The 71671-nt window shown below is 41.3% G+C and overlaps 3 protein-coding genes across 5 annotated transcripts; 2 read left to right on the forward strand and 1 right to left on the reverse strand.

Moving 5' to 3' along the window:
* Positions 1–7494: 7494 nt before the first annotated feature.
* cetn3 (centrin 3) lies at positions 7495–12049 on the forward strand. The gene is made up of 5 exons (XM_061074639.1): positions 7495–7599; positions 8163–8298; positions 10119–10233; positions 10364–10555; positions 11689–12049. Exons 1-5 carry the CDS (start codon positions 7583–7585, stop codon positions 11730–11732), a joined length of 504 nt encoding a protein of 167 aa, XP_060930622.1. The 5' UTR covers positions 7495–7582; the 3' UTR covers positions 11733–12049.
* A 12590-nt stretch (positions 12050–24639) lies between these two features.
* mef2ca (myocyte enhancer factor 2ca) lies at positions 24640–47573 on the forward strand. 3 transcript variants are annotated; one of them, XM_061079885.1, is made up of 10 exons: positions 24640–24814; positions 34080–34254; positions 36998–37201; positions 43090–43233; positions 43322–43514; positions 43613–43657; positions 43829–43995; positions 45248–45377; positions 45476–45599; positions 46394–47573. In XM_061079885.1, the coding sequence occupies exons 2-10, from the start codon at positions 34201–34203 to the stop codon at positions 46740–46742; spliced, it is 1410 nt and encodes a 469-aa protein (XP_060935868.1). In that variant the 5' UTR covers positions 24640–24814; positions 34080–34200; the 3' UTR covers positions 46743–47573. The 3 variants fall into 3 exon arrangements, with proteins under 3 accessions (XP_060935868.1, XP_060935885.1, XP_060935877.1); XM_061079902.1 differs by having other exon boundaries at positions 43325–43514; XM_061079894.1 differs by lacking the exon at positions 24640–24814 and adding an exon at positions 25444–25570.
* A 9273-nt stretch (positions 47574–56846) lies between these two features.
* LOC133006724 (arrestin domain-containing protein 3-like) lies at positions 56847–66025 on the reverse strand. The gene is made up of 8 exons (XM_061075685.1): positions 65476–66025; positions 61417–61498; positions 60959–61106; positions 60269–60371; positions 59894–60150; positions 59038–59191; positions 58807–58961; positions 56847–58063 (listed from the first exon to the last, which is right to left on the reverse strand). Exons 1-8 carry the CDS (start codon positions 65753–65755, stop codon positions 57986–57988), a joined length of 1257 nt encoding a protein of 418 aa, XP_060931668.1. The 5' UTR covers positions 65756–66025; the 3' UTR covers positions 56847–57985.
* Between the last annotated feature and the right edge of the window lie 5646 nt (positions 66026–71671).

Genomic DNA, 71671 nt, shown 5'->3' on the forward strand with positions numbered 1-71671 from the left:
GATTAGCTGAGGAGGCGGACCGGATCCTGCTGACTTCGAGGAACGTCTCCGTGCAGAGTGTGGCCGTGGAGTCCTCGCAGTCGACGTTGGAGAACGAGGTTCCGGCAGTGACGGCTGCAGTCTCCACCCGCACACAGCGCGGCCAGCTGTGTTTCTTCCATCAGCGCTTCGGCAGCAAGGCGCGCCGCTGTGTTCCTCCGTGCGCGTTCCAGGCACCGGGAAACGGAAGAGCCGGCGCTCGGTAGCAGCCGTGGGCGCTGGTGATCAAGAGGAGCTGCTGTTCGTTCATGACTCCATATCAGGTAATCAGTTCTTGGTGGACTCCGGCTCGCAGAAGAGCCTTCTCCCTCCTGCAGCTACGGACCTCTCCGCCCGTGGCAGTGGTCCGCGTCTGACAGCGGCTAACGGCTCGGCTATAGAGACGTTTGGTACCAAGTCTGTGACTGTGTGTTTCAATGGACGCAAATTTCTGTGTGATTTTGTTGTAGCCTCCATTACGGTTCCTATTATCGGAGCAGATTTTCTGTGCACTAATGGGTTGTTAGTGGATGTAACTAATCGCAGGCTCATTGATGCTGTGTCTTTTGCGTCTTTTCCGTGTCAGTCAGGGGGACCCGGGCCGTTAACACACGCTAATTTTGCGGCGTCAAAGGATGTCTTCCAGCGCTTACTGGCGGAATTTCCTTCGCTGACAACGCCCGCATTTTCTGCCGCGGTTACTAAACACGGCGTGGAACATTTCATTCCCACTGCGGGTACGCCCGTTTTCGCACGTTCGCGTCGCCTCGACACCGTGAAGTTAGCCACCGCGAAGGAGGAGTTTGCTACCATGGAGCGTTTGGGGATCGTTAGGCGGTCCAACAGCCCGTGGGCTTCACCGCTCCACATGGTGCCCAAGGCGGATGGTTCTTGGCGGCCGTGCGGCGACTTCCGCCGTTTAAATAACATTACGGCCCATGACCGTTACCCAATTCCGCATGTTCAGGATTTTTCGATTCGTCTGGCGGGCATGACAATTTTTTCTAAAATCGATTTGGTGCGAGGTTATCATCAGGTGCCTGTGCGGGCAGAGGACGTGCCCAAGACTGCTGTCATTACGCCGTTTGGGCTTTTCGAGTTCCTGCGGATGCCGTTCGGCCTTAAAGGCGCAGCGCAGACGTTTCAGCGATTGATGGACTCGGTGCTACGTGACCTCGCGTTTGTTTTCGTCTATTTGGACGACATCTTGGTGGCCAGCTCGTCGGCTGATGAACATTTGTCGCACCTTAGGCAGGTTTTCCAGCGCCTTGATGGGCATGGTCTCATTGTCAACACAGCCAAGTGCCAGTTTGGGCTGTCTGTCATAGACTTTTTGGGCCATCGCATTTCGTCGCAGGGTGCGGTTCCTTTGCCCTCGAAGGTGCATGCAGTTGCGGATTTTCCCCGTCCGGTCTCGGTCAGGTCGCTACAGGAGTTTTTGGGCATGGTAAACTTTTACAATCGTTTCTTGCCGCGTGCGGCCCAACTCCTGCAACCATTGTATGGTGCTTTGAAGCTTAAGAAAGCCAAGGACCAGGTTGATTGGACCCCTGTGAGGATCCAGGCTTTTGAGGGGGCTAAGGCTGCCCTGGCTAACGCGGCGCTTCTGGCGCACCCCGCGTCTCGGGCGCCCATCGCCCTCACGACCGATGCTTCAGATGTGGCTGTTGGTGCAGTTGTTGAACAGCGGGTTGCGGGTGCGTGGCAGCCCCTTGCATTTTTTAGCCGCGGTTTGCGAGACAGTGAGCGAAAATACAGTGTGTTTGACCGGGAACTGTTAGCGTTGTACCTGGCTACGCGTCATTTCCGTTTCCTGCTGGAAGGCCGCCCTTTCACAGCCTTTGTTGACCACAAACCATTGACGTTTGCTATGGCAAAGGTGACAGAGCCATGGTCTGCTCGCCAGCAGCGCCATCTAGCGGCGATCTCCGAATTCACAACGGACATCCAACATGTGGCGGGTAAAGCGAACCCGGTTGCAGACTGCCTGTCGCGGGTGTTGGTGTGCCCTGTGCATCTTGGGGTTAATTTTCCGCTCTGGCTGCCGATCAACCTGGGGACCCGGGTATCGTTGCACTGAGAGCTGCGAGTACCGGTCTGAAGCTGGAGGAGGCAGTTGTGCAAAATGGTGGGCCTGCCCTCCTTTGCGACGTCTCGACGGGCCCCCCCCGCCCGGTGGTGCCGGTTGCTTGGCGCCGTCGGGTCTTTGATATGGTGCACTCTCTTTCTCATCCGGGTGTCCGGGCGTCGGTGAAGTTGGTGTCTTCGAAGTTTGTGTGGCCTGGCCTTCGCAAAGAGGTCAAGGAGTGGGCGGCCACATGTGTGGCGTGTCAGCGAGCTAAAGTTCACCAGCACACTAGGGCGCCCCTCGAGCCATTTTTGATTCCAGCCAGGCGTTTTGATCATGTGCATATCGACCTTGTGGGGCCTCTTCCCCCTTCCCAGGGTTTTACACATCTCCTTACCATGGTAGATCGGACCACTAGGTGGCCAGAGGCGGTTCCTCTGTCTTCCACGACATCTGCGGACGTGGCACGCGCTTTTCTTTCAGCTTGGGTCTCACGTTTTGGTGCACCGTCTGATATCACCTCTGACAGAGGCCCGCAGTTCATTTCGGAGCTCTGGTCGGCGCTAGCAAAGTCTTTGGGCACACAGGTTCACCGTACCACTGCCTACCACCCCCAGGCTAACGGTTTGTGTGAACGTTTTCACCGGTCGCTTAAGGCGTCATTGCGGGCTGCGCTCTCAGATGCAAACTGGTTGGATCGGTTGCCGTGGGTGATGCTCGGGTTGCGCTCGGCTCCTAAGGCTGACCTGGATGCCTCGCCTGCAGAGTTGGTGCTCGGTCAGCCGCTCCGCATCCCAGGGGAGTTTCTGCCTCACAGCTCGGCCCCCTTTCCGCGTCCTGCGTCACAGTCCGCTTGTGCACCGGTGCCCGTGCATCATTTTTCTCCTCGGTCTTTCGTGCCAACGGATCTCGCGACCGCTCGGTTTGTTTTCGTGCGTCACGATGCTCACCGGTTTCCCCTCCAGCCCCCGTATGACGGCCCGTTTAGGGTGTTAGAGGCGGGTTCTAAAAGTTTCATTCTGGACATGGGCGGGCGCAGGGAGCGTGTTTCGTTAGACAGACTTAAGCCAGCTCATCTGTTGGCCGGCGAAGAGGTGCTACCGGCCCGGGTTCCCCGTCGTGGTCGCCCCCCTTCTAAGACCCCTGTGTTGTTTTCTCCAGTTGTGCCTCCTGATCCTGTGTCTGTTGTAAATGATGTCCCTTCTGCTTGTTTCACCCCTGCGTTTGCGGACGGGGATCGGCGTAGCCGTTATGGTCGCCTCGTTAAACCCCCTGAGAGGTACTGACTTTTGTCCCATTTTGTATTTTTCCCTCTGGGTGTTCGGGGGGGGGCTGTGTGGCGTGCACTCATGGGTGTGTCCTCTCACCCAGTGGGTCGATGGGAAATGTAAAGTCTGTAGCTATATATACTTCCCGTATGGGGAACATGTGCCTGTTCTTCCTGACTACTGATTAAACAACAGTAAGCAGTACCTGCGTCTCTGCCTTTCCTTGTCCTGCCACAATGTCACAGTTGCATTCATTTATATCTTTTCAGATTAAGATTAAATAAATACCTATGGTGGGTTTAAATTATCACTAATATCACATTATTAAAGATTAAATCATTGGCTCTTGACCTCTGACAAAAACAACTTAATGTTTCATATGTCTCTTGAGTAGTTCCACTACATTGACATTTCCCTTCTACATGCTGTTACTGGTAACTGTGTGTGTTGAGGTCACTGCTTTGGTACTTTGACCTAAGTAAAGCACCTAAATACTTTATCCATTACTGCATTTTGCAAAGTGTCTGTGGCTGTCAAGGAATAAGGTCATGATTATCACCATGTGATAATATTTACATCCATTGATCTTGGGAATTTACTGAACACAGTGGGGAAATGTGGTGGGAGAAAATGAGCCACAGACAATAGTTTTGTCCTGAGGTGAGATAAAACTTTTCTCCCACCATCTATCTCACTACGCACATGTGAGACAGAAGATGCACTGTGAGATAAGCAGAGACCCGGCGGCACCTACTTTACACAGGACTGTCCCTGCTGCTGAGAACTCTGTGGGAAATACATGATAGTGGTGAAAAGGATGTCAGGGGTCAACAAAGGATGAAAGCCTTTGAACAGGCTGAATTTGTTTGTGGATAACTGCAAAGTGTTTCTCAGAAATGCCTGTCTGCCATACGTTTACTCATGACTTAGATGATTCGAAGAGGAACAGAGGAATAAGTCAAAATCCACAAAGCTGATTTTCTGATATTTCTGATTGCTCAGAACAATGAGTTATTAAAGGTGCTGTATTACTTTTTGGAAATGCTACCTAACCGACATTAACAGCTGTGTTCTTATTAGTGTATCAGCATCAAAGTTCATCCCTTTACACACCGAGATGTAGATATCACATTGTTTTCTTAATTCTTGTTAACTCATTGATAAAATGCCATTAGAATCCGTTTGCTTGTCTTTTACAATCGAAGGTGCAGTGCCGCATCTTGGGTTTTTTCACACACAACATTTGATAGATGACTGTCAGCAAGCATGACACATAATCCAGGGAGAAACAGCAGTAAGCAGCACATGATTGGGCTACAGACAGCATGGGTTAGACTTCAAAGCACAATATTAGCATTACAAAATAGGATCATCCAGCTCCCTGACTTGAGACTGCCTCTCCATCAGCTGTAACTGATTCTAAGCCTAGGAGTTTCTGCAGTTTCAGTGTAAAACAATTTGACGATTTCATAAATATGTTCCCACAGCCCTATGTTCCCACATTTCTAAGGATTTATTTTTCACAATTTTGAAAATTAGGCCCTATGTTCCCACAGACCTTTGTTCCCAGATTTATTTTGAAAAATTAGTCCCGATGTTCCCACAGCCCTATGTTCCCACATTTCTAGATTTTTCTGAAAATTAGGGTTAGGGTTAGGGGTGTTGAGCTCAAGAGAGTTTAGGGTTAGGGTTCACCAGCTACGGAATGGTGAACCCTTAACTACCAGGCAGGGGTAGAAATGTGGGAACTGTAGGGACATAGGGCCTAATTTTGTAATGAATATTAGAAATGTGGGAACATAGGGCTGTGGGAACATAGGGCTGTTGGAATAGGGCTGTGGGAACATTGGGCTGTGGGAACATAGGCACGCTCCCCACCAGTCAATATAGTGGAGGCATTTCCACTAAACAGACAGTGCATCTTTGCACAGCCTGCACCTTGGCTATTGTCTGCTGTGATAGACCCTGGCCTCTATGGATCTTGTGCTTCGGGCCTGTTCTTGTGCTGCCACGATAAGTGCTTCTGTGCTGTCTGTCAGACCAGCCTTTTCCAGCCACTGGTAGGTCCTCTTGATATCAGCCACTTCCTCTATTTGTCTGTGGCTTGTCCTTACATGATTTTTCCTCTTCCTCCTCCTCCTTATCATCATTGGGTTTCTACTGTCTAAGCAAGGTATTCACTTAGCTCATCACTTGGGGCCATCTTCCTGATGTAGTCCTGGATTTCCGTTGCCTCATCCTGGACGGTGGCTTTGATACTCAATATATATAATAAAATATCCCTGCTTTTGCTCAATGTACAGACTCAGGTTCTTGCCTTATATAAATATATATATATATATATATTTTTTTTTTAGTATGTATATATGAACAAATTTCTATCCTTGTTTCTTTGATGCCCTACCCCCATCTCCTGCCTCTTGACAGGCAGCACAAGAGACCACTGTGCTTTGTACCACTGCAGACTTATTAGTGGAGAGCTTATGACTATTCCCAGAAACACTCTGCTCCTCCTAGTTTTGTTCAAAACGCCTCCATGAATATGTGCCTGATGTACACCGTGTTGCCAGATCTTCTAGATTGCAAACATCTGAAACCTTGAAACACATAAAGGTAGCAAATTAAGTCGTCTAAAGAGTGTTGCTTTAATATCTTTTTTAAAATAAGATGCACATGCAATGGTTTGCTCTAGCTATGCTTGTAGTTTAGGAAAGTAAAACAAAGAAGTGGGAGTCCAGGGTGACCATGCTTTAAGTGAAGAACATGGAGGAAAGATGATTGGATGTTTCAGTCAGTCCTACCTGAATAAACCATGAGGTACCTGAAGTGTGTTTCTAGTGTCTTTATCTCTCTGCAGTCTGACTGGGCACTAGCTATCTGGATAACAAGAGCCGGGGTCAGGAGGTCGATATTCCACCTGACAATTATTTCGTTTTTGCACATCAAATGCAATGCTCAACAATGACCAGCAGATGTCATTGGTAACACAGTCTTGGTTCAGAGGAACTGTTACAACGCTGGTTATAAATGTACTGTCTACGCAGTTTTAATGTCTATGAAATGTTTAAATTCTACATTTGTATATATATAAGTGATTTAATAGGTTAGTGACAAAGCAACTTCATTAGTATTATTATTGTTGTTGTAATAACAGGTGCCCAGTTGCTGAAGGAGAACTACACTGTCTTCCCTGAAATGTGCGGATTTTTGTGAAGTTTTATGACCATACTTTACCTTGGAAAATTCATATTATAGTATTTCCATAATGAGTACAGTGATTCTTTCATGGTTTCATCCCAAATGTCCAGATAATTGTCAGCAGGTCAAACACATACCATGTAAAGATAGAATAGTTGCTCAGTAGTTAAAATATAACTACAGTAAAAGCAGTTTTTAAGATTTTGCATACCTGCACACATTTGTATATAAAGTGCTAGTTCATTATGTTGTGTATGTTGGACTTGTATGTTGGAGGCTATGATCAAAACAATAATGGCCACGCAAATACAGTATCACATAGCCATAACTTTTCTTGGTTAAAGCACGTTTGTAAAACAGCAAAAGTTTTGAAGAAATCCTAATAATAATTAAACTTAACTTTACTTAACGATGGGGGTGTAATGATAAACATCACATAACTGATCACACATTCAGATACACACGTGCATACATACAAAATGTGGTATTTTATAGCAAAGTTTGATATTTTTCAAGACCCAAACATTGTAGCACCCTTTTGACTTTGTTTTTAACAATTTGAATTAAACTAGTGCAGAACTAAACATGCCTGTTCAGAAAGGGCACATTTCATGCTTGTCTGATTACTAGGTAGATCTATTATGGTCTACATCTGAAAGTTTATATAAAGTATTTATGGGTTATATCTCCAAGTTTAAATACAGCCTATATGGTTTATATCTGCAAGTTTATATACAGTATATGGTCTTTATCTAAGGTTGTGTACAGACTATAAGGTCTATATCTACAGCAGAGCAGGTTTGTCTTAGTTCACTGCAGTTGACTTTCAATAAAGTTCCGAAGGGAAAAAGTGAATGGCTTAGACCTCAACCAATCCGACAACACTTTGCTGCTGCTTGGCAACCACCGACCAATAGGAGGCTAGTCTGAAGGCGGGGGATAAACGGATTTGTAGTGTTGTGCTCTCCGTCGTGTTCAGCGGCAGCAACGTTTGATTTGAACATTTCAAACATCTTCCAGCTCAGGGATCATGAGTTTGTCTCTCAGGTAAACAGCCTGTCTGCCGTGCTCTGTCTTCATTCCTCCACCACGGATCACTTTAATGCGCCAACAAGTCTCCCTACTCTGTGTTAGCTAGCGTTAGCACGTCTGGCTGTTCGAAAACTGTTCCGTGAAACGAGCTGCTGTTGTTTACTTATGTTCACCAAGTCCCACTGTGGTGAGTCTCCTGGCTGCTGTTAAACTCCGTGGTTCCATCTCAAGAAGCTGTTACAGTAAATGCTCTGCACGGATTTCTGCTGCAGTCCTTGTAAACCATTTCTCGTTTTGTATTGGGTTCTTTACACTGATTGCTAAAGGAACCTCAGTTAATGGTTTGAAGTGACCCGACTTTTCCAGCATTTTCCCTATAATTTCGTTATTTATCTATAAGACGAAAAGATGGTTGGTTACCTGTGTGACCCGGGGACACAGATGAGAATTAGTGTTTTTTGGTCTAGAGCTGTTTTGATGGGGTTATGATGGTTGAATTATAAGTATAACTCCAGTCTGTCTCACAGAATATGTACTTTACTATACTGCACTTTAACACTGAACATTTATATTTTTAGAACTGACCTTGCTGCAGATAAAGCCAAACGTCGGAAGAGGAGAGAGCTCACCGAAGACCAGAAACATGAAATCAAAGAAGCGTTCGAGTTGTTTGACACCGACAAAGACAAAGAAATCGATTACCACGAACTGAAGGTTAGCAGCCAAGGACCGCTGGTTATTTTATAGACGACAGAGATCTGCTTTACTAACTCTTGAGAGTGATACATTCAGATTCACGGAGTGACATTAAATGTCAACCCTGTATATCAGTGTATTCGAAAAAATAAACTTTGAACTCAATATTGGCTCAAACTAATCAGGATTAATTTCCCTAAAAAACAAGTAATGAAACCAAATCACAGTACACATGTAATTCGTTTTACCAAACACCAGACAATCATGAATAATGCTTATAAAATGATTTATCACATTCAGAGGTTAAGATGCGTTTTAAGTATCTCTTTACTAAAATAGAAAAAGATCATCTAAAGCCAATTCGTTCTCACGTCTCTGGATCATCATCATAATCATCATCATCATCATCATCATATAAATAGAATAGATTTGAATGGGGCCTTTATGGCTCATGTTAGCTCAATCCACCTGCAGGATGTTTTAGAATATGTGGTAACCAGTGTTGGTCAAGTTACTTCTAAAAAGTAATTAGTTACAGTTACAAATTACTTCTCCTAAAAAGTAATTGAGTTAGTAACTCAGTTACCACATTGTTAGAGTAATTAGTTACTCAGCAAAGTAACTGTGGCGTTATTTTTCATGTTTTATAACGCTGTTACGTTCTGTAACATCTTTAACGTCAAAGATGTTTATATTAACTGATTGAAGAATAAAAACACTATATACAGTATTTTAGAACATTTGGTATTTATTTGAACTCAATAGATTGCAGCCTGCCATATGATGCATAGAATTAAAACATATAAAAATAAATATTGAAAATAAAATTCAAGTGCAAATGTAAACTTGGGTAAAAAGAAACAAAGGAAAATCTGGCCATTAAGTAGTGTGAGAAGTAGTGCCGGTACTTCCAGTTATTGAACGCTACTTTTGAATTTCCCTGGCTCGTCGCCATTGTCGCTGTCTTGAGCTGTAGTCAGAGCGTGCAGTGAGACAGCTCTCTCCACGCAGCTGGGGTGTAATATTGTAACGGATCGAGAGACACCCCCCCCCCCCCCCCCCACCAGAGTGTTGTTTGACAGCCGTCGCCGGATGATGACGTAGCGAGCGACGTCAAGCCTATTCATTGGTGGAGAAGGAGTCGCAAGGGACAGGAGAAAGCGGAAGTGCGGAGGAAGCCGGCAAACAGCGTCGGGGACTGCGGAGTCGCTGCCGGTTGAGATCGCCGACTGACCGCTTCATTCAACCAAATTGTAGTAACGCGCCACTTTACATTATCAATAACGATAACGGCGTTGTAACGATGACAAAAGTAATTAATTAGATTACTCCGTTACTGAAAAAGAACTCCGTTAGTAACGCCGTTATACTTAAACGCCGTTACTCCCAACACTGGTGGTAACCCTCCTGTTTCTCCCACCAGACGGCAGTTTAGATAGTCAGAGCTGAGGTTAGTAATACGTTGGTCAACCCTGTAGCTCCCAGGGTCACACCAGTGTCATTTTGTTTAAGTAATATTATAATCAAATATTGCTGCTTTTGTCGAGAAATATGGTAAAACTGCCTCAAAACTTTGACTGCCTTAGATTGTATAAAACCTAACTTAAAGTTATTCATTGGCTGTACATAGCGAAAGTTTAGGGCTCTTGAGATCTGTTTAGATTCTTCTCCAACACACAATGTTGGTTTGAGAAATTTTGCGAATGCTCAGCCTAGCTAAGAAACATTGAGTCATGGATAAAGGGGTTGTAAATGTATCCATTGTGCTTAATTAATGAATTAAGAAATGTTCTAATACTTAGGTTTTGCCACATAATGTTTATGACAATTCCTAACAGGTGGCAATGCGTGCACTCGGCTTCGAGGTGAAGAAGGTGGACGTTCTGAAGATTCTTAAAGACTATGACAGGGAGGGAAACGGAAAAATAACCTTTGAGGATTTCAATGAAGTAGGTAAGTTGGCTTTCACCTCAAATGGAACTCTACAGACAGACACAGTAGAAAGGGAGTGAGATGAATCATGACCCGCAGTTTGAACACATGTCTCTGTGCTTCAGTAAACCCTGAACACCTCTTTTCACAGTGACTGATCGCATCCTGGAGCGAGACCCAAAGGAGGAGATTGTGAAAGCCTTCAAGTTATTTGATGATGACGAATCAGGAAAGATCAATCTGAGAAACCTGAGGCGTGTGGCAAGAGAACTCGGGGAGAACATCAGTGATGAGGAGCTGCGCAGCATGATTGATGAGTTTGACACAGACGGAGATGGAGAGAGTAAGCGACTGCGACTGTTTTCACTAAAAGAAACCAACACATAAAATATATGGGGAGCCTTTAGCCATTCTCAAACACACTGTATTGAATTATAATTAAGTGAGGTAGATACGTGGACAGGCAGCAACATGTCTGTTAAATTCTAGAAGCAGAAAGATGTGATAGGTCCTTTCTGAAAACAGATTTATTTTTGCCCCGTTTACCAGTAAAAAGACTCAAAGCTCAAGCATATTTCCAGCCAAAATCAGGCTAAGTGGTGCAGACAGTACAAATGATACAGATGTGATTCTTTACTGTTTGAGGATGGTGACTTATCAATGACTGGGTGTAACAGCAGCAGTTCACCACACCACAGCCTCAACAGCAGCTTCTCAAAATACAACCACACTTATTTGCTTTAATAAAACAAACAGGTTGTCATGCCTGCTATTCAGACAGATTCAAGCTTTTACATTTTTCCACCTCTAAAATCTAATACAGACCAATATCAACACAGATTTAAAGTCAATTCACAGTTGATTCTCCTGCAGAGAGAAGGCGAGTCATCTGTAGATGTGCCACACCCCAGATCGCCAGTAGGGGGCCGACACACAGCACCAAGTCATTAAACCAATAAATTGCTATGTGGCGGTTATACTTGTTGGAGCTATAATGTGCATACAGCTCTTCCTGCTGAAAACATTAACAAACATTGATCTCTTTGTTCATCATTGTTATCCACATTTAATGTCATATTACATTTGATTTTACATTTTGATTTGAGAGGAATTGTTTTGTATTGTGTATTATGTGTAATGTGCGGACCATGGGCTCAAATGAGGCTGAGTACGATTCTGAGCCTGTAAACTGGTGCTGCTTGTCCTTTGATATGACAGTGGAGCTGGAACAATAACCAATTAATTGATTAATTAATTAATTTGTTCACCTGAAAGCAAACTCAACATCTCAAGGTTTAGTGTGTTGGTCAGACTGAATACGGCAATCTTTTAGACCTACTTAGTTTTCACTGTTTTATTCTCACTTATGTGCAGGTTAACTGTCAAGGCAATCTCTGACTCTTCCTTGGAATTTCTTCTCACTGAGTATTAATGTGCAAAGTCATTTTCTTCTCTCTCTGTCTTTGTGTCATCCAGTAAACCAGGAGGAGTTTCTGTCCATCATGACTGGAGACTCCTGATGAGGAGACTGTGTCTGAAGCTGTCAGATGTAAGCTGGGGGCATTCTGTTGGACTGGTTTTCCAATCCGAGTGAAACTCAAATGTTTTTGACTTTTACATGTGGTGTAACTTCACCTCCAAAGTTTGGATCAAAGGCCGAACCTTTTTTTTTATGGATTTGATTCATTACATTCAGAAACGGATGTGCTGTGTATTCTGTAACATAGGTTTCATACTGTAGCTGACCATTTCTGACTGGTTGTATGTGCAGTTTTCATAGCAAATATATTTGAATGTGCTATTTATTTTGTATAAAATAAAATGGTTTGGCCAGCAAGTCTGTTTCCTTTATCTATGATTTTCAGTTTGTTTCCAACAACTACTACTCTCCTCAATATTTAAGTAGTTGGGCGGCAAGTCCAAAACACAAGACCCAATAACACAGTGTATTAATGTATTAATAAACGTTTGAAAGTCATCTTAGTCACTTTATTCAGTTCACACATCCACTTAATCCCATACTACTTTAATCTAAGGACATTTATAGCCAGGAAGAGGCCTGGACAGAGGTGTGTGTAGCTTAGGGATGGGGGCGGGGGGGAATCGATTCAGTTACGAATCGCGATTCTTGTGAATTTTAAATCGCCATGCTGCCTCCCAAATCGATTTATCAATCTTTCATTTTTTTTAATTTAATTTTTTTTTTTTTTCAAACATATTTGTTGGCTTTATACGGGGAAGGATATATGGGGGGAGGAGCAACCTCAGCCCCGATTATGTTGACCAGCTCTTGTTTTTGCAAAGAATCTTAACATACCCAAGCACTAGCTTTGCATAGCCTACATGCAAACAACAGTGAAGCATAGCCTACTTTTTGTTTATTTCAAAGTTTATATTTAAAGTAAACTTTTATTCATTCTATTTAATTCACCTTTTATTTTTTGTTTAAAATAAGCCTTTGTGGCATACATTTCTTAATCTGTCAGTTTATGTGCAGTTGACAGGAGCTATACAATAATAGGGCACATTTTTATTTATTTTCTCTATTGGCTGCCCGGCAGTCATTAAGTTAATTTTAATATTTGAAATAAAACTTGTAAAGCTCTAAGTGAATTTGACTGTCTTGTATTTGAAGGTATGATTCAACTGTTTTCCATGGTCCAGTATTTAAAAAAAAAAATCGTAATATCGAATCGCAATACTTACAGAATCGCAATACATATCGTATCGCCACCTAAGTATCGTGATAGTATCGTATCAGGAGGTCACTGCCGATTCCCGTCGCTAGCGTAGCTACTCTTACTGTGAACGAGGGAGCTTTAATTATCTTCAAATGACAATCAATAGCCTGCAGCCACAACAATGAAGATCTGACCTGAACAATAGAGACTTGGCTTCTCACATGTATGATCAGAGGTAGCTGGACCTGGGTGTATCAGTTCAGTCTTATCAGAAAATGTTTATTTGTAACTCCACATATCAAAAGCCATGGAAAGATTGTGACACAATGTTCCCCCTTTCATGTCTTCATATGAATTCTACATTAAATTATATCTTATGTAGTTTTTTTGTGTCTCTGTGGTGGTTTTAGTCTCTGTGATTGTTTGTTTTGTGTCTCTGGTTGTTTTGTGTGTGATTGGAGTGTCACTGTGATTGTTTTATGTCTGCGATTATTTTGTGTCACTCTGTGGCTGTTTTGTGTCATTTTTTATTGATGTGTCACTTTGTTTTGTCTCTTTGTTGTTGTTTTAATCTCTTTGTGGTTGTTAAGTGTCACTTTGTGGTTGTTTTGTGTCTTTTTGTGCTTGTGTTGTGTCTTTTTGTGCTTGTTATGTGTCTTTTTGTGGTTGTTTTATGTCCCTTTGTGGTTGTCTTGTGTCCCTGGTCCTTTTTGATTTTGTCCTAAGGAAGATGAATGTATGTGTCAAGACTGAGTTTCATTTAGTCTCAGGACGACTTTCTATGTTTTGTCCAGGTTTCCACGGTTGCCTGCAGAATTGACTTCAATTGAAACAGCCTTTGAGCTATTCCTTAATTGACCACCAGAGAGAGCCAGTCATTCATTGAAGCTCAACACTGAACAGCTCATTGGAGTGTCAGCTTCAGTACTACATGCTGTATATTTGGCTCTTTTCAGGCACCGTCATGTAATTTACACTCACACAAATCACAGCGGGTTAGACACTTTGTAAATATTTGTACTTAAGTTCCCATAGCCCGGGTTGACTCACCGAAGGGAAGAGCAGCTGTGCATCGAATTAATATGTACTGTTACATTCAAAACATTCACAACAGCAACCGATGTGACAACATGAAACGATAAAAGAGATACTTGACTAGCTGATGTTTGAAACCATAATGGACCCAAAGCCCAACAGTATACATGAGAGCAACACTGAGAAATCCCATGTGGCGATGATGTATGTGTTGAAATAATTGACTGACCACAAACCCCTTTAGGCGGATCCTGCTGCGCTCCCTGTCATTTGTCTCCCCACAGACCTTTACATATTGATTTAGATGAAGGCCTCTGGTCGCAAGTTGGTAAAACATGAAAAACATTGGCCAGCCTCACTTTTGATCTTTCTCAGCCCCCGTCTGCTGCTCAGATGATTAAGAGGACTGTGGTTTTCTAACCCAATTTGCTTTGGTAATAACTTGAGCCAATCACACAATGACAGAGTAGAGGACTCAGTGGTTTTTCTCCTGTGTAATAGAGTTTTGAAGTTTCTCAAGGAGACAAATGAAAGTTAAGCAGTAATAAAAGGCTGAGAAACACACTCACACACACACTGCAGGGATTGTGTTACTGAGTATGTGCACTCAGACTGAAGGTCAGCACCGATGTTGATTATCACAACCTGCATCTGGCCATCACTACAGCGACAGACATCATGGCTTGCCCTTGCACTGGCACATGCTCAGCTGTTGGTCCCGGCCTGGACCAGCGCAACACAAGCTCCAGAAATAAACCAACCCAGTTCCTCCCCAGTTACAGCCTCAAAGTCGCCCCCATGTGGTTTTCACTATATGACTGCATACAGACACACTCTGAATTGCTGCTAATCATCGTGTGTTGATGATATTTCTAAAAATACACCAGTCTGGCGAAGCTCGCCAGGGTCTGATTGCTCTCTGGTCAGGGGTAATAGCAGAGGTTAGCTAGGCTCCACATTTAGATGGGTTAATACGATGAGAGCACATTTACTGATGTTTTCTAAACTGGTGTAGATTTGACTGTTTACTATTCCTCACAACTCCAACTGAGACATTCGGTGCAGGCAAGACTGTGAAACAACATCCTATTAATAAATGTCCTGCAGCTGCCAGGAGAAAAGCAAAATGGCTTCACAGCGCCACAGTTACAGCCAGACTCTGACTTTTGTGTTTTGTCTGATCGTGATGAATTATTCCTGCCGAACTATAGAAACTAAGATAGAGTGGTGGAGGAAGAATTCAGATCCCATATTAAAAACAACCATAAGTAAATTCAATATATGTAGGTATTATCAGGAAAATGTACTTCAAGTATCAAAAGTAAAAGTACTCAATGCAAAGACAATTGGACCCTAAAGTCACTGATGCTATTCCTTATGTATTAATGTCCAGGCAACGTTGAGGTGGTAGTTTTTGACTCTTTAGGTGGGACTGAAACTAATCTTAATTTTCCTTCTGAGAAACATTGACAAACACCCATCACCAAGTGGCCTCTTCCCATGTTTGGTTTCGTCAGACCAACAGTCCAAACTGAACTGTAATTCATGACATGCATCAAAACGTCACCTTGTTGCAGCTGAACACCTGAGACGTTTGATATTTTCACGTGAAATATTACTTCAACGATTATCACTTATCCAAACAGTCACTAACTAGTTTTCTGTTAATAGACTGATTAACAAATAGTTTAAACTCAAATTATATATGCTGTTGGATAGTTCATTCATTTTCAAGTTGCCATTAATGAAGGTTCTTTATTTTGTGTGTAAGAGCTTGATATGTAGAGTACTATTTTCTTTTCCTGCCACTTTATGGTTTTGCTTCGCCACATTACAGATGGAACGACATTTATTTGATAGCTGGTTCAGAATTTAGATCCAAAATACAACAAATAACATTTAACTTTAAATGAAAAAGGAAGTTGGAAAAATATACTAAAACGATGGTTTAATAAATAGGTGACAAGTTTATACCTTAAGATCTTTGTTTTCTTTTTCATGCAAATGTTAATGTTTCCATTGATGACAAGCTTGAAAGTCTTTTTAGCCACTGACTATAGAATATTTCCTGTACAGACTTATTCTATATCATTAAGTCAAAGATCCAAGAGCTTCTTCCATCTCTGGTTTGCATGAATCGAATAACAGTTTTACGTGTTTTCATGTTTGCACAGTGGGCGCCTCCCAAGTGTCTGATGTCCAGAGTCATTCAGCTCTTGTACCCACCTGTCAGTCATTAGGTGAGCTATGCCGGCCATGTGACAACACTTAACCTCTGACCCTTACTGAGACAAGGGAACATGGGAGCATGGGTAGGGTAGAGGGGTGAGGGGGTGCTGCTGCTGTACCGTTTAGGTTTGATAGATCTGGGACAGTAAGTTTAGCATTAACCTGCACTTCTATCTATGACTGGCTGGTTTGATTCCTGTCTGCTCAGGTTCTGTAGATGACGAGAAACGAGTTTCAGGTGATTCTCCGTGTTTACGACACGCGTCAGCTGCACACGTGACACCAGTGTCCAGGTGAGGGCCGTGACCTTTGACTCTTCCCTAAAGAGTGACCTCAACCTGCATGGCGACCATGAATGGAGCCTCATTGTAAAATGACTGGCATCTTAAGCATCTCATTATGTTTTTTTACATGTGAAATTTATTTGATTCTAAATATTCATGTTGATTCATCATTAAAGCTAAATTTTGTGTCTCTTATGCTATAATCGATGAACTAGTGAAGGATTTATGACGAAGCAATTGACATAAAATACTCTCCAATATTTTTTACTTAATGTTATGTTCCCTTAAAACAGTCCTCCACCCCCCCCCCACACCATCCACCCCCAGCCCCATCCCCCACCACACAATGAATCCATTATCCAAGAAAATACTGATAGAATGTTTTTATAAGTTAATTATAAAAAAACAATCCATATTGTTTCAGCTTAACCTTAAACTCAATTTTTTTTTTAAATTGTAGCAATTAGTCAAAGTTCCAGCTTCTTAAAAGTTGACCTTTTTGTTGTTTTAATATGTCTTCTACTGAGCCTAAGGACAATAATCACTCTCTCATTCTCTAACTTCTCTGTTATGGACTTGATAATTACTTTAGTTAATTGACGTAAGATACGCTGATGAAATAATCAACAGTTACAGTGATGCTGTAATGCAACTTGTTACTGAACCAAATTACAAATGGCAAATGATTCTATTAGTCAAAAAGCAGCAAAAACAACACATTGGCACTTATCAGTGAACTTATAACCAAACAATATAGAAAGAGAATCAAATTAATAGTGAAGAAGAAATATTAAAAGATTTTTGTACAATAATGTATGTGCTTTGAAATGTAGGTTGCATACTGTGGGTTAAAATTGTCAACCATCAGCCATCATTACAAGAAGAGTGAATATTAAAATTAGAGAAAGAGACATAAAGGAGAAAATTCAAAGATAAAATTATCATTATAAAAAAGTGTTTATTGACTCAATGCTTTAACAACATATCAAACTGTAAAATTCACATTACAGTATGTTACAGTTGTAGATCCAACATTTACAGTAAATGAGCAAATATACTAAAAGTCTGACGAGTTGATCATAAAAATATAACAATGAGGTCACTTTTAAGTGGGGGTGTTCTGTTGAAAGTATGATAGAAGGGGAAGGGGGTGTATAAGCTTTAATAGTATATGCTATTTACCGGTATTGTTTTGTTTAGTTCATCCAACAATAATGTCAGATAAACATGACTCTGTTCTTTGTGTGTGTAAAACAAAAGTGTAGCTGTTTGTGATTATTTCTATGTAACAAATTATTACATGAAGTGCACAGTAGCAGAAATGGTGAACTCTGGAATTCCCTCATGGAGGTGCTGTACGAGGGGAGTAGAAGCAGAAGTGAGGAGGGAATGCCTCGAGACATGCTGTGGATCGCGGACTATGCCCGGCAGTTGGGTGAGGATGGATTAGTTTACACATGCTCATGGCTTTCACAGTAACTTTATCTCTCGGACATCCCAACTTCACCCAGCCTGCACCGCACTGTAGCAGACCTTCCCTCAAGCTCAACGAAACAACAGAACCCTTCCCACAGACTCTGTAGTCTTTGCAATGAAAAAACTGTCTCACTAGAAAGCTTTGAGTCTGAGACTTGTGAGATGGAGTGAAAGCACTGTGAGGCACTGTTTTCACCTTGTAATAGACCATCAGACGAAGAAGAGTCAAAAGAAAAGTGTCGAGCTTGCAGAGAATTTAAAGAGGATGTTTGAGAGACTTTGTGCTTCCAGCAATAACATTTCCAGGATCCCTCTCCGCACACATCTGGTTCTCTTCAGACGGAGCTTATTGCTTCTGTGATTGCTTATTTATGTTGCTCCGACACCTCATCCAACTCCTCCTACACTATCTGCCTACACAGGATGCATACAGGCAACCACGAGCACACACTCACACATTACATGCACATACACATACCTGTAAATACTGGAAGACTGACACCCTGAAGTTACAAGATATTCAGAGTCTAGTCTTCAGATAACTGGGACACATTAGTGTACACTTTTTAGCGTGAGAAAAGTTCAGGATCATCTTTGAGAAGCCATCTTTTCTGCTACCCCAACACAGAACACTTCATAAGAAAGAAACAGTATGCACTGTATCCCTAATAAAACACTTAACATTGAGAATTCTTACAGATTTTTCTCAGACAACTGATTATCTGATTAACAACAGCTCTGTAGTAGCACAATAATAGAAGACTGATCACAAAACAAGAAGTTTTTTCAGGGTGCTGCGTTGTGTATATATTTATACATGCACACGGGTCAATTTGGGATTCAGCATCTTGCCTGGCATGGTATCAGACTGATAACACAAGTTGGCAATGTGCATATTATTCTGTATTAAGAAAGAAAGCATGCTGCCACTTTGTTCCAGTGGTCACTAGTGGTACTAAAATGAAAAAGTTCCCCACTGTCATGAGAGTGACTACAAAGTCTTTTATCCACAGAAGTTGTATATTATATTCAAACTTTAGAGTTAAGTGTTTAGTGTGACATCATCTCAATGAAATGTCTAGGGACTGATACTATGAAAGAGCACGATTCAAGAAATCCAAAATGATTTGAATGAGGAAACTGGATTGTAACTTAAAATATGTGATAATTTGGAAGTCCTGCACTTTGGGAATGACTCCTCCTCAGTCAAAGGGACATTAAAAGAGGATCCGCTGTAATCAATGATTGGAACTGTTAATGGCAGTGATGAGTATGTGGGGCCACTGAGGCGTCCAACAGATGATGGTTGAAGATTTGCTTCGTCCTGTAAACAGGCCAGAAGTAGAATGATTTTCAGGACAAATCTGCCATGAATCATGAAGGCCGAACACTTCAACCTCTTTTCATTTCCTCCCCCTCTCCTCAAGTCTAAATGGGCTGGACAGGAGACTAAACCCCTCATTTTGGGGGAGGAGGGGTAAATGAATAGCATGTTTTTTTTCCAGGAAAAGGTAAAGGATGGATGCAAACCAATGGTGGGGAAATTAAAACACGTATCTGTGAATACGCCAGAAAATTTTACACATTCCCTCAAGCCCTCATGCTTGTCTGCGTCTTTGTTTGTTGTAAGAAGGAAATCATGCACAAAGCTGCTACTACTATTGGCACCACTATTGCAAAGACTGGAGCACAATATGGCTACCGCTATCAGCCTAGCTACTGACTGGAGTAGGAAACCACTTTAAGAACCCCAGTTTGAACTAGAAACTCTGACCTCTGTGCTGATAGGCAGAGTAAAACACAATTATTTTAAGATGAAGAAATGTGGACCCTCTCCTGTGCTTGAGCTCTCTCCATGGTTTGATTGGCTGTAGAACTAACAAACAAAACCCACATTGGTGTGGTGGACTGGTAAAACATCGAAAACTATCAATTGCTACCTGGCGAAACAAAAGAGCTATCACCTTCCTGTTTTGGTTGTAGTGGCAGACTCACTTCCTCTATGCTGTAAATCAATCAATTTCTCATCAAAATGTCGTGCTCTGTTTGAAACAGAAATGCGCTGTGAAGTAAGATCAAAAACATAAAGATATGAGAATTTCACAAAATAACAGACATTTCTATTACGATTGGTTTAATCTGACTAGGATCTGTGAAGATGACCATCAGTTCTTGACTTATTTACTAATCTTTGGTCTAGAAACCATTGGGCTTGTGTTGTTTTTGACATTTTTTAATGATTCAGGCATACTTCTGTGCTGATATCTGATAGATTCATGGATCATCATCGAAGTCAGCACAGCCTGCCGGCCTCCTTTCCTCCCTCTGCTCAGAGCTGACAGGAGTGGACAGCTGAGGGTAATCCTCAGCCAAGCAGATGCTCGGTGTGCTGATATCTAGGACATGCTCACAGGTTTGATCTCTCTCTCTCTCTCTCTGTGTAATGTGTAGAGCCCACGGTCTTTGGTGCAGTAATCCTGGGCTCTTACACCAAGGCCCACAGAGGCCCTGAGTGTCAGCAACACATTTTTCTCTCCCACATACACATGCATACACTCAAACACACACACATATTCCAACACGCACACACACACAAGCAGCATCACTGACACCTCAGAGCTAAATATACAGTGAGTGACACCGACAGGTGAATGGGCTCCTCCACAGGCATGCGCTCTGCCAGCTCGGACACAGGAGGTCACAGAGCATGAGTGTGTACGGCTGGGTTAGAGTGTAAAAGTGAGATGAGTGTGTGTGTGTGTGTGCGTGCGTGTGTCTGTGTGTGTGTGTGTGCATGTGTTGTGTTGATGGGAGGGAGGGGGCGGTGTTTGAGTGTCAGGGTCTGATCACTGTAGACTACCTCTGCTGAGTGCGGAGAGACCTCAGATCCCAACGCACCCCAGTTTTGGGTCCCCCTCTTTTCTAAGCCAGCTGGTCTGGCTTAATGTCATCTCTTTCTTTCTTTTTCTTTTCTTTTTTAAAAGATCTTTTTCTTGTTTGACACAAGGGATTGACTGAACTGACCCACAGCTGGAGCTGCTGGGGAACCTTCCAGGTGAAGACAGAACAAAAAGCACTGGTGAGTAGTTGGTGTTGGATGAGTCATGAATTAAAAATATTAAGGTAGTTTGAAAAACCATGGAATATTGGTACATAATGTTGGAGAGAAGAACATGATTACTGGATTGAAGTTGTGGATGGAAGCAATTGCTTATTTACGCATACAGTAGACATTAAGGAACATTAGCAATCATTTTACTTCATGTGTCTTGGCACTGAACAAGTTGATGTCCAAAATTATATTATCTCTGTTTTTCTTCTCCACCACCTAATATCGGTCTCTTTAGCTGCTAAATGCTCCACTGAGTTCACCATCTGCTAATTGACTCTGTGCTTCTGCGGAGCAGGAAGTGGACAGTCGCTTCATCTGTGGAGTCCTTTGTCGAATGACATTGTACCCACTGTTCAACGAATCAACTGGGGGGAATAACATCTCATGTTATCTCCTTAATGACTATGTCAGCTACAGTACAAACAGTCTACTCTAAGTGGTTGCCTTATTGGACTAAATGGTTTGTAATTTAACACAAAAAGCTTGAATTTGCTGGACATCAAATCATTTTAACTCAGTTTTTTGACCAAAATATGCCAATTCCATTTTCCAAAGGTGACAGCCCATCCTAATCCAGACAAGTCAGCCTGATGTTTTAGATAATGTGCCGTGTTTTGGATTGTTTACGCTTGACTTCTTGGTCATCCATTTGAACAGAATGCAGTCTCGCCAATGACTAATTTACACCACGTTCAAGAAGTCATCGGCGAGACTGGAACTGACCGTTACACCAGTTAGACCAGTTGTTCCCATTTTGATTGGTGATTCATGGAATACTATTGATATAGAACTTCATCATGAAATTAACACCACCATGATGTTAGCCAGAGGTGTAACTGTTCTCATATCTTGTTTAGTAAAGCTGGTTTTATTTTATACAGACTCCACAGGTGTTTTTTTTTCATTATTGTTGCAGACTGAGTGCATCTTATCCTCAAAAGCAATGCATAACAAGGCTGAATTGTCACATGACTTTTGCTTTGAATGGAATGCATTGTATATCAGCCCAGATTATTTATCAAAACAAAGACCTGAAAGATGCTAAAACCCTCCTGAAGGTTACTGCCACACTCATGAATGATCTCAGTGGGTTTTTCACTTTAACAAAACTTCTTACATCCATTGTTATTATAAAAATATTGATTGGTAATGCATAGAATGTTGCCTCTTTGTTAGGCAGTACCCAGCAGCAGAGAGTAGAGATGAGCTATTAGTAGGTGCATGTGTTTTACAGTTGTCGAATGGCTTCTTAAAGTCACCGAAATTATAATTGGGTCAATAAGGTGTTTTTAGAAGTTGTGCTTCTATGCTGAAGTGTTGAAGCACACTGAAAAATTTGTATTTTATAAATATTTCAGTTGATAGCACAGCAGTCAACTGCAGTATGTAAAATAACATAATGAATATCAAGCAATTTAAACCAATGTGTGTGTGCATGTGTTTGGTAATCTATAGACCTGAGATTTTGATTCTGATTTACTGAAGGTGTTCTTTTTCTTATTGGACAATCTTTACTAACTTGGTTGTGGATGCACTTTGAATAGAGAACAAATGATGCTGAATAATTAATTAATTTCGAGATACAAGGGGTGCTGCCACAAACTGTCAAACATTTCATTTCATGAAAATAATCTAGAAGAGATGGAACCAGGTTTGGTTTAGTTTTGTATCTGCATATATGTGTGTGTGTGTGTGTGTGTGTGTGTGTGTGTGTGTGTGTGTGTGTGTGTGTGTGTGTGTGTGTGTGTGTGTGCATGTGCGTGTGTGTGTGTGTGTGTGTGTGTGTGTATGTGTGTGTGTGTGTGTGTGTGTGTGTGTGTGTGCGTGTGTGTGTTTCGCTGAATGGGTTATGTTTATAAATCAAATTCTGTTTGCATATTTCAAATTTATATTGGTCTTAACACGCTGTAAGATACTCATAATAGGTTCATAAAATTATTTAGTCATCTATATTTAAATCTAAATGTATAAACGGAAAGTGTTTTATTGATGCAGAATAATAGTATATGTGGGTAGACAAGGACCATCTGAACAGTTTTTCATCACAACTGTTACTGTGATTGCATTTTGGGCTTCAGTGAAAATGAAAATGGTGACGTGAGGCACTATTTCACAAGAAGGTCTTACTTTTTATTGCCTTCTACAGTTGTAATTATTGTGTTATTACCAGGGTTGGGGGAGTTTACAAGCCATTAATATACTTTTTTCTTTTTAAAGATTTGATCAGAGAAAATAAAATGCTAACAGCCGATAGACACAAACAGAGAATAGCTAGTGAACTTATTGAAGCATTTGGCAGCTACAAACCAAAAACAGCACTAAAAGAGATGGAATACTGGACTTATATTCACAAGGCTGACACAAACAACACTCCACATGAATCATCATATTGTCACACTTCCTCTGGATTTGAATGATTACCTCTCAGACATCATATTTTCCATAGACTGCCTCCACTTCCCCCTCTTCATTCCCCCTTCACCTCTGTCTGCATAGAAAAATGAAAGAGTGTCTAGTTGGGGCTTGTTGTTTATGAGTTGTCAACCTTTTAATAATAGAGTTGTTTTCCCTTTATTTTTTATTTCAATAACTCTTCAAATTATTCAATAACTCCATCTTGAAAACACATAATTGAATCAGAATTTGTTTCCCTCTCATATTAATCACTGTGTAGCTCCATAGATTATTCTGGTGACCTTTTGGAGTGGCCTGACCCCAAGATTGTGACTGCGCAGACTTAATTAACTAAGTGTTTATGAATAAGATAAAAGCAGCTCCATGTGGTGCACCTCCAACAGTACTGCTGCTGCCGCACTCATAAATCAGTATTATCCATCTCATAAAGTAATTTGTTATAATTCGTCAGTCGCAAGTCAGTCTACATTTACTTATTTTACTTCAGTACTATCTTTAATGTAGGACTTCATAGAGTATTTGTGAAACTGTGGTATTGGTATTTTGCTTACTTAAAAAGTGCTTCTTCCATTTGTGAACAAATGTGATTTACATTTTTGGAAAGTCTCGTAACCTGTGCAACATGGGTGATGTGTAATCATATGTAATTACAATTACTTATTACAAAAATGTTTAGGTTGTAAGGGTTGGGGTCAGACATTTAGTTGTAGAGGTTACGGTTTCTAAGGGGCTCGGGAAAACATTATACCAAGGAGTGTCCCCCATGGGGATAATGAAACCCATTTGTTTTGTGTCATTTCTGTCCTGTTTTGTGTGATTTACTTCTTACACTTTTCATCATCTGTTTCCATTTGATGACATTGGAACTGTTTTAAATGTGTGATTGCACTGTTATTTACTGTAAATTGTGCCATAAACCGATGATTCATTGCTACTGCTCTCTTCTACACCGATTTAAACGTGTTCATGACACTATGAAAGCAACACGTGAACAGAGATGCGACGAGAGAAGGTGCAGTGGTGATTGTCGCCGCTGAGGGGCAGCAGTGGCCCCTGAGCAGGGACACAGCTGACAGCTTGAACAAACAAGAAGCAGAGTAAATAAACCTGTTGAGAATACGAGTTCCTGTCAGTGTAACAACAACACACACTCACTGCTCTGCCTCTGGAATGCGTCTCTCCCTGTGTCTGGCAGCGTTGACGTACTTTCTTACGTGTGTTTGTGCGCGCGTTTCTGCCTCCTGACGCACAGGTGCTGGTGGAGCAGAGGCGCGCACTCAGGAGGAGACTCGCTGATGGAGTGAACCGCAGGACGGAGAGAGAGAGAGGAAGTCACGGAACACACGCTGGACTGAGAGAGAGAGAGAGAGGTGAGCCCCCCGTGTGTCGTGTGTGTGTGTGTGTGTGAGAGAGAGAGAGAGAGAGAGAGAGAGAGAGAGAGAGAGAGAGAGAGAGAAAGAGAGTAAAAGAGGGAGAAAGAGAGGAAAAGAGAGAGAGAGAGGTGAGCCCCCCGTGTGTCCCTGTTGAAGTGTAGAGCGCGTGTGTGTGTGTGTGTGTGAGAGAGAGAGAGAGAGAGAGGAGAAAGAGAGAGAGAGAAAGAGAGGAAAAGAGGGAGAAAGAGAGGAAAAGATAGAGAGAGAGAGAGAGGTGAGCCCCCCGTGTGTCCCTGTTGAAGTGTAGCGCGCGTGTGTGTGTGTGTGAGAGAGAGAGAGAGAGAGAGAGAGAGAGAGAGAGAGAGAGAGAGAGAGAGAGAGAGAGAGGGAGGGGGGGGGGGGCGTGCGGCCACTTGACTGATAAACAACAGGAAACAACACAGAAGCGGTCCCTCAGGTCCGCGGCTCTTCTCCTCTTATCCTCCTCTTCTCCTCTTCTCCTCTCACCCGCTCCCCGCGTCTTCCAGTCCGGAGAGAACTTAAACTCCCCTATCTGCGTGCACTGCGTTCGGCTGCATTGTCTTGTATGTGTTGCGTGTGGAGCCCCGGAGTTGCAGCTCGGTTCTCCGCCCTCCCTCCACCCCTCTTCCCCCTCTTCCCGGGGCAGAGACCGGAGGAATCAGTCGGAACTTTTTCTGCCTCATGAGGAGCGAATGCACGTTGGGCGCGTTGTTTTTCTTCGGCGGACACCTGGTAAGAGATGGAAACCTTGACACGCAGCCTGTAGTTCACACGCACTCACTTTCATGGTCTCTGAACTGAATCCAGAGCTGACATGGAAGCAGTTCACTGATAACAATTCATAGCCGATCCATCTCAAGCGTCAAATTCAGCAGTTTCTCACATGTCAAGATCTTCTTCACTTTTCCTATGGCTGTTTTGAATTAATTTTTGCCTCTTGGTTACACTGACCGGAGCAATTTGGTTTCAGGAAACATAAGTGGGCATTTGATTATTTTCTGATATTTAATACACTGAACAATCAATAGATTTGACGAAGATGAATGGAGTTATTGTTGGTTTCAGCCTCACAGTTCTGTGGTACAATAATGCAGTAATACCAGACGGGGAAAAAAATGGATAACAAATTGGATAAAACAAAACTGTACAATCAAAAGAGCTCAACATAAAGTGAAAAACAGTTCAGGGGCCCATGATATGCAAGACCAGGGGCCACATTTTGCAGAGGTTGGGGGAGATATCATGGTTTGTAATCGACTTGAGTGGTGCAGATTTCTCACAGAATTATGTTGACAGTGAAAAGCTGCTGCTTTAGGGGCCCCTGGGGGGTTTTCCAGGTTGGCAATCTTGCCTTCCTGCGTCAGAAGATGCATCTATTAGTTTGAGAACCTCTGAGGTGATGCTTTTTATGTCCACCTCCTCCACCAGTAGATCCCAATCACACAAGCCCTCAGCAGTTATTCAGACTGAACTTAGATCTTCTGGTTGGTACCTGAGGCAACACGGCCCTGCCAACGCAACCCTGATATGACGTTTGAATGCCGCACTGCATTCTGTCTAAATCTCTGTTGAGTCTTGTTACTTGAAGAAGGATTGAACTAATCTGGTTTACTCCTCTTTTCAAAACTTGAAGCATAATGCATTCTGCTGATAATAGTTTTACTACTGCTAATGCTCTTTTACTTTAATAATTTGAACACAGACTTTCAACAGTCCCAACTGGCTACTTCAAACTGGTCAAAGGGTTTTGCAGTATAGGAAAAGGAGGTAAAAGAGTAAACACCTTATTATCGTAGCTTCTAATTTGTGTATTATTTAGTTAAAATCCACCCAGACAATTTTGACAGATACTGTCAGGAGAGAGGCTGTGTCCCATAGACAGTGCAGAGTGAGATCAGTCACTCATGCTGAACATGTGGTGTTTGTGCCACTAAGTGACTCATTCACTGCTTATAGAGGGGTGTCCCTAACCAGACCACATGTATTAGATCAGGTTACCTGTGTCTGCATCTGAGACCCTACAAGGGACTTTAAGCAGTAATTTACCCTGTATTTGTTTTTTGAAAGTTGATGAGACAGTTGATATCACGTTTCTCTGCCTCATATCACACATCCAAATATTGCACTTTTTAACTTGCAGTTATCTGATCACGCTGATGTTTGTAAATCCACTGTTCTCCTTTATTCAAGTAGGTGTGCTGACTTGAACGCGGTTAATTTTGCCCTGGGTGAATTATGTGTTTCCAGGTGCATAATCTATAAGTGCAGACGTTCAGATGTCTCAGACTTGACTCTTCTCCATTTAATACACTTCATGCTCCACTTCACAGTAATACAGCATTTTACAACATAATGTATAGGGCTGTAGCCTCCAGTCTGGGGGGCATGAACAGAGGAGAACTTATGTACTGTACACTGAATACCCGCTGGCAGTCTGAAAACTGTACTGTATTACTGTATGTTACTGAGGTTTTCAGTGATTATCATGTGGTGACACAGCTGACAGGATTCCAGCTCCTCCAGTTTGAGGATCTGACACATTTTTCCAGTCTTACATCAAAGGAAACTGAATATTAAGGACGCACTGAAATGACTTTTCCCTCATACTGATTTTGGTATTGGCCAAGTACAAGCCGAGTACTGAACCGATAGCAGTGTTAAATTCATGAGATATGTACCTCACTATGTGGAAGAGACATATATTATTCTTTTATGTGTGAGACAACATCAGAGTTGACTAAAATATTCCTAACATGTAAACAAATAGATCATTTTATATAGGCATCTATTTCCGTCATCTCGGTCTGTATGTGCCTCTCGAGAACCGTTCGTCTCTCAGCTTCACCCTCGGCACGTGTATTGTGTAGGTGCATGTGTATGTGTTTGTGTTTTTGTTTGTGTGAGGGCCCAAGCTGCTTTTCTCTGTCTTGAGATTGACTGATTGATTGACATATTAACATTTTTATAACAGTTTTTCCTGATTATTCATTGGCAAGTATTTTGGAAATGGTCTGTTCAGGGATCCCACACCACATCTAAGATTTGCCAATCATCTATTAAAAACAAATTGTTTTATGTGACATGGTGACAAACAAGTTAAACTCCCACACCAAGTAGTCAAAACAATGTCTGCGCAAAGAAGATTGGTAAATTTTTTTAAATTTTTTATTTCAAGTACATTTAGAAAATGTGGGGCTCAGAGTTTCCTTGACACACCACAGGCAGAGTTTCCCACATAATCCATATTTGCACCTGCAACATTACACAACCACCAAAAAAGTATCAATTTGATGGATTACTTTCTCCAAGTAGGTTTCAAGTCTCTGCAAGTCCCCAAATTTCTCCCACTTTTTGCTGTTCATTGTGGCACTAATTCATGTATGGAATATGAAGCTTGTAATCATAAGATAAATGATAAACTCCTGATAAATGTCACCTGAGGCTACATTCACACCACTATGTTCCAGCTTTAAATCACAATTGCTACATTCAGGCCTGGCATGCACGCTACTCTAGAGTCTTCAAGCATCGAACATATTTGATTGTAACAATGTTTTCCTGTTTAGGAAAGCAAAAATCGGTCCTTAAACTTAAGGGATACAATAATGTAAGATGTATCATGCTAATTCCCGATATTTACTGACATGAAAATGATCTTGTATAATTTTTAACCATATGTGCGAGCGTTGATGTTAAGGCTAAAACTGACAGTTCCACCTCATCATCAACCCAGGAAAATAGTTTGCTTGTTTCTTTTCACTATTGACTGTCCACTAGTAGGGTTTTCTGTAACTTAACAGCCAAATGCAGAAGAGACCATCTGCTTTCTCTTTAAATTAGCACGCACATGCCCAGTGAATGTGAATGGCCTTGTGATATGTATTTTCCGGTGTGTTTGTATTGTCAGGGATTATCTCTTGTGTAGGCTCAAAAAACTTGTTTGGATGGAGATCGTTACAACAAAAATGTAATAGTTTTGAGGTAGCCTGAGTCAGTGTTAGTAGAATAGAAATGATGCGTCTTAAAAATTAAGTAATAAATATTCAAGTATTTCTTCAGTTTTATCTCAGTGTTTGTTCCCCCCCACATCCAGAGGGAAAAGTCTGTCTCCTTAGCTGCTTAATGCTCCACTATTTGAAGCTGCTCCTCTTTGACTGTGTGTCTGTCTGCTGTTTGATGTTGAGTAGGTAGTGGACAGTGGCCTTGTTTGATCCTTTGCGGCCCTTTATCGTCTTAAACAATCATTAGAAATAGTTTGCATTTGTCAGCGCAGCTTTCGTTGTTTTGTATTAATGTTTAAGTGCAGTTGCAGGTAGATAAGACTAAATATCAAACTCCCTCAAAGTCCCCTGCTCAGTAGGAGGCAGTGATGGAGACAATCACACAGCAGTCCGTCCACCTCCTGTCTGTCAGCCCCAGGCAGGAGAGCCTTACTCCCCCTGCCCCTCATCCTCCACCCACCCCACCCTCCCTGGCTCTCTGCCACTGTGTGACATAGAGACACACAAGTGTCCTGCCAAAGAATACCACTGCCACATGTCCCCCGCTAGCTGTTTCTCTCAGCTGTGAGGACACTCGCACGCAAGTCTACATTGCTGACCCTCAACCAAACTGAGTACATTAAATACATATACATATACATTACTTAAATACAGCTGAAGTCATTAGTCAAACTCTAGTCAGTGACTCTTTAGGTAACCGATTACTTGTTGAAGTAGTTTTTCGTGTAAGAACATCAAACATCGTAGGCGTTCATCTTTATCAATTTTACGTTTTGTGGCTTTTTACATGTTATTAATTACAGTTAAGTGAATCATTATGAAGTTTGTACAGACAAAATAAAACACGTGAAGGTGTCACTTTGACTTTAACTTTGATAGGTGTTTCTACCTGTTTCTAACAATGAAGTCCTACACAAAATAATTCAAAACTAGTTCTCAATAAGAATTCATGCTGCTAAGAATTCCTCTGCATTTAATACTTTTACTTTTGAAAGTGTTAAGTACATCATATTTACAAAAAATTTGATTTTAGATTTTACTTGTATGAGAATACTATTACAGTTTGTTTTTGGTACTTTTACTTAAATAAAAGATCTAAGTACTACTCTACTGACACACACACACAGTCAAACTTGGCCTCTCTCTGAGGTTCAGCATGTTGGAAAATAATTGGCAAGTCCGAGAGAAAGAAAGAGGGAGCAGCTAAGGACGGCGTGAGATGGCTGATTTCCATCTTTTCCTCCGCTCAACAGTCGCTCCCTCTGTCTGTGAACCAGAAACCAGTCGTATTGTTCTTCGGGGTAAAAAGTTCATTCTTTTATTTTTGGAGTCCTTCTGTTTTACACGGAGTCTAAAAATAGCAGGACAGTTTGTGTGTGTGTGTGTGTGTGTGTGTAGGGGGGGGGTATGCTGTCATCCTGGAAAAGATCAAACTCTGCATTAAATCACATCTACAGTTACAGTACAAACATACACCCACTCACTGATTTTGAGAGTTAAATGCAATGTTTCCCTTAATGTCTCACGTCTCTGTTCGGCCTAAAACTCTGCTTTACTACAACATGCTGAGTGGGCTGTTGTCTGTGAGCGCTCTAAATTTAAACCGTGTTGGTCCTTGTGCTGTTTTCCTGAAGAGAGGTAGGCTCACAGCCGGTGTGACTCAGGCTCTAGATATTCATGTAACGCTTTCAGGCTGGCATGTTCCTGCTCGCTCCACACGATTTTGATAGTATCACATCTCTCCACTTAATCAGAGTGGTTTGTTTTGGCAAAACACATCAATTATCTTCTGGTGACAGAAGCTGTCAGATCATATTCACACATTCCGCATGTCAAAGATGTGGATGGAAAAATAATTGAGGAGAAGGGAAATTCACACTGTACAGATTATTATTGACATAAATGATTGATTTGTTGGAAATATCAACTCACAAAAATGTCTCCCCCACAAGTTGTCTGACCAACAAGCGTTTAATTTATAATCATATACAAATGAGAAGCATGAAACTGAGCGATTTACCTTTTGGTGATTGATAGCTCAAACAATTATACGCAAAGATAATAGTTTAGTATCTAATTAAACTCGTCAGTTTCTTATTGACTTCCTAAATATATAATAACACAATATAGGAACCATGTGCATGGCAATCAAGTAACATGTCATCCAACGCAAAAGTGTGATAAAATACACTCATTTGACAGTTTATTAAGCACAACGATCAAATTTAGCAGATTTTTGTAGATACATTAGTGGAATATCATTTAAATCATCCCCAACTTTATCATTACCAGTTACAGTTGTTTACGCTAAATGTGTTAATGTCCTCCTTCAGATCCTTCACAACTGTGCAGTAGACTCTGCAATGTGTGACAATGGGAGACAAATGAATGGTGCACAACCCTATGGATGTCACCACCTTCTGTGTTTTTTTCCAATAAGAAGACCGCTGTTCGGTGTCTGGGTCATAGATGTAGACCCAACTCTCGTTACTGGTAATGATGCTCGAAGGTAACATCATCCCGGTCCTGTGCACAGATCCGTGTAGATTTGCAAAAATACGTGCAACACAGTTCCAGATGTTGCATGACGCAGAATACAGAAGTGCTGACCATAAATAGAGATTTCCAAAGTCGATCATCTTGAACAGTCTACCAAGTGTTACAGGATTCTGATCAGTTGCAGGTGATAAAAACCGTGAGGAAGATTTATTAGACATTTCTTGAAACAATAAATCAAGAAAATCAGTTTGTTGCCGCCCTTGTCTGTTAAAATCGTAATACAATCAATAATGATGATGATAGTAATTAAGAGATGAGTGAGATAAAGCAAAATAGCAACCTTTGAAGACTTTTATTGACATAAAGAGAGAACCGGCATTCAATTTCTTCCTTTTGTTGAGAGAGCACACCTTCACCATCTTCTTACGCCTTCACAAATCCCAATTTGATTCTTCGTGTCATCCCGTGTGCCTGAGGGCTGGCACCTCCCGACATGAGCACGCCTTTTTTTCCTTTGCCCTGCTGTGATGACGGCGGAGGCCTGCCAAGAAAACCTGTCGTGTGTGTTTGTGTTTGTGTGCGTCTGTCTCAGCGTGTGTGAACATCCAGTTAACTCTGTGACCCAAGCTCTTAAGCTCCACTTTAGGAGTGAGACGCGGGTCACATGGCATACACACACAAACACACACACACACAGTGCATGTGCTGATAGTCCTGCACATGTCTTTCTTAACAGTGTAACACATAATTTCCCGCTTCTAGCAGATGTCCCATAGCAGATTTAATGGTTTATTTCTTTACACTCTTACTGAAATTGCTGTCCTTTCCAGATTTTTTTTCCGATACTGTGGTTTGCCAAACGTGACACTGCAGTGCTTCAGAGGAGACACGCATGTTTTTCTCCCACTCTGTAAAAGTATAAAAGAAGCATATCTGAATGACACTTGTGTAGGCTCACTTGGACGCAGCCCAGAGAGCCATAATCCCACCTTTTTAGTTTAGTTGTTTTTGGCATACGGCCTGAGGTTCGGCATGTACAGGAAGCACCGAGGGCAACGAGTCTGTACAAGAGCTGTTATCAGCCACCGCCAAGTCGAGTATCAGGGTTTTGTACTGGTTGGTTGGACTGAGCAGTTTCAGCAGCAAGTGTGGTAAGCCCAGATGGAAAAACGTGTGGGTCAGTCACCACCTGCTTCGCTACACAGTATTCAAACATGTTTATTACCCTATTTGAGGTTGCAATTCTTATACGGCTGCAGTCTAGCCCAATGTGTATCCAACTTGTGTAAGTACCTGAAGAAAAGATTTGTTAGCTTAGCATGATTTTAGACCCTATTCACACATACATGGTTATTTTTAAATTGAAAAACAGGTGACAGCTATTACAAGTTAGCAATTGGCTGAATACAACCTTGCTACAAGCCCAAATATTTTTTTCTCTGCACGTCAAAACTGAAAATAGACTTGATTGCTTAGATATACAAAATGCCTCTCCACATACTGCACATATTACTGTCAATGCACTATCATTAGATTTGCGATTGCTGCTCTTTTCATCTCTGGTAGACTTTTTCTTCTGTATAAATACTTTAAACATTGTTACCTCTTCTTTATGTTAGACAATGTATTTTCTCCATATTGTTGTAAATATTGTTATTTTGCTGATGTGCTCTGTCACACACAACGTCTATTGCCTGTCTGTCTGGCCTTGGAGAGGGATCCGTCACTTGCGCTTCTCTCTGAGTTTTTTTTTTTGCCACCCAAATTTTATTTTGGTACTTACATTGTGGGTAAATAGCAGAGGGGTTGCACCTTGTTAAGCCCCATGATGCAAATTGTGATTTGTGAATATACTCTTTACAAATTTTTGATTGATGATTGATTGATTTTCTGTCTTCACTCTGGAAGGAACTTTCCAAAGCTAAGTTTGAATTTGGATATAGGTCAATTCACACAGCTGCATTTTAGAATTTTCTCCACTTTTTCCTGTTTTGAGGGTGATTGTAAAAATACTCTCCTTAAAAAGACACATTGTGTCTTTGCTTCCTTGTATAAAATAATTATCCTCTTTAATTCATTTAATAATTTTCATTTCTTTTTTTAGTGAAGAACATTCTATAACATAATTTTGTATAAAATGTACTGTTGAGTGTCATTATCATCATTGTTGACGTGATTCTCATCCCATCACTTCACAGAGGCGTGTCCCATCTCAGCTCCACTCAGGGTTGGTGTCCTCAAATGTAATTTTTCCAAACTTCCAGGTGTTTTTACACAGCACATGATCCATCCCAACTCATCACTCTTTATTATTCGCATTCTCACATGCAGGGTTGTTTCACTTCCTCCTGAGCGTACAGTAACCCCCTGAGGAAGCTGTTTTTTTGGGTGTGTCAGGGGGATACAGCAGGAGTAAATGGACGGGTATGCAAACAGACAATATATTGCCTGTCTGTGCGTGCATGGCGGGTGAACATTGCTACTCAGCGTGCAATACTACCCACACGCAATCCCTGTTTGGTAATTAGATGCAGTGTTCATACATGTTTCTGTCTGAGTTTTGTTTGAAGTCTTTTGTTGGTTTTATTGCCCTGGAAATGGTTAGATGTTTACACGGCATGTCTTAAGATGTGACTGAAATGTAAAACTGGTTTATCCTCTGGACTGGGTTTGATGCATTTTCTAATATTTTTTTTTATCATAATGAATATGTTGTTTTGCTGTTTTTTCATTTTCCACAGGACCCAGCCAGCAGTTTGGACTTGATAGTGAGAAACCTTGAGGACCTGTGAGTCAAACAAAAGAAACCAAAGGAGGAGACGTTTCTTTATAAGTGGAAAAGCAACTGGATAAATAACGAAGATGGGGAGAAAAAAGATTCAGATAGCCCGGATAATGGATGAACGGAACCGACATGTAAGCACTAAGCATACAGAAGGCTTTCACCTTTCAGATGTGACAGTAATTTAACATGTTGGTCCAAAATACCATTTGCATTTTAAAGACACGGCAGCAGTCAGTTGAGGTTGGCCCTATGACATGTGAACAACACTGAGGATGAAACTTTCATATGACAGTTTGCCATTAGTGTCACAGCAAGTTGTAATAGTTTGGCTGAGACGAACATCTACAAACCAACCCGACCAATCAGAACATAACATACAATATTGATCCTCCACACACCATCGCAACATGGGAGAATTAATATAAATATATATTTTGAACTTTCATCCGTCTAGAAAACAAAAAAGACCCCTCTACTGCTGAGTGTTACAGTTAGAGTGTAAACCAGTTTGTAATGTCAGTCCTACATAGAACTCAACAATAAACTACATTTAGTAGTGCACGATTCAATGTAAAGACTAAACAAGAAAGTACATACAAAACAGCACAAGATGTAAACAATTCACAAAACATTCTCAATTTGACAGTCCAATAAAAGCAGCATGAAATGACCAGCACCAGATCTTTCATGACCATGACTGAACCTTCTTTAAAAGCTGCTTCAGTTAAGTCTACAATAGTCTTTGACATGAATTTGAGTCCTGGGGGTAAAAAGTTGTCAATTCAATTCAAAGGGGCCCTGTGGAAGGTTATTTAGGTAGAATGATTAAATATCAAACCAGAATGGCACACAGTAATCTCACTGGTAATTAACTCATTGATCAGCAACACAACGACCTGTGAGAGAACACTTTTTCTTTCAACTTATCTTCTTTAGCAGTGATGCTGTTAAAGGGATAGTTCACCCAAAAATGACAATTCACTCATTATCTACTCACACCTATGTCGATGGAGAGGTGGATGAAGTGTTTGAGTCCTCAAAACATGGCTGGAGATTCAGGGGTAAACAGTGTAGCAGCCGAATCCAGAACTGAAGATATTAGGGACTTATCTTCACTACTGCTCGTGTGTAGTAATCCAAGTGTCCGCAAGCCCCAACATTCATATTCCACTCGAAACAAGGTCATTTACACCTTGTTTTAAGCCTACATGTCTGATTTTGGCTATGCTAGCTGATGTTAACATTTCCGACAACCCGAATGCACCTCGTCGGGAGATATCAGAAGACCTTTAGACTTAAAACTTGGTATAAATGACCTTGTTTCGAGTTGAACATGAATATCAGGGCTTGCGGATACTTGGATGACACAACACCAGCAGTAGAAGACATGTTGTGTTTCCTTCTGTTTCGTTTTTTTTTACGTCTGAAGATAAGTCCCTAATATCTTCATTTGTATTGGATTCTGCCACTACACTGTTTAGCCCTGAAACTCCAGCCATGTTTTGAGGACTCAAACACTTCATCCACCTCTCCATCGGCATAGGGCTGAGTAGATAATGAGTGAATTATCATTTTTGGGTGAACTATCCCTTGAAAGCCAATGCTTCAGCTGTCACATTAACATATGCATGTCACATTTTTAGCACACTGTCTTTGGCTTGTATTTAACATTTCTGAGATATTGAGTTTATTTCACCCAAACCTGTGAAAACCATGCTCAACAAAAGCACTTTTTAGCAGAACTTATTTATTTAGTTTATTATTGTATTTTATGAAAGCCTCCATATAAAAAGATCTGGTAGAAGACACTCATTCATTCACTGTCTCTTCCTTCGTCACACTCAAACACAATACCAGCCACACACAGATGCACTACAGTTCCTCAAACTGGTGATATCATGTCACATGATCCTCACAAGCTGTCTGACTCCCAGTCAGAGGGGCTGTATGTGAGCCTGTGTTCAACATGTAAGACCCCCTAGCTCAATTCAAATAATATTACACCTGAGTTATAAGAGCATACTGTCAAAGGGAGTTTTATGCGTAGGCATTGTCACACAATTGTACGCACAAGTGTACACACACACATACATGCACTCACGCACACACACACACACACACACACACACACACACACACACACACAGACTAAGTCCTGTCTGGGGGAGTGGTTCCTCTTTTCCTGTTATGACAGGAAATGCAGGCACATATGCTTCCTGACCCCAGTAGCAGAGCCGCACTGACCCCGTCACAGTCCTTCTGTGGACTGTATGATGGTAGAGCAATATGTGAGTGTGTGTGTGTGTCTGTGTGTGCAAACTATGAAAAGGAGGAGTGTGAATTTATCTTTGAAGGAACATACCAGTACGAGTTTAAGCTCCTCTGTCACTATGTTCCAGTTTTGATGTTATATTCATAGCTCTGGCTGTGGTTGTAGAACCTAGCTCTGATTGATAATTTGAAACAACACAACCCAAGCCAGAAAGGTGCAGCAGTTAAGGGTTGATCAAACTTTCCATATTCCTGTCTTAGCTAGATCAGGACCAAGGAGATTTAAAAAATGTTTATAATAAAAGACGAAAGAAGATAAAAACATGTAGGTTATTTAGAAATGACTATGATAACACTACACATCAGCTCATATTGTAATGACAGTAATGGACACTTGGATTATTATTGTACAAATCAACTTTGACCCGATAATGGCATCAGATGGAAAGTCAGAAAATGACTTAAGTTCTCACAGTTCCTACTTCAACACAATTTGGTTAACTATGAATAATGCCTCAAAATGATGAACCATGATCAGTAAAACTAGAGCAATGAATGACTGACAACATTTCCTCTCCCTCTTTACCTGCTCTCCTCCTCCAGGTCACATTCACTAAGCGCAAGTTTGGTCTGATGAAGAAAGCATATGAGCTGAGCGTGTTGTGCGACTGTGAGATTGCGCTGATCATCTTCAACAGCACCAACAAGTTGTTTCAGTACGCCAGCACCGACATGGACAAAGTTCTGCTCAAATACACAGAATACAACGAGCCCCACGAGAGCAGGACCAACTCGGATATTGTGGATGTAAGAAACACACACACACACACACACACACACACACACACACACACACACACACACACACATTTACATGTACTGACACTATATCTATCAGTTAGCTCATTGACAGAAAAAAGTCAAGAGCAATCTGATTAGTTGTTAAAGGCATTTGTAATGTTTTTTAAATATCATTGTAAACTTAATATTTTGGGTTCTCAATGAAAGTCCAAAATAATTTGTATTTTGACTATTTCTTAACTATTTATAACTGAATATATTTTGGCAAATTACCCCCCTACTCTGTCCTTTGATTTTGGTAAATCAGGATGGTAATAGTACCACAGTGAAATGAATTATTCCCTGTAAGCAGTTTTTGTTTGCAGCGTACAGACAAATATCACTGAATCACTGTGATAAGGAGGAAACTGAGAGGTGACAGCTCTACCGATATAAGAAGCTTTTGTTTTTCTATGATATTCATGGTATAAACAATCCTCTGTAATCTGCCACAATCCTGTTTGGCTCATTACTGTAATCTGCCCAGGCAGCCGCTTCATCTCTGCTCTCTATGGCCACAGTCTGCTGCTCTCTGCTCTAAACTGTATCTGCATCCTCTTCACCCGCTGTGCAGCATTTCCTCTGTCACTACTGTCCAACTTCCTGTTCTCTTGTGTTCAGATCGTTTTCACCCACCCACCATCCTCCTGTTGGGTTTGCCAATCGGAGGAGAGTGTTGTGTATTGGTGCTTTGGTTAATGATTACTATTTCATAGTATTTTACTTTCCACACACAATTTTTAAGTCCATCCACCCAGCCCAAATGCTTCCCACCTGGTAGACGGACATTGTTTCTGTTTTTGCTCTTAAATATTAAATGGATGGTTCAATCACTTCAGAGCTTATTAGCCGCTGCCTTCATGCAAGGGTCATGCTAATAAGGGATCAGGCAAACTGATCAATTTAGGCCAGAGTTCATGTCAAATGTCGCCACTTAAGCTTCAGAAATCCAGGAAGTGTCTGAATGAGATGGGTACTTCTAGGCACCCACAGCAGAGGAAACTCATGTTTCCCAAAAGGAGGTACCTCAGTTGGCTCTTTTTTTTAAATCACCCAACATTGAGCGAACTACATCAACAGAGTGTGGCTCAGGTCACATTTTTCTGTCTGTATCCATCCAAGCCCAAAGGAAAAAAAGAATAGAGCTTGACCCAACAGCAGGCTTTCTAGTTTATTTTTCTGAACCCCACTCAAGCATGACGCAGTTCATACAGTCTGCACTGACTTTGTGTCACCCTGTCCCTAACACGAATGGCTATTACTTATTTTCCCTGATTACTGACTTGTGTAGTGTAAATAATCAAGTTGCAGATAGCCCAGCCAGCACAACAGAACTCAATTCAAAGCCGAATTTCATTCAAAAAAATCCAGCCCCGGTCCTGATGGGCTCAGATCTGGTATCAACAGGGTTTTACTTTGTGGTCATGTCATGATAGTTAAAGGTGGAAACCCAAGCAATTTTGCATTGTCCTTCTGTTTTTGTGAACATAATATCTCAAGAACACCTTCAACAAATTTCTTTAAATTTGGTACAATCATTCACCTCGACTCAAGTTCTACTGCCTCGATTTTGGTGGACAATGGTCAAGGTCACGTTGAATTTAAAAAGTATATTCAAGATTTTTTTTGTTTCTTGATGTCTTAAGATCAGCTTGAGGGAATGTCTTTAAACTTGGTGCAAACGTTCAGTGGACCTGAGTCAATTGTTGTTGTTGAAGGTCAAGGCCACAATGCCCTAACAAAGCTCATTGTGTTTGCATTGTGAATCCAAAATCTCTGGAATTATCATCACTTACACTCACAGATTAATTTATTCGATTTTGGTGGTCAAAGACCAAAGGGCGAGGTCACGGTGGCCTCACTAAGCCAATGTGGACACCAGTAAAGTAAACATTTAAAAATGTCCTGTATTGTAAACCACTTGTTAAATGCCATAGGGGAGTTAAAATAAAATTTTACTCAAGTTAATGCCGCAAAACCTAAAGATATTCTGTTCACCATTACGCTCCCATGACTTAGAGCATTTAGTTGATTAATCTACGAGTTTTAATTGCAACAGAAAAGAAGGGGTGGTTGGAGTGCTTGGTTCAATGACAGTAGGCCAACATACTGTAGCTATGAAAAGGCTCTGCTCCATTGAAATACACTATCTGCCAGACAGGAATTCAGTAGAAGAGAGGCTCCTTTGTTTTGGTCATCTCTTTTTGTGGCGGGGTGGCATGCGCCTATCTTGTGTGTGTGTGTGTGTGTGTGTGTGTCTGTGTGTGTGTGTTTAAAGAGTGCAGGTCAGACAACTATCAGCTTATTGTATTGTGTTCATTTAGCCTGGGAACTTTGCTGCTATTTATAAATCGGAGGAGTTCTGCATTCTTCACTTTTACTCCGTCAACCTTACTTTGTTTTGGCCCACTCTGCTCTCTCTCTCTCTCTCTCTCTCTCTCTCTCTCTCTCTCTCTCTCTCTCTCTCTCTCTCTCTCTCTCTCTCTCTCTCTCTCTCTCTCTCTCTCTCTCTCTCTGGCTCCATGTTGTTTTAGATTAGAAACAGATGAAGTTTTCAATAAAGCAAGCTGAGCGTGCACATGCGCACACACTGAAGCACACGCCAACGCTTGCATGTGCTCACAGACCAAGTCCAGTTCCTTTGTGTTGGCTGTGATCCCTCCCTGCTAAATGGCTGGAAACCGGTAGTGGTCTAAAAATAGCGCAGAACACAGCTAAGAATAGCCATGACGGGCTGTGAGTGTGTGCGACTGTGGTTTGCCTGTGAATGACTGAGTGTGTGCGTAACTGTGTGAGCCACAGGAGGAAAATAGAGAAAAGGAAGAGAAGCAACTTAAAGCTGAGCAACCACGTCTTAGGTCCCCTCCTTCCTTTTCCCCTTGTGACAAGTCCACTTTGTATTTGTGGAGCTGATGAGCTGTTTGTGTCCAGTGTTCATATACTCCATCGAATAAGATTGTTGCTTAGATATTCTACTCAAGTATGTGTAATAATTCCTGTAGATATATGTCAGGGTCAGATGTTCAAAAAGTAAAGATAAATGTAAAGTACTTTGTTAAGCAGTAGATTGTGTGTGACAGACTCTTTAAAAGAGTATTGTTTAAAAAATTGTATGTTAAATGCTTTCATTTACTTGTAGCGGTATAGCACTGTAAAAAATACAATATTCCCCTCTAAAATAAGTAGGTGTATATTGCAGAACTGCATATACCTGAGAATAAGAGGAAACAAAAGTAGCCTTTTTATAACCATATTTTCACACTTTTAGATCAGATTTTGATACAGTTAAGAGCAGGATGGTGCTTTAAGAACCATTGGAGATGTTTCAATTCATTCAATTCAATTATTTGGTTCCCTCTGGTGACCATTAATGTCAGTACATAATTATTTAATAGATATTTCAGTTTGAACCCAAAGTGATGGACGGGCTCAATTAACGAATGAATGAATGAGAGGCACAGAATTCTCACAACCTCATTTGACTATTTATAACTGTTTGCTTGCGTGTTGAATGGATATGATATAGGGTTCTACCTCTTCAGCTCTTCTTCAGATTATTCAAATGAATCACTGTTGTGTTGAACACTACACAAGAGTTAAGTACACAGGTATGCCCATCTGAGAAACTCAGATGGATGTTGCTGTCAATTTATGAACTATTTTCACTTGGAATATCCTAATCATTTCAGCTCTATTTATGATAAATTATGAGTAAAGTTTTCAGTGAATTTGGATGTAAACTATAATTAACTGTTAAATAAATGGTATTTCTTATGTCTTTAATGTAGGACTATTACTATAAATATGTGCTGCTGTAATTCTGGCTTAGCAGGTATAGTGGGATGGTGTAAAAGTTGCACGTCATGTTCCCTGGCGCACGCAGGCACATACGCACACACATACGCTTGTGCACACATGCACTCAGAGCATCATTTGATGTGGAAGTGGTGAAGCAGGAGGAGAAGACCACCCACGAAATAGAGAGAGCAGTGGAAGCAACTGAATCTGAGAAAAGAAAAAATAAAGAAGAAAATCAATGGAAAAGAAAAGTAGTGCGGCTGGAGGTGTGGATGGACGTGGGAGGAGGAAGAGAAGTGTGTGTGTGTGTGTGGGGGGGGGGGGTTATGGGGGCAGGCTGGCATGGTATTATGGCATCCTCCCTGTCTGTCTCCAGTACCTCCATAGAGCTGTTCAAACCACCTGCCACCAAACACACCCTGCCACACACATTCCTGACCAGTGGTGTAAAGAAGCTTAGAATATTTACTCAAGTACAGCACTTACAGTATAAAGTAGCATAAAGTAGAAATACTTATTTACAGGTATAAGAACATTTTGTAACTGTATTGGTATTGCTACCTTTACTTGAGGTCTTAATATGTGTTCCTTTAACAACCATTCAAGGTTGAAATGATTCCTATTATTTCACACAGTAGCTAAAAGCTGTAAAATGCTGCTGAAGCATAAATGATTCAGGATTAATGATTCAACAATGTCAGTTCACGTCAAGTTACTGTGATACATTTTGTTTAATGTTTCTGAACTTCAAGTCAAATTTTAAATACAGTTTTGCATGTAATTGAGTTTTTTTACTATAAGGTATACTTTGTTAACATAACCCATTCGAGTGCTTGTTTTCTTGTCTTTATTGAAAGAGGAAGGAGTGGGTGTGCAGTAGTGACACTGTTTACAGTGTGCATGTTTGAAGAGGGAAAAGTAGGCTAGAGGAGTCGGTTTTATGTTTTAGTAGAAGAGCCAGAATTGACAGATTGTGAGGGAGGGATGGGAGTGACAAGAAACGCACAGGAGTAAAAAATAGCCTTCTACGGCCATCCCTCTAGTAGCCACACTAGCATTGGTGGTAGCTGCCTCACCCTTCTCCTCCCCCTCCTCTAACCCCCGATCCTCTAAAGCAAAACAGGTGGACATGACTGGGATGAGTGGGATAGCTGCACTGGGCCAACCACTGAGTCCTGTGTGTGTGTGTGTGTGTGTGTGTGTGTGTGTGTGTGTGTGTGTGTGTGTGTGTGTGTGTGTGTGTGTGTGTGTGTGTGTGTGTGTGTGTGTGGTGTGTGCGTGTGTGCGTGTGCGTGCGTGTTCGTGTGTGTGTGCATGTGTGTGCGCCACAGTCTTCCAGTGTCCAGTGACAGACTGGACTATTGGGCTGTGAAGTGCTGAAGCAAGGCCACTGAGAGCCAAACCACACACACACACACACACACACACACACACACATACAAACATACACGTAGGCCAAACCAGCGTTATCATCATCTGATACCTGCGTTACAGGAGAGATTTTACAATGCTTACGTAAGCTTACTGACGTTTCAATGTTTGCCAAATCCACACATAAACTGAAGTGAAAGTCAGACATATCAGGAGGTTTCATAATGTTTCCGATGTTTGTTATGTCTGATTGTTCTTTCTCTTTATTCTCAGCTTGTCTGGCTCAAAAAGTTATTGGATGATGAGGATGATGATGATGCAAACTGAAGGGACACCTTCTCTTATGGTGCTCTCTTGTGGTCGAAATATGCACTGCAGCATTTTGAGTTGAAAGGATAGGTTTACATTTGTGCAGCATACATACACAAAAAATAATATATTGATTTTAATTTAGCAATTATCATAATACAAAGTGCAGTTAACAGACCAAAAACCTAAATCATATGTGACCTTAAATCCGCACCTGATACTGAGAAGTACTTGTCGGTTTTTCAAAGACTGTCTCTTGATGTGATCCATGACTGATCTTGGAACATCACTGCCACCTGTTGACCAGTGAAATACAGTGGTCATCTGCTCATCTCTATGATTTTACATGTCATGTTTTTTTTACCCCTTCTAACCAGACACTGCGTAAAAAGGGTTTAAACGGCTGCGACAGTCCCGACATCGAGGCAGATGACTCTGCTGGTCAGAGCCCAGAGTCAGACGATAAATACCGCAAAATCAATGATGACATCGACCTAATGATCAACAGACAGAGACTCTGTGTAAGTTCTCATTATTCTCTTTGTTTCCATCTAAGCAGTGTCATTGTTTTTTCTCAATAACGTTTACTATTGAATTTAATTTGCACAGCAGGGTCTGCCTCCCTCCAACTATGACATGGGAGTGTCCATCCAAGGCAGTAACGCCAGCGGACTGCTGTACTCCCACCCAGGCATAGGAGGTGGTCTAGGAAACCACAATCTGCTGCCCATCTCACACACACACCCCTCCCTACAGAGAAACAGCATGTCCCCTCAGCGGCCCTCTAGCACTGGAAATGCAGGTATGTATGCGATAACTACACGATCCTAAGTAAAGAATCCCTTCTCTTGACCCCTGGATGTCTGACCACGTGTGTGTGTGTTTTTTTTGTCTATGTAGGACTGATGGGCTCAGAGCTAACGAGCAGTGTGGTCTCCAGTGTTGGTAAGACTGGAACTGCATCATATTCCATAGTCACTAAATACTTTTCACAGGACTTGTGACCCGTTAAATTGTTAAATTAAGGATAAAGCCTGCACACACCTTCAGAAACAAAGATAATTTATCAATGGGATTGAAATTAAAACATGAATATCCATTTTTGTGTCTCACTAGGAAATGGCAGCTACAGCAACCACTGCACCTCCCCGGGGCTGCTGTCTCCAGGAGGAGTCTCCAAAAACATGCAGGATAAGAGCCCTCCTTCGATGAGCATGAGCCGCAAGCCTGACCTCCGAACGCTGATGCCGCCCTCCAACAAGTGCAACAACATGCCAACTGTCGTGAGTGCTTTCTTTTCCATTCCACCCTTGTTCACTTAAATTCATTTGATTTTAACTCTGTTCATTTCACTGCAAAATCCACACTATTATAATGCATGGAATCATTTGAGTTTGTGCCTTAATGCTGCCTTTCAAGTGTGAGGACTTTGACCTCATGTTGGTAAGTAGCATGTGAGGGAACATGTCGTGCAAAAGACAAAAGCTCTGAGTCGGTGGTTGTTTGGGGGTCAGTACATCACAGGGCAGACATTTTTCACTGACCGTAGAAAGAAAGTTAATAATTTGTGTCCCTCTCTCCCTCCCTGAAATTTGACAGACACATACTCAAAATCCTCATGGGTATTTCCCCCATGAAAAATCTAGATCTCAGTTCCCAGTATTAAAAAGAAACCAAACGTATTACCTGTGTTAAAATGTTAAGATAATGCTCAATGTTTTTAGACTATTTTTATTTGATGCAAAGAGACAACTGTAGGTTTGATTCAGTACAAACTGTTTACCTTTGACGTTACATCAGGGCCTCTCTGTACATCTGATCTCAGAACGGCATTCAGTGCTGAAGGATCTAATTTGAATTAATTTAGTAATTTATGCTCTCTGGCAGCAGAGTGTTATCTGCGGAAGCTAGCTTGACTTCCAGCTGTTTCATATATTATTTTTGTGGCTGTGAGTGACTGTGTCCGGTTGACCAATCTGAGGGGAGGGCAGCATGTTTTGGACATTGAAGTTAAAACCTGCTGATCAGCTGCACCTAGTTTGGTCTCTGGATCGCAGTCACAGACCAAACTCAGTGATGATCTTAGATCCAGAGTTTGATGAAAAGTAAAACACTGGTCCTAATGTTGAGTGGGACTTAATGTGGAATAATAACTTACTTTCAGATGATTCATGGGATCTGAACTCTGTGTACCTCATAGTTTCCAAAAGCTCCTGCCATTATCTGCCTTTAGGCCCAATTTTCAGAAACTAACTTTGCACTCTGTGTTCTTCATGGAGATATAAAAATCGCCATTGCCTCCTTTGTAGCCGCTGTAAGTGAGTATATTGCTCCACAAGTGTTGGGAATTTACGGGCGGAGTGACCCTGCCTAATAAACAGCACTGCAGTCCTTCACTTTACTGAAACCACTCAAATTAAATGACTCTGCAGCTTATCTGAACCGTAACATTTAGCGTTTGGTTCATTGTTTTGAGTATGTCTTTGTGTTCAATGATTCAAGTTTTACAGATGTTCATTTCCATTGTTTGTGCAGAACCAGAGAATAAATCACTCTCAGACCGCTCAGACGCTGTCGACTCCTGCAGTGTCCATCTCTGCTCCGACTCTTCCTGGACAGGGGATGGGCGGATATCCGTCAACCCTCAGCTCTTCTTATGGCACAGGTAATTACTACAGAACCATACTGCCACAGACAGAGGACGGCTGCCTCATATAGCCTCTAGTCATTTAATGAGGAGAGATTTCTGTGTGTTTTCTTCAGAGTTCTCTCTCGGCACTGACCTGTCCTCTCTGTCTGGATTTTGTGGTTCTGGTCTTGGATCCATGACAAACTGGCAGCATCAGCAGATACAGAACCTGCAGCATCCAGCACTCGGACACATGGGGTAAGGGTTTCTGATTAAAATAACATGTTTTGGTACAACAATTTTTAAATAAATATTTTCAGATAAAAAGGAAAAGATAGATGACAAAAACCACATGGCAGAAAATAATTCAGTGCATTCTGTAACTTAATCTATCTCTATAAAATCTTTACATCAAAAGTAATGTGATCATACCGTTTCATATTTGTTTGTTAATCATTCTACATTAAAGTTAATTAGTTTTTCAACTTTTACATGATTTCTGCAATTTAATGTCATTATAGTCTCTAAATGTCAGTAGTTTCAATAGGAAACAACTATATGTATAGGTTAAAAGTTGTTTAGTTTAACAATGGAGTTTGTTTAAATTCCATATGGTTAACCCAAGATTACTGAATCTCACATTGTGGGGTTACTCTAAGCTCAATCTAATGCCCATGATTATTCATTTAGAACATAGATGACACAAACTTTGATGATTTTATGAGCAGATTATAGAGGACTTTTTTAATTATCAATGTGTTTAGATGTGCTTCTATTATTAATATAATATTTTGATGAAAAAATAGATGCAGTCTTTCCGCTAGGATATTTTATTAGCAGTGGGGGCAGTGTGGCAGGTGAGTGGGAGGATTAGGAGGGAGAACATGCGGGAATACTGGGATAAAAATCACAAGAAATTTGCAGGAGTTGTTGTTGTGTTTATATTCAGGGTGTGGCCCATAAAGTGTGAGTTTATATTCAGCAGGTTCTGTTTGGGATAGATGATTTAAACATGCAACAGATTCATTAAAAAAAACTCTCTTGTCCCACAGAAACTTGTGTCAAAACTCCAACCTAAACCTCACCTCAGGTCATCAGAACCTACACATCAAGTGTGAGCCAGCTTCTCCTCCCAGAGACCGGAGTGTTGCCATGGTGGGCACAGGACTCGGAGGAGGCGTGACCACGGCTGGATACTCTACCTCTGCCAGGGGTCCCAATGAATCGGGCCGCTCCCCCGGTGATAGCGCATCCAGCTGCGGGAGCTCGTATGAAGGCAGCGAGGAGCGTGAGGATTATCACGGCAGCGACGGCTTCCTACTCCGACCTCTGTCCAGTCAGGAGGAGCGCCACAGCCCCTCAGTCAAACGGATGAGGCTATCAGAGGGCTGGGCCACATGATTGGGGCCAGTCTACAACCAGAGGGGAAGGGATTAGTAAAGTTACCTTATAGTGTTATTATTATTATTATTATTATAATCAAATTCTTATTGTACCGAGTGGGTGTGCTATATGTGTAATGGTAACATGTACGTAAGGGGGAGTCAGACAGTGGTACAGTGATGCTCTGCTGTATTAACAACTTGTTCTGTAGCTAGACTTGTACACTACTAGAGCAATGACTCCTGGATGATCACAACTGGTGAACAGAACTTGTAAGATATGGTTTTTATACTTTGAAAGCTGTGTCAAAAACATCTCATCTAAAAGGAAGATTAAGGGGAGTTGACACCCGACTGTTCTTTGTAGAGGTAAGGATGACATTTTAGGGATTTTAGTGCAATGATAGAAATAATGAAAAAAAGAATTTCATAACATCCAAGGCCCGACAAATGAAATATATTTTGGAAATGTGCAATAATCAAAGAATATGAGATACAAACACACAAAGTAAAACATCAACAGATGCAGATCCTTGATTTTTATTCCAAATAACTCAACTTATCAGTAAACCACTTAAAGCCATGATCAATGTGATGCTTATTATGTTAAGGAATGGCATCGTTTGCCTGCTTTAGTGCATTGAAGAGAATGAGTAATGGGTATAAATACACTGAAATTAACTTAAAGCAAAGTGGTTAATTTCTCCTTAGATGTTTTTGACACAGTCTGTTAGTGTGGCTGTTATAAAGACTATTTCTTACGTGCTTTACACAAACAGTTTAATGCAGGATGTCATTTTACACCAACATGTACTGAAGTGGCGGGAAGGGCTGATGGTATACATGCAATGTTGGCTTTGTGTGTGTTTGGGGGTCAGGGGGGCGGGGGGGTTAAGTAAATAGCAAGTATGTTTAATGCACATTCACAGATGTGCACATGTATGCAAACTAACAAAGGTAAAGTGAATAAGTCTGGTACTCTGAACGGTGAAGCTACTTAATGAGATGTGGATCATTGGAGCCATGAGAGCAGGCGTGCTGAGGTGAAGCGCTTTGCGTCACCACCACATACATGCCGTGTTGCAGGTTCAACATATATGCACACACAGAAACCTAAAGGCACATTTCGAAAAAGTATGGAAGGTAAAGTCTGGCAAATAAAAGAGGTAGAAAGAGAGAGCTTGAGTAGGTACAGTAGGAGAGAAAGGAAGGTGGAGAAATGTAGAGGCGTAAGAGAAATGTTGACTGAGGATGAGAAACGTATTTGCAACAGGTTGCATAGAAAGGAAGCTTTGATGTGAAGAAACAAATCAGAGTTAGTAAGTAGTTTTCAGAGCACTGTTAGAAAAATTGGGATATTTTTTTTATTATTTTGGTGGATGCAATCCAACAACAAAAACGTATGGAATCAAAAGTGATTTTAATCTTACCGAGGAACTGAAAAGTAACCACTACTTAATACTTACTTGTTCATTTTAAAATGTATGTATTTGCACTTCAGATCTGGCTCACATGCTGTGAAGGAGAAATAGGACATTTATTACTTACTAAATACACCAATGAATAAACAGGGATATAGAACTTCCAAAACAAAATAAAAGTGTTGAGGATTGAAAAAAGGGAAGTTAAATAAATGTATGTTTAAGATGTTTGTTTTTAAGTGAACAAAGATAAGTAATCATAAAGTTATCAAATTTAATTGCATTTAAACATATGACGGGAAGTTTTAAGCATCTATATGAATTCACATTGCTTCATAATCTGCGTCCGGAATTATATTTTAAAACTAAAATATTGACGAATTGACCAAACCTTCTCAGCTCTGCAAATGCTAAAATTTAAGATAACATTTAAAATTTTCTTTGAATTGACTTTCTGAAATCTGTGTTTTAAACTATACACAAACTATATACATTCACACAGACATCTGAATATTTAATGAAATGGAATTAAAATGTTAAGTATTCTATAGTGGTTACAGGTCACAATTTGGTAATCATTTGTCTAGAAAATGTATATGGCTTCTCTTGCTTCCATACACCACAACCTGCATAATGATCATATAAAATCAACAGCGTCTGTGGGTTTATGTAACGACTGGAGTGGTGAATGACACAGAGAGGGGGTTGAGCCTCTCTCCAGTCACACAAAAAGCCATATACAACTGGACAACGCTGGTACACTGCACAAACTTTATTGTGTTGAGTTTAAAAAGAGAGCTTCCTTCCTTACATGGAATTGATATTTTTGGATGTGTGCAGCTTTATTTAATTTGATAACAATATACAAACTTGAAGAACAGGTGCAAACAATTTCTAACAAAGATTCTGGGAGATTTTAAGTGAGTTGTAAAGTAAAGTAAAGATCCCCTTTAAAATCCGCTGTGTAGCTGGTGTCAGAGCCAACATCATCTCACAGAGCACAGAAGACAATCTGCCCTTCTCCACGTCACCATTACATCTGTAGTGGTGGAAGAGATACTCAACTAAAAACACCAGTACAATGGAAGTCATTTTTTTAATCCTACTCAAGAATAAGTTCTGTCTCGTCAGACTTGAGTAAACAGTTACTTCCACCACTGCATGTTGTTGAAAAGTATTTAGTACATATATCAATAATCTGTGCCTTGTACCTCAACATGGTCTGACACCAGTCGCAGCAGGATAAACAGTAGTTTAGGCTCTGCTATCCATATTTTTGTACTTTTAAAGTGACGGAAGTGGCTAAGGGTTGTTCACATTTGAATATTTTGGTTTAAGAGCTGTATATTTGGAGCACAAACCCTAAGCCACAGTTCTGCACTCCAGGTGCCCAGTTTACTGTAAATCCAGTGACTAAATTCACTCATTCAAATCCCTTTAGCTGTTCTAGTTTGAAAGAAACTGCTGTTGAGTTACAAACTACTTTATGATGCTGTTTAAAAAAAAAACAATGAAAAAAACAAGGGCAGAGCCCAGATGTATTTCCTCCTGCACTCCTTTTCTTCTATGATGACTGGAGTCTCCGGGTTGGTCGGCTTCCGTCTTACTGCACCACACCTGACTCAGCCTAACCTAGCTCACTGAGGGACAGGGCCAGGAGCTCGTCCTCAGGCTTCAGGTTGAGTCGATGGGTGGAGGAGCACGTAGAACGGTGGATTGTAAACTAACCAAAGTGTGAAATACCCTGTATACTTGTGTTTTTGGTTTGATTTCTTTAATATGTAACTGCCTGGACTTTGTCAAATCTGTGCTTAAAAACCCCTGATGAAATGATTTGAAGTTATTTTTATTTGGTGACGTTACTGAATGTCCTCTGTACTTTAAATGTACACCCTGGGCTGCATTTCCCCCTCTTTACACGCACAAGTTCTTGAGTAACTGCCAGTAAAATACTCTAAGAGATTGTTAGCGGCATAAGCTGGCCTTTGTCGCCACTTGGAGACATTGATTCTCAGAAGAGAAATACAGTGCACCTCTGTTGTCGCAGATCATGTACAGCGGTTCCCTCACTCAGAAAAGTGGTTGTATTTGTATTTTGCAGGAAAAAGAAAACTTTAAATATACAGGCTCTGTTACAAATGTCTCTGTGTGGTTTGTTGTCATTGCTTCCTCACTTTCTACTGCACATTAGTTTTTATTTCATGCCAGAGATTTCAGCAGGAAAACACAAATATAAAATAAATATAAAAATATGTAAATGACAAGAACTTACACCTGTTACTTGATTTTTAATTCATTGACATGAACGTATTGTACATCACCTTGAAATATACTGAAAGTGTTTGATTCTATGAGTTGATGCAGTTCAAACCCTGTTCTTTAAAAAGTTCCTGACAGTAAGGAAATTTGAAGTAACACTTCCAGGTTCCAGGTTGAAATACTCACAGCTATAGTGATCCACTGTCAGACTCAGCAACTCTGGATTGTCTGATCCTTCAACTGGAGTCTGCTCACTATTCCAACACCAGATTGCAGACATTTGGCCCCCACCCTCCAGAATGCTCTGCCAATTGCGATTTTCAATGGGGGGTGGCTCTACCCCTGTAGCTGAGGTCCTCCAACCAGAAGGTCGGCAGTTCGATCCCCAGTCTTCCCCATCTGCATGCCGAAGTGTCTTGTGCAAGATGCTGAACCCCGAATTGCCCCTCATAGAAAACAAAAGTGCTGCTAATAGATGCTCTGAATGAATGTGTGTGTGAATGGGTGAATGGCAAACTGTAATGTAAAGTGCTTTGAGTGTTCATCAAGACTAGAAAAGCACTATATAAATAAAAAGCATTTACCAATTCCAAAAACAACTCAAAACTTTAAAAGACCTTACTTAATGCATTGTGTCCAAAAACCCCTTCCATTTCTGTGCACTGCTTTGTCTTTGTCCTCATAAATATGTAAAGATACCTTCTGTCCCTTGAAAGGCACTATACAATTGTAAGTTCATATTATCATTACATACGCTCGTTCTCGATTTGCTCTTAGGGAAGAAGAAACCTAATTGTGTCAGTCTACACCTGCTTGGTCAATGGTTAGTTTATGTCTTGACTGATTCATTATTTTGCGGCTTTCTAAGAACCCTGTAGGAGAAATTACATTGGCCCTGAGGTTATGTGAAAACTTGCGCGCTCTTCAGCCAGCGTATGGTTTGTCCATCCTGAGCTACTGTAGAAACATAATGGTGAAACATGGCAGACCCTGTGGAGAAAGACCTGCTCCAAATGTAGATGTAAATTCAAATGATTATACAATAATGAAAACATCATGAATGTTTAATCCTAAACATTGGACCTTCAAATATTATGACAGAGAGGGTTTCTCCATATCATGCAGAGAACGTCTCATGGGACAGAGCTTTTTTTATTCACAATGTATCAAACTATCGCAAAATATAATAATGAAATAATTTGGAGCGTATCACACAATTGAGATTTCAAGGATGGATGTCTGAATGTACATTTTTCAAAAAGTATATAGCATCAGCAGAAATAATCTTTTTATTCTGGCTTAATTTTAGAAAATCTGTCACGTTTTTTCGGTTGTCAGATTTTTAAATATTTGCCTCAAAAAGAAAAAGGACAAAGTGAAAAATTAACCTTGTGTCATAGAAGAGGTCAAATGCAAAATACAGCCAAGTGAAGTACATTAAAAATGAACCAGTCCTATACATGAGTATGAGGGAAAGTTATGTTTTCATAACCAGTATCAGATTTGAACTAGTGAACCACAAATAACTATTATAATCACAACTAATATTCATTGTTAAACCCAGTGACAATGTGTCTAAATGACTAACTCAGCTTCAGTGGACACACACACTGATGCTGACTCTGTCAAGTGTTAACACCGCAGCGACTGAGGAGTCAGCTCACCTCCTACTTCTGGGACTTTGTGGTGTTTCATGATGTAAGGGGGGTAAACTTTGTTTCCACATTCAGGGTTTAAAGGACAAAGGAATTCCTTAATTTTCCCCGACCACACAATGATCAAGTCTGTTACAGCTACAGACCAACAGCCAGGGGGCAGCACAGACTCCTCATCACCTTCTTTATTCTGGTCTCCATCAATCATTTTGTTCTGTAAAATGTAAGTTTCCTTCACAATATACTTAACCATCACTGAGGAAGGCAGCAAAACCTCACACACAAAATGCTTGTGACACTTTTTTAAAAAGTAGAATCTGTTTTATATAGTAATTGTCAATATCTAGCCTGGAGCTCAACTTTGGTGAACTTTGACCCCCGTACTCGCTTCGTATTTGCACAGGTGTGACTGGGCCCTTAATCCATCTCATAAAATAGTGAGAGGTAACTGTGGGCTTCATACAGATTCTCTAACTTCTTCAAAGTTTAGTTCTCACACATATCTCCATTCAGACTTAACCTTTAAACTCTCAGTACTTTTACGAGGCTTCCTTAAAACGACCACTCCATTTACAACCTGTCTTGTGTCCAGATTGCATCTCATCTTATTTTAAACCTGACATGTGCACCTGGTGTAGAGATGTGTCTCCAGCGTCCACAGCGAGGTGGGCTTGTTCTGTCCAGTCCGTCCCCCCCTCCTCTCATTTTAGGTAAAAAACAACTACAAATAAGATAGAAGAAGAAAGCAGCCTGATGTGAAATTTGTTTACTCTTCCAATGGTCTTATCTTCACAGGTGTCTGGGATAACTAACATGGGGACTGGTGAGAGGACTGCTTCATGTGTTTATTCACAACTCAACTGCACTTGTGTAAAGTAATTGCTGTTAAGCAGTAGTAATAGTCCACATTGACATATAAAGCTTCTTTCCTATTTTTTTTCAGTTTTTTAACAATATTTTATTTGAATAATCCTCAAAAGGCTGGTACTGTTGAAACAAAATATTTGTTTTAGGACATATACAGAGCAAATTAAATTCTGAACTGACTTGTGATCAAACAGCACTAATGTATTTTTTATTATCTGCTTATTCATGTTAAAAACTAATGTCAATATTGAATTATAGCAACGGTCATGTGATGCATTGAGCTGCTCTGCAGCCCTGAATGAAGCAGGTTTTGTCAACGTTTCCACAGTTTATCCACACTGTTTTGTCGACTCACTGCTGACCTCTGACTTACAGTCGAAAAGCAGAGTTTTACAGTATAAACCGCTCATAAGTTCAGTGTCTCAGCTTCGGGACGGATGCTGGTGGCTGGTGTTTATTTTTGGCAGTCTGGGTAATGGCCATAGATTGTTGGCCGGCTGTCATATGAATACTTGCCATATGTGAACACAGCTAATTAATTTGCGTTAAGCTATGTGTGTGTGTGTGTGCTTCCATTTTAACCATGCATGGGTTGAACATTATGAAAATAAGGTTATTTTTATTTTGTTTTATCAGAAAGAGCCGATCCTCACACAGTGGCCAATGCTGAGCTGTGTTTAGAAGTCATCAAGGACGCCCTGTGAGTTGGACGTCAGCCCAGATGCCTGCGAAGTACCTTGTTTGTGGTGAGTGCATGTCTGATGAATGTTCATGGGCATGTCTGATTCGCATGCAACTTGAACAAACAAGCATAACCAACTAGTGCAGGCCACTATGACTTTAGTAAACATGACATATATATATATATATATATATATATATATATATATATATATATATATATATATACAAACATATGCATACACAGAACATTGTTCTAGAGGATCAAATGACAGGCAATTCAGTAACTCAAGTACAAAACAAAAGACTCAACAGCTTTCTCAGTCAAAAGTGACAGTAAAATAAGGTTTTATCTCTCATGGCCAGTGGCTGTATTCACAAATATTCAGAGAATACACGGAACCATACCATGAATGGAGCCAAGCTGTGGCGAGATTTAGAAAAACTCTCTGATCAAAGCAATGAACTGAAAGGTTAATTACAATGAAGTGGTGTGTTGAGCGTGTGGTTTGGCTTGGTGATGCATTTCTTACAGGGGTGCAGGACCTTTTTCTGATAAGCGCCGTTGTTCATTTTTATATTGTGAATCCTTCAAGGGCCACGTTACATCATTGAACACGACACTGACCAAGCTTCAGGAATCGGCAGCTGAGATTGTCTCGCTGCTGGTCGGGGGGGGGGGGGGGATCATTAGTGGATCCTCTGTACAGGGGCTCCCCTCCACTATCACTACTGTGGAGACTCTGGCTCCAAATGATGTCAAGTTAACTTAATTTAACTAACTTACCAAAGCTACCATACAAACAGTTAGCTTACTGACAGTTAACTTACTTACTAAAGTTAACTAGGTAACTATTTACTTTTACTAAAGTAAAATTACTCACTAAAGTTAATTCAATAACAGTTAACTTACTTACTAAAGTTAACTTTCTTACTAAAGGTAACTTACTGACAGTTAACTCACTTACTAAAGTAACTAACAGTTAACTTACTTACTTATGTTAACTTACTGAAAGTTAACTCACTTAACAAATGTACTAACAGTTAACTTACTAAAGTTAACTTAGTAACAGTTAACAGTCCTCTGCTTCAGAAAGTCCTACTACCAACTGTTCTTAGCAGCTTGCTTAGGGGCTGACATGTCTCGTGAATCACTTCTATTTTTACCAGAACTAGTCTGAACTGTGAAGGGAACTTCCTAGGAAATGTAATAATTCTAACAACGTCATCACCAGGAGCAACATTGTACCAGGAAGCTTTATGAATATGAACCGTTTAAAGAATGTGCTGCCAGTCTGTCTCTTTGTGTGTCTGTCTGAGCCTGAGTGTCTTCATCCAGCTCAAACCAGTTTCTGTTTATCAGCCATGCAGAGGCTGCCTGTATATTAGAAGCCAAAACATTATTCATGTGACCTCTCACCATTGTGTGCATGCATACTGGAGGTTTTTGTTCTTGGCATGTGCACATGTGTCTTCAGAGCATTACGTAATCGTGAGTTGAGGTAAAACTCTTGAGCCAACAAGGTGCTGGTTTGTGTGCTTACATGCATGGAGGTGCAGTGGCTGAATGAGAATGGAGGATTGACCTTACCTAACCTCTGCCAAGGCTGAAGATCGAACTCAGTGCACCTGCTGTCAATCAACCCTGGAAAGAAAAGCCAAGGTTTCACAAACCTGTTTTTCTTGGTGATGAAACTCTGATGTTCATGAACCGTGAAAAAAAGAAAACATCAGGTATGTGTGGAGCGATTAGAGAACTGGATCTGTCCTCGGTTGAGCTTCGACTGCAAATCTTTCATCAACCTTAACCTCCTTTGTAGTGGTTTAATGTCAGCGGCTGAAGGATCAGCACCACCAGCTGTTTATCTCATCAGCTAGTCAGCTCATATTCAACTAATAAGAGACGAGGGACGTTTCTGTTGCCCAGCTTTGAGAAGATCATACAGTTAGGTTTGGTGGAAAAGACTGGTGTGAGCTCTCACTGATTCCAAGCAAGATGGGGGTGCTGATGACTGCCCCCTGCTTAAATTGCAACATGTGTATTCGAGCTGCTAAACAAGAGAGCCACTGTGATTGGCCATCCTGAATCTATGAAACAAGCATTTCCAATGAATGCTGGCAAAGCCCTTCTCATCTGAGATCTAACTCAATATATGAGGTATTGTTCTGATACAAGGGGATATTTATATTGCTAAAATGTTACGGCCTTCTCTCCCATTAAAAAAACAAATTAGCAATAAGAAGGACCTCATTCTAATAATGTGAACACACTTGAAACAAAATGTGATAGGGGTTTTAGCATTTGTCTCTTGGAGACGACAAAGCTGCACTGAGAAAATTTGTTCTCACTTCATGGGGCCCAAGAAAGTCCCAAAACAAGAAGACTAGAGTTAACATAAGAGTGTTCTGTTCACGTAGGGAGGATGTACTTGCAACAGAATGTTTACTATCCATCAGATACAATTATTATGAAGCTTGAGCCACGAGAAGGTTAGCATATAGCTTAGTGTAAAGTCTGGAAGCAGCAGAGGCCTACAGGAAACAAACTCCACCTACAAGTATCTCCAAAACTCACAGATTGACACGCATTATGTTATTTGTTTAATCCGTACAAAAAAGGGGGATTATACGTCCCAACCGACAATAAAAGGGTGAATTGTTGTTTTTAGGGATTAAACACACCCTCAGGGAGCTTTAAAACTGCTCGTAGGTGGATTTTGTTTCGGGCAGAGCACCATCAGCACTCCTTAGTGTCAAAGATATCAAATAAAGGTTAAAGTCTTCATTGAGTAGGTGCTGATGGGTTGTTCCCTCACATACAACCTGACATACAACCAATCCCTGTTAAACTAAAAACACACACACGGTTGGTGTAAACATGTCATATTCTTTCATCCAAGATATGTGTGTAAGTGTGAGTATATGTTCTCTATTCTCTGAATTCATTGAACTGAAAATACCTTATCTAACATTACTACTGGAAGCCTGTATACTGTAGGTTATGAAACAGCCTGAGTGAAAATAGCATTACTCTAAAATCTCTGTTTAGTTTTTTCCCTCCATGGTGTTTGCTGGTCTGCAGTCAAGAATTGGGTCAGCAGCTCACGTGAGCTCTGCCCTACATCTGGTTTGCTGTATCCTCAGCAGTGGAACAGGAATCACACTGTAGATCATCGTCCAGACACTTCCACTGTCTGACGCACAGAAGATTAAGAAATAAAAAAAACACTGCAAAGCGGCTCATTATTTTATAAAATAAACCCTTTATTTTATCAAAAGTTGATCATGACAGCAATATGATCCCGACAATAATATATAATGCACAGAAATGGAATAAACAGCAATAGAGTATATATATGAAAAACTAGTGCAAAAAAACACAAATACAAAAATATATTGCACTTGGTAGTTAGAAATTTCAGGTGGGAGAAGTCATATTTGAACAACATTCTCAATTTGATATATTCATTTGTAAACATTTATCTTTACACTTTGCCATTGTCTTTGCGAGCCCAAAGCTTCTTAGCATCCACGTTTGCAAAAAATCTACAGCGAGAGAAGCTTCAGCTCAGAGCAGAAACCTACAGGCAACTTGTGGTATTTTATCGTGGTTGGTCGGAGTTGTGCTTTTGTCTCGGGCCTGTATCTGTTTAACCTGGACATTAAAACCAGCACACACTCACACACACACTCTCTCATTTACACACTTTCACACACAATTTGAGCTTTATTTGAATTGCTCGAGGTGGTCGTTTACGTGATGCATTTCTGCAACTTATCATTGGTAACATCCCCTGTCTTATTCTTCGGCCTCCGCTTTTTTATTTAAATCTCTTGATGAGTTTCAGATTTGTTCTCAAGCAACGGTTTCCACTTGAAGTCTGGTTTGTGACGCCTTCAGGCCACAGTCATTATCTCAAACTATCCTTTGACTTAAAATAGCTTTTGTCCTCTTTTAAATTTGCCTTTTAGTTCGAGGAGTACACTATCGTTTAGACCTGTGGACAGATTCTACTGCAGCATATAGGCCTGTGGGAATCTGCCGTAAATAGACCCACTGATAGAAAAACAGTCTTTTCGGTTATGTGCAAAATTCACCGTGAGGCAGGAGGAGGCTTACTCTGACAGACATATACAGTGTTGTCAGACGGAGCTTTTTTTGCCTAGACTTGAGCACAGGATATAGCGGATGGCTCAAAAGTACTGGTCCGTTTGTCAGTGGTCACCTAATACTCTCTCAGCTGACATTCCCGTGTCAGGGAGGGTACAGCCTCATTTGACGTGGTATATAATCTGGCGAGAAGCTGGCTGTGCGGGCCTGGGAGCTGAGGGTGACGTGTCTTGTTTGGGCAGAAGCCTTCTGAGCTTCAGAGCTCTCCTCAGCGGGATGGACACATGTCAGGTCTCCTGACATCCATGGCCCCACACACCTCCACAGGGTCTGGGTTAGGGTCAACCTGGGGTGGGTTACACAGTCACAGATGCATTTTTAAAAGCTGCTGATGGGCAAAAACACAAGGTATGAAATAAATGGTCGGATAAAATTAAATTCTAAATATTAGAAGTTCAGTGTTTAGTTCTATTTTCTGATCATATTAGAAATCTCAAATGACTACAACAAAAGCTTGTAGTGCCGGGCAGCTTGATAAGTGTTCACAACCTTTAGCTGCAACCTGAAAATAAGCTGAAGTTCCATCAGCCTTTGCTAATATTTTATATCAAGATGAATTATGTGTCTTAAAGCCAAGCAGATGTAGCAGTTTGAAGAGAAACCAGTGAGACATCTCTTGACGTTACCATTTGTGTAAACCATTCACTCTCTACATTTACCATATGATTTAACTGTAAATCCTTCACTTTTTGCTGCTACCATGACTTTTAGCCTGTATTTGTCCGAATTAGTTTTAAGTCAAAATTGGAATATCTGCTACCAGCAGATATTTCCAATTGTTTCCTGCGAGAGGAATTCACCTCTTACAGTACTTTATCTCCCTTTCAACTCTCTGGCACTGTTTCAGGATTTATTATCATATTTTGTTTGGTTTTACTGTTGCAACATGTTTTCATGCTGCCCTTGGCCAGATCACTCTTGACTTTCTGTGTGCGTGTTTGTTTGGATATGTGTGTGTGTGTGTGTGTGTGTGTGTGTGTGTGTGTGTGTGTGTGTGTGTGTGTGTGTGTGTGTTAGCGTGACATGTACCTCAGAGTAGACTGGCGGGGGAAGATATCTGAACTCTGTGATATAAGTTAGCAGAGATCCCTGGACCTCTCCCTCCCCGTCAGACCTATCACAGCCCTGCAGACAATCTCGCCTGTGGGACTCTGATATTGAAAGATCGCTGTAGCTGGGTGGTGCTGCAGTAGAAAAACAAACACAAGTGTAAGGGATCTTTACTGTTTGCACATGTATTGCTGTGTTTGCAATACTCACCCTCAGGTGCCTGAGACAGGCCCAGCCATGTCAAAGTGCTGCAGTTGCTGCTGATGCTGGAAGTGCGGGTGCTGCTGGCGTGGAGAGGTATGGTCCCAATCACCAGCGGCAGCGAGAGAGACAAGTTCAAGCCCCCGGGGACGTCAACATATACCTGCAGGCAGAGGGAGTGTGTTGGGGAGGGGTTGTAAAATAACTAAAAACAACTTGTTGAGGATGAAACCAGTTCTACTTGTTCATCTATGGAATACAGCCCACAAAGTATTTAAACGTTTTTTTTTAGGGACATGACCTCTTCATACAACCTGTCCTCAGGTAACATTTAGAAGAAATATGACGATATCCACCACTATGTTCTCTGCCTCATTCTAATAATAATAACATCACACTGCTAATAATACTTTTTATGGTGTTTGCAGTTAGATGGAAGCGGAAGCAGGAAAGAATAGGAGATTCTCAAATGTTTTCTCAGCAACTATTATAATAATTATAATTTGATTTGAATTACACATATTGGTTTTAGTTGGGTTTTTATTAACTGATAATTAGTATGTTCTTAGCATGTTCTTTGTAGAACGACTGTGTATAATACTATTTAGGAAAGTAAATTACTGTCAGATATTAACACTATATTTGTATATTATTAGTATGTTATCAACAGGTTATACATTTATTGTGAGTAAATGTATTAATATTGATTTAAAAAAGCTAGTTTTCATGAAGAATAATGGATTTCAGGTATGAAATATTTAACATCGAGTCTATACGACTAATAATTAGCTGTCACCCTCACTTTCCATGGAAACAAATCACTTATGGCTAATATCCTGACTGGAAAGGGAACATGTAGTCTCACCACGAGGGCGTACTCCACTCTGATGATAGGACAGTCCAGGATGGAGGGGGACACCGGAGGTATTTTGAGCAGTTTTCCCTCCCAGCTCTGGCTCTTCCCCTGCGGCAGGGGGTCTCCTCGCAGATTGGACACCAGCTGCTGGATCTGCTTGCCCTTGCCCTTGGCGTAGAAGGTCTGGGTCTGGTACAGCGCAGCCTTGGGCACCACAACCCGGGATGAGCAGTTCTCCACCTCGGCAAAGATTTGGATAGACTCGCCTTGGAGAGAAGACAACAGATCAGTCTGTCAGACTGAGAGAGAAGTGACATAAGTGAAATCTCACAGGCAGAAAGAGAAGAAGGAGAAGTGGAGAAGTTAGGAGGATGTTTCTCTCACCTGGTGTGTAGCCCTTTCGCTCAATCTTGGCACTTAGGGAGATCGGGCCTGAAGCACAGAACCAGCAGCACAGAGTCTTCTCCTTTGTCCCAGCTTGTGGAGCCTGTTCAGATAGAACTATTAGGTTTAACTGTTGGTGAAACATGAGAAACATTGTCTCCATCCCTTCCTTTAAGAGGATTGATGCCACTCTTGTCTGGATCGTAAATATTTCATCGGTAACACAAAAGCAAGTACAGATTTAAGTCAGCAACCAGCAGCCAGCAGCCAACACAGTGGTCGGCTGTGGCTCAGGAGATCGGCCGTCCATCATTCAGAGGGTCTGTTGTTCAATCCCCAGCTACTTGTGTCTGGATGTCAATGTGTCCTTGGGCAAGACACTGAACCTCAATTCCCCCGTGCTATGAATATTTTTGTCCATCAGAGTTTCATCATATGATACATTTTGATGTCTTGTTTTGTCCGAGCAACAGTCCAGAATAAAATGAAACCCAATGGAGCAGGCAAGTCATCACTCTGGAACGGCAGAAGAAGAAACTGGAACATGAGGATAAGGGCGTTTTCACAACCTTCCTCTGCTCCAGAGCAAACCAGCTAGGACATATAGCTTCATATGTCCCCTTAACCAATATTTCCCCAAAATGTCAAACCGTTCCTTTAAAGTACCCGCAATGTGTGCGATGTGCCTACCAGCAGCAGTGGTGTGTTGATGTCGATGTGTTCAAACACAATGAACTCTTTCTTGACTCTCACAGGGAGCAGCCATGGACGGTGCAGTTCAGCTTTCACCCAGTACCTCACACTGCCGTGCTTCCCTTCAAAAGACGTGGCCAGAGCCCTGAAAGATGGGGATGCAGAGGGAAGAAGGAGAGTGAGGAAGTGAGGCTATACTGTTATTGACTTTGTGTACATCCAGTACAGATCCTTTAACTTGAAATACCAACACAGCATAGACTGCTCCACTACAAGTTAAAGCCCTGCATTCAACTCAAGTAAAAGCACAGAGGTATTATCTGAAAGGAATTCGGAAGATTTATGTAAGTAGATTATGTCAGTAGTAATAGTACTACAAATAATGAACAAAACAGAAACTACTGTAGATCATTTTGAAGGGTCTCAAAATCCTATGGTACTTGGTCACTACTCACATCTGAGGCAGGTTGAAGCTGAAAGCAAACTCGTGGAGGCCGACGTGCAGGACAGTCAGACCTTCCTCTGGACACTCTTCATCTGAAAGACAAAGGACATGTGTCCATATACACCTGTACTCTGCACCCAGCCCACACCACAGACTGGAGATCTATCCCACAGCGGCTGCAATCCCCACTTCACCTCAGAAGAGTCACATATTTCCAAAAGCATAGCGAGCAGAAATATGTGAATTCTATCAGCAGAGGACAATGAATCACAAAACCAGTCCATAGTTAAATGTCACCAGCTAATTTGTTTAAAATTCACATTTTCATGCTGAGTTAAAACTGATTAATAGCTATGATTAATCTTGTTTTATTTATTTTTTTCATACTACAGTGCCCAAAAAATGTGTTGTCGGTCATTCGAAAAGAAAACGTGATAATTTCCACTTTTTAATAGGTCATTCAAATATATATCTTGTGGTGTGGGCTGTCAGCCTGACAACAGATATCTGACGATCACGCCTTCATCCATGATTACAAAATCAAACTAATCGAGCGATAATGCTTTGGTTACATTTAGGCACAAAAGTGCTTGGTTAGATTTAGGATGAGATCATGGTTTGGATTGAAATAAGAACATCTTTATGATTTCAATACATATAATGTTATGGTAACAATTTTAAAATGTAGTTATTAGGTTGTGGAACAATCTTGAATAAAATAAACAACAACCTGTTGGTTTCACGCAGGAGAAACACAAAGCGCAGTGTTTTCTTAAACCAAACTTTCCTCGCTCTTTATAGATCGCCTGTCTTCCTTCTTTGCTCTTGTCATAATTGCGACAGCCACTAGATGTCAACCAACAATAAAACGTAACTAGGTGGTAAACCGCTGCGCCACAAGTGACCAATGTGGCCTTTTGCAAGTTGACAGTCTTGAACATTGTGACCTGTGCAACTCTAAAAGTAATATTGTTGCTCAAATAAAATGAGAAGGGTCTGATGTGGTATCATTTCAAATTGCACAGTTTGAACATGTGTCTCCTGTGTTAGACCCCCAGTTTCGGCGCAGATACGCATGCTGGTGGTCCCAGTCTGGTCAGTAAAGCTTTAACCTGAACACAACTGATGCCATTTACAGACTAAATACTCCAGATGCAGTAAGGATTTGGTGGAAGATGAATAGTCGTATAAACATCTGAGGTTCATTTAATTTGTCTGCTGAATTTCAGAAGGAAACACAGTGCATGAGGACTAATAATAGGCGCAGTAAAGAGCAACACACCCTGTTGGAGAAAGAACATGGCCTCTGTCCACTTCCTCATTTCTTCTGTTGTTGTTTGTATCTGAAATTCTCTAAGTGTCTGCACTCAGCCCTGCTGAACTTCAACTTCCTGCCACCTCAGCACTCGCTCTGTTTCACCCTGCATCTCTGCTGTTTGTGTCTGTCTCACACTCTGTTCCTATGTGTTTGGTGTGAGAGCTGTCATAAACAGCTTGCATGCATGTGTGTGTGTGTGCGTGTGTGTGTCTGTGTGTGTGTGTGTGTGTGTGTGTGTGTGTGTGTGTGTGTGTGTGTGTGTGTGTGTGTGTGTGTGTGTGTGTGTGTCTGTGTGTGTGTGTGTTCGTGCATGCATGAGCGTGCGCCCCCGACAAGTAACCGGCAACACAGAGCAAAGCAGGAGTAGACCGGTATGAACCAGACTGAGCAGCTTCCTTCAGCTGGAAACTCCAACGCATGCATTACAACTCAGGCTCCCATTGGAGGGGAGTGTGACATGAATTACAGGCTAAGCTCCGGTTGGTACAGCCGTGACAAGCCCCTGCCCACATTAGCACAGCCATGTGGTGTCTGGCATGGGGGGGGCGGGGTGCAAGAGAGGAAGGGTGGTGTACACTATCAGTAAACTCCAGGTACTGTTCTCACGCAAAGACTTGAATGAGAGAAATGAAGACAGAAGAAAAAAGTGTGCTGCATTCAGATCCTTTTATTCATCAACAACAAGTTAACAACAACAAAACCAGTTACAGTCAAAAGTCATCATCACAGTAAACACAGTCACTTCACAGCAGTTCCATTAAAAACAAAGAGTCCTTTTGGCAGCTGTTTGTTGAGCTTTCAGTCAGATCTCATGAGGTTTCTCAGCACAAGTGTCATGGAATTATACATGTGTTTTATTAACATAGTTGATATTTGGTTCAGACAGTGAAATTCTACTCAGTGTCTCTAGCATCTCAGATAATAAACTGAATATTTTGCTATTTTGCTATATTTTATTACATTTTTATGGGGTAAAATATTAGTTGAAACCGTAAATGAAATTAATTGATGGTTAAAGAAAGAATTTTAATAATTGCAGCCGTAGCCGCAGCCAGACTTGCCGTAATGCAAGTCTGTAGCCTGACGTATACAGGATATCTGATGCTGATACTAATATAATATGTAATATTATAAAATAATAGTATTTTGGATACATTTTAAACTTACACATAATTGCTGATACACATAATTTAGATTTACTTTTTAAAACTGTGACCAAGATAGGCAAGGATTTGCATCAAAGCTGATGGAGTTCAAACTGGCTTGTCTCCTCTGCAGTTTTCCTATTTATTAGCCGACAAATGTACCATATCTGTGTTTAACACTGGCTGATGCATCAGCCTGGCTTGAATAAAGTCATTCAAAAATGAAGATAACTGAAACATGAAAACGGTGTTGAATGTACACAAAATTAATACAAGTGGGCAAACTCTCATCTGCTGAGGAAGATCACGTGATTTGACCGAAAGCTGCAGAAGCAGCTGCAAAATTGATCCAACTTGCTGCTATTGAGTCATAATAATTGACAAATTCCTCGCTGAAAGAGACGCAACTGCAATATTTTCCACACAATCTTGTTTCATGTTGACCTTTGACCCCGAATCCTTACTTTAAAACAAATAGGCTGTAGCTGTGGAGCCTGGACAGTATAGATAACAAAGTCCCTCTCAGAGACAAGTGGTTGTTGGTTACGGTGAATCCTCCATGATGTTGGTGGTGGTGCTGTTTTGGAATAATTGGTCTTGTGTCTCTCAGTGTGTAACAAACTCAAATGACCTGCTGCTGTTAGTGTTAGTCTGGTGAGGAGGTGACAGTCTGAGCCACAAGCTAATGATGTATCACATCCCTGCAGGGGCCTTTTATTTACATAATGTTTCCATCACAGTCTTTGTGCATCAGGTTTTACAAGAGTAACACAGGTACAGGAAGTGTGAGGAGGATAGCAGCTGACATATCATTACACGCACACACTCACTCACAAACACACACACACGGAGGCACGCACACAGAGTCAGCCTGGTCCTCCCTCCTCCCCTCCCTCCCTCCTCCCCTCTCTCCCTCTCTGGCAGTTTCTGAACAGGTTTGAACCGCTTCTAACAAAGGGAGTTGCCTGAGCTGTCGCCTAAATCATGGATAGCATCAGTAAAATTTACATTCTGCATCAGTTTGCACTAATATTGCGCCAAACATTAAAAAGAACGCACATCGGTTTGTTTCGATTTCGGGTGGATTTGCTTCTACGCATGGGATGCAACTTTTGGATTGAGACGCAGTGAGACGGCTGGCTGCAGACTATAGTGCACAACAAACTGCTGCTGGTGGTGCTGCTGCTGCTGCTGGTGGTGCTGCTGCTGCTGCTGGTGGTGGTGCTGCGGGTCTGTGCTTAACAAACGCTCGGGTTGAATAATGCATGTGTGTGTTCGGAGTGAGGACCGGCGCCCGCCCGGTAGCACCATCAGCTGTTGCATCAGCACCGCGGAGCCTGCTCGCTGGTGATGATGCAATGGGAGTTTTGGGGCTCTGCGCTTTGTTTTGCCACATGACTGCGCCCCTCTGCGTTCACTAACTTTTCCGTCACAGACAGGAAAGTTTGCGTGATCAGCGTGAGGAGCTGTCCCGCATCACCAGCGGCAGCAGTGTGTGTGTGTGTGTGTGTGTGTGTGTGTGTGTGTGTGTGTGTGTGTGTGTGTGTGTGTGTGTGTGTGTGTGTGTGTGTGTGTGTGTGACAGTGAGACTGAACTAACTGCTTACCTCTCTCCTCTCCTATCAAGGTGTCGTAGTGGTGTAAGTACTCCACCTCCTCTGTGTAGTTCTGAGTGTACGCCGTGTTGGCTCCGGCGTTCCTCGACTCTGTCCACCGGACCTTGGCGACTCCTCTCGCGTTTATGTCCAGACTCTTCACCCGCACATCCCCGGTGACCTCCACGACCACCCTCCCTGACACCAGCTCTCCACCGGAGAACGCCGGCAGGTTGTTCTCATTCAAACTGTCAAAGTAGATCGCCAAGGCCCTCACTTTGCCCAGCACCATTATGACAGTGGGAACAATGCGAGACAACACGGTGTCAATCTTAAAAAGTAAAGAGTCTATGGAGGAGAGGTGGTGTTGAGAGCCGTGCGGCACCGACCCTAGCTCGGGGTGCCCAGCAGCACAGAGCCGGGTCCGCGGCCTGCACGGCGGGGCTGGTTCATCGGGCTGAGACGCTCAGCTGATGGGCGGCTCTGCTCTCCTCCTTGCTCCGTCTGTGCGCCTCTCCGCTCTCTCTCTCTCTCTCTCCCTCTCTCTGCTGCAGTCTGCCTCCAGCCGCTGCTCTCTTAAAGCCTCTGTGCGTAAAAATAACCTCACTGAGCATGTGCGCACCCACCGGTCGGCCTGCTCACACCCAACCGAGCTGAGCTGCAGCCTGTGGCTTCCACACTGACATTCAGAGTCAGTGGGGGGAACGTGTCTGCACTTTATTAGGAATCATTTACTGTTTCTTCAGGAGAACTTTTTGTGTGTAGTTGACAAACTTCAACATCATATTTATCTAGTAATGCAGTGAATTAAACTTTCATGAAATACGTAGCACTGAGGTACTAATTTAATTGGAAAAACTTCAGACTATGACTCTTGAACCTCAGCAATACATTACCTGCTCAGTGTTGTCTGCCTCTGCCAACAAACCATTTAATATTCATATAATTATATCCATAGACTTGCATAGTAAAGATATCATGTGTATAAGTATTAAGATTCTTGAGTTATGGCCATCAAAGTGCCATAAGAGGTGACAGTGACCTTGACCACCAGTTCAACCTTGAATCCAAGAGAAAGTTTGGTGTAATCTGAAGATGAAATGAAAAATATTGTTGATGAGAGTGGGACAGTTGCTCTCTGATGAGGTTGTGTTTAGGTTAGCTATAACTGATTTATTTATTGCCTGATAATACATTATTTACAGGTGTTTTATAGATCAATTGCAACTCATTGATAACAACGGTTGGTTTGCCAGGTTGTGGTAAATCCTCCTCCAGCACGACACTTGTCAGACAAGGCACAGCTCCAGGGGCCACACCCAGGTACACGGATGTTGGCCACAGGCACTTCCTTTTGGTGGCTGAGACAAATAGAATGTGACTCTAAATTTACCCACTTGTAAAATAGCAAATATGGCCCAAATATCCTCAAACAAATGTGGCGAATATGGGCCAAAGAGCACAAAACAATTTCGGCCCTCCTTTGATTGACATGCGGTATTGCTATGGCTTACTTGTGGCTCAGATAACGAACAGAGATGAAGAGGACACAGACCTGAGAGAGCAGAATAAAAGAGAAGTTCAGGTTTCTTGTAATTAGAATTCTCCACCGTGTAACATTAGATTCACAATTTTATTCATCGCTGGCGCAGTCAAAGAATTACCACCACAGTGGCATTGCCCAAGTATCTAAAGTCTCAAAACAATCATTCTGCATCAATCCACCAACTTGTGTCTCTTGTCCTCAGTTATTCCCGGATCAAGTCTCAGCTCCATCTCTGATATCCAGCAACGGAAACATGAGTGGACATGTACATTTTTGGCTTTTCATGTTTCATTGTCCTGAGGAGAGTCCCGGAGGCAGAGAAGGCTCCATCTGTAAGGACTTTGTAACTTCTGACCACAATCTGTCAGTCATCACTCTACTGAGTCTGTGTTGAGTTAAAAATTGAAGTAAAATAAAATAAAAATAAATGCTGAAACACAGTGAATGGCTTTCTGCTGTTTACTAACCCAGTTTTTAGGCATGTCCGTAACATCGAAAGTGAAACATCAAAAAAAGAATGACAAGGCAAACTTATCTCCTGGCAGAGGGGAAAAAAGAGCCAAAGGGTGAATCACACCCCTGAAACACACACTAATGTTGGTGTAAAGAGGGTTTAAGAGGAGTTAGGATTTCAACTGAGTTTGCTTGTCTTTTGTTTGTTCCATCTGCTTCTCAGCCTGTGCTTGCTATCGCTGTCAGGTCAATCAGGTCACACAATCTACAGAACATTTGATAAAGTCAGACCCATTTTTGAGCACCTGGCACCATCAAATCTTCTACAGATTTCACATTTAACTCATTCATGTAATTTAATAGCTTACCTGATGTACTAATAAGGGTATTTTGAATAATTCACTAGAAATTGAATTCACATGAAAGACTGGACTAACAAACCGAATAAGTCTCGACTATGATAAATTGTCCTAACATGTTTTAATGACTACTCATAAAAACATCTGTTATATCACACAATGAAGCACAATCCCCTCTATCTGCTTAGCAAACAGAGTTGAATGTTTGTCAGGCTGCTGCAGTTTCATGTTTTTTCCAGCCCTGTCAGTTCTGCAAATGTGAGATTACGAAACCCATTCAAATATTTGCTAAAATACAGGGGAAGGTGATCCCGGACAGCAGATATCAAACTATTAAATACAATACGCACCTCTTCTGGAGCAGAGAGTACAATAAATTACAGTCGAAGTTCCTTTCTGCTGAAACATAAAAGGTCAAGAGATCAGAATCAAGACATTCTCACAGCAAAGATGTTTTGACGCATTCCCTATTGGTTTATCCATCATAATATGAATCACGCATGCTTAGATAATCAAACCCCTGAAAATTGTCAAAGGAAGTAACCTCCAGAACCAGACTCAGTGGCCATCTGCCTCGGCCGGTTGAAGAAACATTCACATAAGGTATGCAGCGAAGATACTTAAGGAATGGCGTTTTGCTGAATATAGTCAGAGTGAAATTGGCATTTGACCACCTAAATCTAATCAGGTTTGTATCAAATGTGAACAATTTCTTTCAAAGCGTTGTAGATAGCATGTTGACGAGAATGTGACATACAGATAAACAACCTGAAAAAATAATTGCTGGAGCAGAGGCAAAATATAAATGTATGTGTGTTCTTGTTATATCAGCCAATCGCTCTCTTATGGCAAATTCTAAAAGGTTACCTGAAGGCTTTTTAAACATTAAAGCAACGTTAAACGTAACTTTTACTGGGCAACAGCGCCCTCTGCAGCCACTAACTGTTACTCATTCTATTGGACTCCATGCCTGTGAGATTATGTGGTTTCCATGTATGGAAAAAACAAAGCCTATCAATGAGTGGAGCTCTGACTGCATAGTCCCACTCACTGAACTGAAACCCAACTGTAATTACCCATGATTCCTAGCTCCTGCTGGAACAAATATGCTGCAACAAACTCTGTTCAAAATTCCTCATATTTAAAAGTTTCCTGGCTGAATGTTGGAGATAAATGCAGTTTTTAATGACTTTTAAGTCTTTTTAACTCCCCCACTGTTGAGCATTACTCTGGAACCTGCTGGGTCGCATTCTGATCAGCACAACTCATTTTGAAAATGCTTTTCTTCAGTATAAAGTTGCCTAGCATTGCTTAAAGATCAGATGTCAAGATATGCCAGTGTCTATGAACCACATCTTTCCCCGACCTGGAAGCACACGCAAAATTACAATAACTATGAATTTGTTATAGGCTGTTAGCAGTTTTACTGAAACACTTTGCCTCAAGACCTTTGGCCTGTGTCCTAAAACGTTCTTCTTGTGTCACATAAGCTGCTTTCAGACTTTCATTTGAACTCCAGATAATCCCCTGACATTCTGCAGAGGGGCTAAATGCAAGAACATAATGTCCAAGTCAGAGGCTTGTGACCTCCTCTAAAGTTTCTCCTGCTACCCCCCTAGTAAAAACTCTGGATAATGTCTGAATGAGCCTCAGCTGTATAATGTCAATTTAATGAACATTACCTAATGTCATAACTTTTAAATCCACATGTATTTGTTGTTGTTGTTGTTCCTCCCCAACAGAGGGTGGTGCAGTTTACTTGTCCTCTGTTCTCTTCTAGGGGCTGCTTTGAGTTAGGTGGCTGTAATAAATTGGACCGGACAGCACCAACCTTAAAAAATGACATCTGCTGGGGCCATCTCTCTCACTCCTGATCTGCCAGCCCGACCACCACTTGTTGTTTAGTAGCGATTTTTGTGGTTTTCAGAGTGAACTGGATTAATGGATTATTTAGTAGGGATTGGTTGCTGATTGTTTTGTTTGTTGTTTTGACTGTGCTCACCCTGACACCTTTCTTTTGCTTGAGTTGTAAAATAAATACTTTTGTTGCACAATATATTGTTGTGGCACTCGATATCCTTTGGAGTGGGCAAAGAGATAAACCATCTCTCTGTTGTGATCCTCAGGTTGGGCGTGACATTGATCAACAGAGATGTATTACGCTCATATTCAGTTTCATAACTTTTTTTATTGCGAATACTTGAAAAGTTTTACATGCTTCAAGTTTCATCTCTTTCCATCTGTCCATCGCTACCACTTCTTATTTTTAATTTTTGATGCTTGTTTTAAGCTTTAAGGCCCCCCTCCGGCAAAGCCCATTCCCCTGTGATTGGCCAACTGGTCCACTCTCTTGAGATTGGTCAACTGCAGATGTTTTCCTCTGGTCAGCTTCACCTGGCTTTGTTAGGGGCCACACTAGCCGCAACACGTAATGTAAATGTTGAACATTGTGATGTCACATGACGGCTTGATTCCCAGGATGTTTTGTCAACACCAGTATTATGTGGGGAAGAGGAGCTCTCTTTACTGCAGACTTTTGGCTTTTTAAATCTAGAGACATTTTACAAACACTAAAAAACAAGTAACACAATGTGGCTCTGGGGTCTTCTAACCAGAAGTCTGGTGGTTCCATCCTAGTCTTCCCCATATGCATGCCGAAGTGTCGTTAGGCAAGATACTGAACCCCAAATTGCCCTTCACAACTTGACGGTTCTCATCGAAAAAGTGCTGCCCATTGATGCACTGTATGAATGTATGTGTGAATGGGTGAATGACAAAAACAAAAGAAAGTGTAAATTGGTTTGGGTAACGAGAAGTATTTTCTTTTAAATTCAATGAAACAACTTTTACCAGAGAGAGACAGTTCCATGGAGGCAGCACACTTGTAGCCTTCTCATCAGTTTGTGGCTTTCACCTGATTCGCTTCTCAGCACAAGCCCCTGATAGACTACACACTGATGCTGGAGAAAATCCGTGTTTTCATTCATTATAATCTGGTGAGTGTGTGTAAAGACATAAATATCCTTGTTGATAACAAACGTGAGAACACTGGGCACCTTAAGTTGAAATGTCAATGTTACAGCGAGCCACACTGTTGCATGGGTGACATGTTCCTTTCTCACCGTGAACACACATTATGCAGGTTATTTTGTATCGGTCTCACCAACACACCATCCTGCTGAGTTTGAATGAACGTCTTGTAAAAGGAGATGTCTGTGCTTGGAGCTGAGAGCCACAGACTGAGTTGAGTCAGAAAGTGTAAACAGACAAGTTAACACATGATGAGATAATATATTCTTTAATGTTACCGTAACCAAATTGGTTCTGGACCCAGAGAAGATAATCAAACATATTTGCTGGTGTTGGTTTTTGTCTTTTCATTGGATTTGAATGTAAAATTTCCCCAGATTTATTATCTAAAGTCAAGTTCCATTACAGAAGCTGCTAAAACTTAACATTAACTACTCAACTAAACATTCACTTGGACTCACAGATGAACTGATTAGATGTTGGTGGTCAAAGGGTAAAGGTCAAGTTCATGGTGACCTCATGCTTTTGTGAGCGTGATACATCAAGAACATCCGTAGGGAATTTTATTACATGTGGTTGTCAAAGGTCAAAGATCAAGTTCACTGTGGCCTCACATAAAATATGTTTTTACCTCATGAACGTGTTATCAAATTTGGCAAAAAATGTCTGATTACCGGTTAGATTTGGTTGGTCAAAGGTCGAGGTCAAGGTGGTCTCACATAAAATGTCTTTGGCCTCTTCAACATGTCTGCCTTTAGGGAATTTCAATAAACTTTGTCCAGTTGTCCTTTAGTCTCAAAGATTAATCGATGTGTTTCAG

This window comes from Limanda limanda, chromosome 1, assembly GCF_963576545.1.
Source record: "Limanda limanda chromosome 1, fLimLim1.1, whole genome shotgun sequence".
Classification (NCBI taxonomy): Eukaryota; Metazoa; Chordata; class Actinopteri; order Pleuronectiformes; family Pleuronectidae; genus Limanda; species Limanda limanda.

Bases quoted from the DNA above. Each gene is read 5' to 3' on its own strand.
- cetn3 (XM_061074639.1), top strand. The intron at 8,299-10,118 runs GTTAGCAGCCAA...AATTCCTAACAG, and splicing joins TCGATTACCACGAACTGAAG to GTGGCAATGCGTGCACTCGG. The intron at 10,234-10,363 runs GTAAGTTGGCTT...CTCTTTTCACAG, and splicing joins TGAGGATTTCAATGAAGTAG to TGACTGATCGCATCCTGGAG.
- mef2ca (XM_061079885.1), top strand. From the start codon at position 34,201: ATGGGGAGAAAAAAGATTCAGATAGCCCGGATAATGGATGAACGGAAC. The intron at 43,658-43,828 runs GTAAGACTGGAA...GTGTCTCACTAG, and splicing joins CAGTGTGGTCTCCAGTGTTG to GAAATGGCAGCTACAGCAAC. The intron at 45,378-45,475 runs GTAATTACTACA...TGTTTTCTTCAG, and splicing joins CAGCTCTTCTTATGGCACAG to AGTTCTCTCTCGGCACTGAC.
- LOC133006724 (XM_061075685.1), bottom strand. From the start codon at position 65,755: ATGGTGCTGGGCAAAGTGAGGGCCTTGGCGATCTACTTTGACAGTTTG. The intron at 61,107-61,416 runs GTGAGTAGTGAC...CCCATCTTTCAG, and splicing joins AGCTTCAACCTGCCTCAGAT to GGCTCTGGCCACGTCTTTTG. The intron at 58,962-59,037 runs GTGAGTATTGCA...TTTCTACTGCAG, and splicing joins CCTGTCTCAGGCACCTGAGG to CACCACCCAGCTACAGCGAT.